This window comes from Anabrus simplex, chromosome 11 (genome assembly GCF_040414725.1).
Source record: "Anabrus simplex isolate iqAnaSimp1 chromosome 11, ASM4041472v1, whole genome shotgun sequence".
Classification (NCBI taxonomy): Eukaryota; Metazoa; Arthropoda; class Insecta; order Orthoptera; family Tettigoniidae; genus Anabrus; species Anabrus simplex.
In genome coordinates, this window is record NC_090275.1 from 57,177,089 (window position 1) to 57,249,177 (window position 72,089).

At 42.1% G+C, this 72,089-nt stretch overlaps 1 pseudogene; it reads right to left on the bottom strand.

The window, feature by feature from the left end:
• Window positions 1-25,409: 25,409 nt before the first annotated feature.
• Window positions 25,410-37,939, bottom strand: LOC136883135 (cytochrome P450 4V2 pseudogene; annotated as a pseudogene).
• Between the last annotated feature and the right edge of the window lie 34,150 nt (window positions 37,940-72,089).

The window sequence follows — 72,089 nt, forward strand, 5'->3', positions numbered from 1 at the left end:
GTATGCAACATCTTTAGTTGTTGAGATATAAGTATACTCACACAAAGAATTCAACTAATTTTTAAATTATTTCATCCAGCTTAAGTGGATTTTCCGAAAACAAAAAATACGTGTTTTTTATTTTTAAAGAAAACTCCAAATACCCGAAAACAAAAAAAAATACACGTTTCTTTATTTTTAAAAGAGATTTAAAACACCAATGTTCACGTCTGTAACATGTTAAGTTTTTGAGATATACTGTACATATAGTATTTTTAAAAATTCACCCCTTTGTCACTCCTGTTCACAAACCCCCCCCCCCATTAATTGTATTTTCCAAAAAACGAAAAATAAGCGTTTCTGTTTTTTTTTTAAGAAGATTCCAAATAACTTACCAATTTTTACGTCTGCTAACTTTTAAGTTTGTTTTTGTGATATAAATATACTCATTTAAACAATTAACCCCTCAATATCCAAATGTCCTCCTTTACTGAGCACCTACACTCCATACGCAATTTATTTTCTTTATGTCCAGTAGTTTTGGCTCGGCGATGATGAATTAGTCAGTCAGGACATGTTATTTTATGTATAGATATAACTTAAAATGAAGTTTTATTTGAAAGGTTCATGTATTTATAAGGTTAAAAACGATGGAAAACCATCTACAGGGCTGCCGACAGTGGGGGTTCGAAGCCCCTACCTAAAAGCCGCGGCCACTCGCGCGGTATCATGCACACCAATGGCATTACAATAAAGGAAAGAAATCCATCAGTTTAATCTCTAAACACTGAGTATTCACGACCATACGGAGCCAATTATACTCATCAGTACAGTATAATCAGTACAGTAAGAAATATGTTGAGAAATTAACATTACTTCTTGATTATAATGAAGAGTAACAGTGTATTGGTTAAGAAACAAAATTGTCTTTATTAACCTCCTTCTATCGCTGGGATCAGACACGATGAATACGTAGGCCTACATTTTTTTTTTGCTAGGGGCTTTACGTCGCACCGACACAGATAGGTCTTATGGCGACGATGGGATAGGAAAGGCCTAGGAGTTGGAAGGAAGCGGCCGTGGCCTTAATTAAGGTACAGCTCCAGCATTTGCCTGGTGTGAAAATGGGAAACCACGGAAAACCATCTTCAGGGCTGCCGATAGTGGGATTCGAACCTACTATCTCCCGAATGCAAGCTCACAGCCGCGCGCCTCTACGCGCACGGCCAACTCGCCCGATGGCCTACATTCTTATACTCTTTCACTGGATATTCTGAGAAGAGACTATCAATCACTATCAATCACTACTGATCTGCATTTAGGGCAGTCGCCCAGGTGGCAGATTCCCTATCTGTTGTTCTCCTAGCCTTTTCTTAAATGACTGCAAAGAAATTGGAAATTTATTGAACATCTCCCTTGGTAAGTTATTCCAATCCCTAACTCCCCTTCCTATAAACGAATATTTGCCCCAATTTGTCCTCTTGAATTCCAACTTTATCTTCATATTGTGATCTTTCCTACTTTTAAAGACACCATCCAAACTTATTCGTCTACTGATGTCCTCCCACGCCATCTCTCCACTGACAGCTCGGAACATACCACTTAGTAGAGCAGCTCGTCTCATTTCTCCCAAGTCTTCCCAGCCCAAACTTTGCAACATTTTTGTAACGCTACTCTTTTGTCGGAAAACCGCCCAGAACAAATCGAGCTGCTTTTCTTTGGATTTTTTCCAGTTCCTGAATCAAGTAATCCTGGTAAGGGTCCCATACACTGGAACCATACTCAAGTTGAGGTCTCACCAGAGACAAATATGTTCTCTCCTTTATATCCTTACTACAACCCCTAAATACTCTCATAACCATGTGAAGAGATCTGTACCCTTTATTTACAATCATATTTTTGTGATTACCCCAATGAAGATCTTTCCTTATATTTATACCTAGGTATTTACAATGATGATCCCCAAAGGGAACTTTCACCCCATCAACGCAGTAATTAAAACTGAGAGGACTTTTCCTATTTGTGAAACTCACAACTTGACTTTTATCCCCGTTTATCATCATACCATTGCTTACTGTCCATCTCACAACATTATCGAGGTCATTTTGCAGTTGCTCACAATCTTGTAACTTATTTATTACTCTGTACAGAATAACATCATCTGCGAAAAGCCTTATCTCTGATTCCACTTCTTTACACATATCATTGATATATATAAGAAAACATAAAGGTCCAATAATACTGCCTTGAGGAATTCTCCTCTTAATTTTTACAGGGACAGATGAAGCTTCACCTACTCTAATTCTCTGAGTTCTATTTTCTAGAAACAGAGCCACCCATTCAGTCACTCTTTTATCAAGTCCAATTACACTCATTTTTGCCAGTAGTCTCCCATGATCTACCCTATCAAATGCCTTAGATAAGTCAATCGCAATACAGTCCAATTGACTTCCTGAATCCAGGATATCTGCTATATCTTGCTGGAATCCTACAAGTTGGGCTTCAGTGGAAATACCTTTCCTATACCCAAACTGCCTTCTGTCAAACTTATTATTATTTTTGCAAACATGTCTTATATAATCAGAAAGAATGCTTTCCCAAAGCTTACATACAATGCATGTCAAACTGACTGACCTGTAATTTTCAGCTTTATGCCTATCACCCTTTTCTTTATATACAGGGGCTACTATAGCAACTTTCCAATCATTTGGTAAAGTTCCTCCATGCAAACAAAAATCAAACAAGTACTTCAGATATGGTACTATATCCCAACCCATTGTCGTTAGTATATCCCCCGAAACCTTATCGATTCCAGCTGCTTTTCTAGTTTTCAACTTTTGTATCTTACTGTAAATGTCATTGCTGCCATAGGCAAATTTTAATACTTCTTTATTATTAGTCACCTCCTCTATGTGGACATTATCCTTGTAACCAACAATCTTTGAAATTCGCTTTAAAAGGCAAGGCCTTTTATTGAAAGAAAAATGCCGTCACTTATATTTCCTAAAACATTAATTTCAGTCTTCAAGGCAAGGTCCAAAGAATTTCATACACACCGACAGTGGGTGGGTGGGTGGGGGGGCGAATCCGCTAAGTCTGCGCAAGTAGGCCAATCCACATGACGTTAAGTGTCACGCAAAATATTATTTTATACGCACTAAAATTAGGCTAATTTAAAATAAACTTACCCGCGAAATGATACGCCATTGTCATTTATGACTGCACAGAAGACTGGCATTTTCCTTAAGAGAAGCTCCAGTAGTGACAGTGTCAAACAATCCAGCTTTTGCCAAACAGCGCGCTCGCTCAGCTTCGCCAAAGTCTATATACACAGGTCACGACACGAATGTTACTTATGGAGCCGCCATTTTGGGTCTCAATGTGGTCCACCCCTACAGCATTTCCATATTGTATCTAGGTGAGTTTCGGATTTTAAAAATGTACTTAAGAACACAAAAGTTTAATTTACCTCGGATTACGTGTAATTAATAGCTTTCCTATAACCTGCGAATTGTGATATCGTCGTTGCCGGGACAAAAACTCCTATGTGATAATATGTTTTGGAGATATACTGACCCGCAGCACATACATTGTGAAGAGCGAGAATGCCTTGACAATATGCACACGATATTGCACCTTAGATGACAGAACCTTACCAGCCAAAGTTCTAAGCTAAAATTATTTCACATAGGAGGTTTTGTCCCGGCAGCGATGATATAATGATATCTATTTTGCCAGCTGTAAGAAGTCGGGTTTCATAAATTGTGAATAGTTGCAATGAAATTAAAACCAGACTATATGACAAAACCTTCACAATATATTTTGAGTTAGTAAAGCTAATTTAGGATACCAGAGCCTTAACAAAGTAATAAAATTATCAAAACAGTGGGGGCGGTTAAAATTAAATAATAGCATGTAGGTAGGCGGGAATAACCGAAATAAAAGGGTATGGAATCTGGTTCCAAACTGATGATAGGAAATCACCTCAGTCGGTAGCTTGTTTGGTGGCCTAAAACAACATTATTACAATAAATATTACAGCCAGCAGTTTAGCTTACATTTCTAGTAACAGGAAAACATGCAAATATTAGAAAACTGCGATACATTACAACTGCGTCCGCAGCTTGACGATTAGTATTAATAGATTCCGTCCTAAGGATCCTGGATTAGATTCCCGGTGCTGCCAGAAATTTAAGAATTACAGGAGGGTTGATATGTGGTTGAAATGGTATATACAGCTCACCTCAATTGGGGGTCTGCTTGAAAAACGTGCTGCGCCACCTCGGGATGAGGATGTGTGTGTCTTATTTTAATAGAGTGATATAAATTGTATATAAACTTAATAACAATAATAATTGATTAAGTTGACTGGGCGAGTTGGCCGTGCGTTTAGGGGCGCGCAGCTGCGAGCTTGCATCCGGGAGATAGTGGGTTTGAACCCAATGTCGGCAGCCCTGAAGATGGTTTTTCGTGGTTTCCCATCTTCACACCAGGCTGTACCTTAATTTTAAGCTTACGGCCGCTTCCTTCCCACTCCTAGGCGTTGTCTATCCCATCGTCGCCATAAGACCTATCTGTGTCGGTGCGACGTAAAGCAAATTGCAAACTTTGATTAAGGTTTGCAAATTGTCGAGAAAACCGTGTCTAAATGTTAAGGAATCTGAAAACTCATTGTATTACATGAATTTACAAAATTATTAAAATTATTGTCCGCCTCCCTGGTGTATTGGTTAGTATGATTTGCTGCCCCTCCAGGAAGTCTGCGTTCGATTTCCGACTCTGTCACGAAATTTTGCGAGGTCAACTCATCCTCAAAAAGTCACCTGAGAAGAAGTTGGGGAGAGGGTCGATTCCAACCTCAGCCATCCTCGAAGTTGTTTTCCGCGGTTTCCCGGGATGGCCCCTTTCTTCCCATTTTTCTTGTGTATCCCATATCTCTTCCAATCTTCCCATCCCCACAATTGCCCTGTTCAGCATAGCCTAGCGAGTTCCTGGTCCTCCTTTCCAGTTGTATCTCCCGACCCAAAGTCTCACGCTCCAGGTCACTGCACAAAAACGAAGCATTTCACGGTGTGTGTTTATAGAACATTTTTCAATATTTTGGTGTGATACAGCTCCCCCTACCGTTTGCGCAAGTATTTCTGTTGCACCCTGAAAGACATGCAGTGCGAAGTGACATCTGCCTGTTACACATGCCAAGTATTGAAAGAAGACGAGTTCCCTTAGACACAACATGAGGCTAGCCTAGAAAAAGTCGCCATTTTACTCACGGTTCTCAAAATAATGACGGTCACGATTTTTTCTCGTATGTTGAAGATGCCCTGCTCTCGCTACATATACTTTATTCGAAGTATAATAATAATAATAATAATAATAATAATAATAATAATAATAATAATAATAAGATGAGATCAGGAAATGGTCTGAGGAACGTAAGATTGAATTTAACCGGAAAATGAAGGACTACTGGGCCATAAGAAAAGCTCGAGGTATCAACAAGAAAACAACTGCCAAACCAACCGCTAGGAACACCAATTGTGGCACACAACGATGATGACATCAAAAAACAGCTAAAACACAAGCACTGTGGTCCATAGATGGCCCTAACGAAATTTAAAAAAAGATGTATTCGAGTTGCATGCATATAACACCATTTATCATCTTTCAGCACCCTTCATAGAATAAAAATAACTTCATGACGCATATTCGTAATCGAGTAGACACAATATCCTTGCCCATAACTTAAACATGAGGATTCTAATATCTTATTCATCTTCTCAGACTTACATGGTTGGTGGGCGGCATTGTCATCTTCACAATAGAGATATTCTCTCTACTGCTAACTTCCTTACAGTTGTATACAGTCGTCCATTCTTGATGTCCGTCATACATTATTTTCTTGGTCTTCCTCTTCTCCTTTTGACCTCCGCCCTTCCAAACATCAGACTGGTGCACGAGGTTGAATGTCTAACCTACGAATCTATTCCTCCACTTTCTAATCTTTTCGCTATTTGCTTTACGTCGCACCGCCACAGATAGGTCTTATGGCGACGATGTGATAGGGAAGGCGTAGGAGTGGGAAGGAAGCGGTCATGGCGTTAATTAAAGTACAGCTCCAGCATTTGCCTGGTGTGAAAATGGGAAACCACGGAAAACCGTCTTCAGGGCTGCCGACAGTGGGATTCGAACCCGTTGTCTGCCGGATGCAAGCTCACAGCTACGCGACTCTAACCGTAGGCCAACTCGCCCGGTTTTAATCCTTTTACCAGCTGGAATTTTTCATTAAATTTTTCAGCACTTCTTCATTGCTTACCCTACTGGTCCAGCATGCGGCGCCAGCACCACATTTCGAAGGCCTGAATTTTCTCCTTTATCACTCCCCATGAGAGTCCAGCACTCCATACAAATGTTTTAATTTATTTCTTGCGAACATCTATGTTAGTTGCCTTAAATGTCAGCAATGATCCTTTCCTGTAGAAGGCTTCTTTGGCTTGTGCTATTCAGCTTCTTGTCTCCTTTTCACACCTTTCATCCGAAGAAACTAAGCTGCCAAAGTAAGGGAAATTGTTCACCTCTGGCAGCTTTTCCCCACCCATCCTTACTACCAGTGGCGAGTGGTGAATACGTTCCTTACCCCAGCTGCAATATATATATATATATATATATATATTTTTTTTTAAGTCGCATCCCTACCACTCTCTCTAAAGCAGGGCCTCTCAGGGTGCATGCGCGTGGTGCATGCACTGTGCACGGTGCAAAGACGACTTCGCTTGGTTGACCAGAGTGCAGACCCCTCCACTCCTCTCTCCCCACACCTGTCTCGCCCGTTCGGCCTGTCTCCGCGTTCCTCACCTTCACTGCTGTTTCTCCTCCACTGCGAAATGTTTACGTGTGGTGAGCGGAGACGCTCAGTTGTATGGGACAAGGTTACCAGTGTTATTAAAAAAGTTAAAGAAAAGTTAATTAGAAATACACATACATGTTTGAGAGGAATGTAAACATAATTTTTAAAAATGCAGAACCCGTAACCAAAATGAAAATGCTACAGTACTGGAACAAACCTCATTTGTGGATATAGAATGCTCTTCTTCAAGATGTTTCAACTTCCTTAATTCTTTCTCTCTGACGTTTCCTATGATTTCACAATAATTTTCCGAATGTAGTCTGTTGTAGTGTCTTTCAACAGACGATTTTCTTACGCACGTAATTATCGTCCCTATCGTCCCACAGATTAAGCATTTGGCGTTATCGTCACGACAGACATAAAAAAAAAAATACGAAATTTCCCAGTTGGATTGAAATGGACTTTCGGAATTCTTTGCTTTCTTCGAAACAGGTTGCTCCATTATTTTGTTGTCGTGCGCTTATCTATTTCACTGATAAACACGTCGTCTACCACCAAACGCTTCGTCGCTCTCAGCACACTACACCATCCGAGTCAAGCCGAGTTGAGGCGAAGCGTACCGATGCACAGTGCACAGAGCCTATGCACCTCGCTCTGCACGCGTGAGAGTTTGGGCGTTTGAGAGGCCCTGCTCTAAAGCCTAGCTCTATTATTTTATAAACTCAATCGATAACTAAGTAGAGATATAACAAGAATACAGATCAGGCAATAAATAAATAGAGAAGACAACTTATGTATTAAGGAACTGTTGAAATTAAAATAATGTTTTCAGCTGCAGGAAAGAAATGGGCCCGGAATAAATTATTGCAAATTCAAAGAGGCTTTGCGCTCCGGATCTCTCGAGCTTACCGGACAACTTCTACCGATGCAACACTTATTATTTCTGGAATTGAGCCGCTCTTTTTGACTGCAATTGGACTAGCCGAACTGACATTACTTAAGAAAAATAGGCCATCACCTCAGCCTATCATCAATACTGTTATAGAGCAACAATGCCACTTTTTACAGTCTGGTCATCCAAGATTGTTCAAGAAGATTCTCCGTAACAAATGCATAGACACTCATCACTGCATCATTTATACTGATGGCTCTCTCATACATCAACCAACGACGGTAAGGACCTTGTTGGGTGTGCTTTTGTAGTCTATGGAAACGAAAGTGAAGTTCCTACAGCGCAGTATAAACTACCCTCCTGCTGACCAGTCTTTCAACCAGAACTACTAGCCATTAAATGTGCACTATAGTGGTGTCATAACAACAACAAAAAAGGGTCCAAATACTCAGTGATTCGCAAGCTGCGTTGAAGTCTATAGACAACAAATATAATATGAACCCGTTAGCAGTTGCTATAATAACTATAGCTCAGCAAAACCGTCATATCTGCATTTCCTGGATTCGAGGACATACTGGATCCATCGGAAATGAGAGAGCTGATCAACTAGCAAAAGCTGCTGCTGCTCAATCAAATCTGGAAGTCATGTATGACAGTTCTCCCTTATGCTATGCAAGAAGAGAAATCAAAAAACATATCTTGAATCAATGGAACTTCCTTTGGATCTCTGCTTCAAATGGATCCGTTACTAGAAGAATATATTTTCCCACAGTTTACAACCGACTTCAGTGCAAATGTTTGGCGCCATATTTTGAGTTAACACAATTTATGTCATGTCATGGAAATTTAAAATCTTATTTTTTTATTTCGTTAGGGCTATCTATGGACCACAGTGCTTGTGTTTTAGCTGTTTCTTGATGTCATCGTCGTTGTTTGCCACAATTGGTGTTCATAGCGGTTGGTTTGGCGACTGTTTTCTTGTTGGTACCTCGAGCTTTTCCGATGGCCCAGTAGTCCTTCATTTTCCGGATAAATTCAATCTTGCGTTCCCCAGACCATTTCCTGGTCTCGTCTTTTGGTCTGTGAGTAGCTTTGCCCTTGTTAGCAGCCTTGAATATTCTATGGGATAACCTATTTGAGTCCATTCTGGATAGGTGTCCGTAAAAAGCCAGTCGCCTTCTTTTGATGGCATCTATGAGATTTTCTTGGTGTTTATATAGTTCACGATTTGGTTGATACCATCGGTTTCCATCTGGTAAAATTCTTGGTCCCACTATCCGTCTCAGGAACTTTCTTTCTTCTACCTCGAGGGCTCTTAGTGGGGTCTTCTTAGTTAAATATAAAAACTCTGCTGCATAGAGGACTGAAGGTCTGATTACTGCATTGTAGTGTCTTAGTTGGACATTCATCGACAGATTTTTTGAAGCATATATTTTTCTACAGGCATGGTAAGCCGTATCTAGTTTGAGTCTCCTGTGTTCAAGAGCCATTGTTTCACTGAGGTCCTCTGAGAACCATTCCCCAAGGTACTTTACACTTTTGACTCTCTTGATGTAGATATTATCATTGACTCTCATCATTCGAGGGGCATCTTTGATGTTAGTAACAAACTTGGTCTTACCTATAGACCCGTTTTAGCCGCTATTGAGTGCAGTGTTTGGACAGGTGACTATTCTTGCTTTTGTGGGTCTACTCAAGCAGTTGATCATTTAATATTTGATTGTCCTGTGTTTACAAGAGCAAGATTTGATTTGGACTCTCATTTGAACTGCTGTTATATTCATCTTTCACAACCACTATACTATATTTTCATACAGAAATGTTTTTACAAACATTTCCTGATTTTCATTCATCGCATCTTTCATAAACTGGTTCTGTAAATCACCATTATGTTTAACTCGTGCGGTCAGATATCGGATACCGGACCCCACAGGTAACTAGCTGACAGATCACATGAGGCGGAAGCCAGTCCATCATGTGACCCATCACATACTTATTTTCTGTCCAGCCTGTTGTATCCGAGTCACCTTGCTTTCACATTGCCAGCACCCATCCTTGCTTCTCCTCTTTCCCCACGTGCAGACAAGTTTAATCTTTTTACCTTGGGGTGGGTGAGTCCCACCCCACCTTTCACCTCCTATATCTCGCACTCCCCATCACGTATCTTCCAGTCTGCTCTTTCTCACTTACATACTCCCTCCTGCACTCTCACCACTATCCCAGATGTCTTCATACACTTCTTTCACATTATTTACATCTTGTAATGAGAAAATATCAACAAATATTTATTTGGCATGTCTGCTTGTGTTTGGAAATGTTATCTACCATTATCACCCATTGTTTGGAATTGCTGTCGATTGGTGCGATCGACAATGTAAATATATTTATATCTGCTAGTTGCCTTGCGGCGCTGAGCAACGATCTTCCCATTCATTCAATATCGATTGTGCGCGCATGCGCGTAGCTCGTGCTAGATCGGGCGAGTCTCCTCGCCGCTGTCAGTCCTTGATCCGAGCTTCAACATGGCGGACGTTTCCCATCTCGTGAAGAAACCCGTTAAGATGAAAGAACTTGTGGTGGGACAAGTCCTTGATTCCGGAATTACCTAGGTGTTAAAAAGGGTTTACCTACAGACTGATGTTTGCTATGTTAACCATATATTGGGTTATGCGTGTGAATGTAAGTGAACTGAGATTTTGCAGGTCGCCTAGGAACTGCATTTGTAAGTAGTCAACTTCTATATCTGCATTTAGCTGTTTTGACTGCACTGGCTTTAGATTATACATTTCAAGATAAATATTTAAGAATTATACCTCCTGAGAACAAAGAAACCACGCTCTGCTACCACTCACTACTGCTACCTCATATAGAAGAACACAGACATAACAATGGAAATGCATAAATAGCAAAATCAAACAAATCACAAATACTTACCATGAGGGCAGTAGCACAAAACACAAAATAGACATTTACTATCTCCGTCCTGACATCGCATTGTGTATATTAAATTCTACATTTAACAGAACTTGAAGCCTCGTCATGTGAATTGTGTTAGTGAAGTGTACCATGAATATATTCTTTCGTGGTCGGATTGCTACTTGTCATACTGTATCCAATGTTGTGTAAAACTAAATGGGACATTTTTGAGATGCACACAGGCAATGCTTCACTATATCTGGACATATGATAATTCTTCCTTGTAAACGAGTAGAGCTGACGAAAATTATTTTAAAACCAAGGAATTATTAACTGTTAAAAACGAATATCCAAGTAACTGGAATTTATTTTATTTTATTATAGTGGGCATATTTAAGGTTGTCGTATCTTATACATAGAATTGATCATTTTATTGGCGATATTAATTCTAGGATAGATTAAGATAATACATTCTGTTCATTTTCTTTCTATTATGTTAAGTTTTTCTAGAAGTCACATAATCTTATATTAGGGTAATTGTTTGCAATTAAATTTTTAGTTCACCGGCGTAAAGTTCATTGTCAGTTACGCAATTCGTGTATTGTTGTGAACTAGTTACTGCTTCTCTTATCTCACAATCTTGATAGTGGTGCTGGGTGACAATCCCTCTTATCTTTTGTTGATTGTTACCCGTTACGATCCGTTCTCTTCTTTTTGAATTCTTGGCTTGAGGCGGCTTTGATTTGGAGCGTCTCGAGCTTACGTGATCTGCCTTACGCAGTTTTGGTAACGTTCTGTTGTGTTTTGACCTAGTGTGTTATTATATTTGACATTCCCGTGCCTCACTGTTATGTATGTGGTTTTATGACCTTATTTTGGTCTGTTCATCCGTTGGGTATTGTTTTGATTTCTGATGTGTCTCCCGCGTACCGGCGTCATGATTTTGGTATTTTAGAGGGAGTACACTTTTAAACTGATTACTTCATCGTTTGTTAACCACGTATGATTCTGTGAGATTCTGTTTTGACTGCACTGGCTTTAGATTATACATTTCAAGGTCAATATTTAAGAATTATACCTCCTGAGAACCAAGAAACCACGCTCTGCTACCACTCACTACTGCTACCTCATATAGAAGAACACAGACATAACAATGAAAATGCATAAATAGCAAATTCAAACAAATCACAAATACTTACCATGAGGGCAGTAGCACAAAATACAACGCGTGAAGGGCCAAAACATGAAGGAGAAAAGGACTGGGTATTAAAATAACGCCTGAAAGGTTGCCAGGTCACTATTACTAACTACCAAATGCAAACCACATTAAAATAGGGGTGGAATATTTAATTTAAATTAAACCTGAAAATCATAATAATCACACTCAAACAAATGTACTAGGTCCTAAAGGCAGGTATCTTCATAATGTAAATAATTTCTAATATGATCACTAAGTATTTAATAAGTTAGGTGCGAAATAAACTGGGTCGACCCAACTAATAATAATAAAAAGGTAATCATGTCAGGAGGTATAATTCTCATAATCATTTAACATTTAACATAGAGTCTGCTTTGGGCGTTTATTTTGTTTTCATGCTGCGGAGGGCGTTCTGTGGAAAGAGATTAGTTATGGTAACAATCGGTTCGTTTAAGAGCCCCTCACCAATCAGTCTCTATGTTTTAAGATCTCTGCTGTTCACTTACATTTTTCTATGCCGATTTCCCTCAATTTCCCTTTAATGTCACTGGTTCTCGGTAGTGCTTTCGGCCTCCTAATCTCACTGTGATTTTGCTCCTTATCATTTGATAACACTGCGACTACAACTTTCCCTTCGTCTGATGAATGTTGAAAAGCACTTGAACGTTTTCTATAATATCTTCTACGGAGGTTGTGGTCTACATGTGTAAGCAAGTTAATGTGATTTGTGAAGTTTTGGAGGAAAGGAAATAAACCTTATATGCCTGAGAAGCGGATGCATGCTTGGGACGCACATGAAAAGTCAGGAGTGTCAAATACATGAATAACGAAAGTTAACGGTTTTCAATGACTTCATTAGTTTACTGCACAGTACCCTCAGAACTCAACGAACTGTGCTAACATTCTGTGGTTTATATATGGCTATATTTTAGATGATACTTCAAAGTACCACCAGAATACAAATACCTAAAACACAGAAGAAATAATTGGCGTGTTTATGTTTCTTCTTGTTACTGTTTCAGGAAACCATGCGTTTATTCCCTGCAGTGCCAATAATTCCTCGAGACGTCGACGAGGAGATCGAACTCAAGACCTGCACGCTCCCTGCAGGTTGTTCATGCATGGTAATGAACTACTTCGTCCACCGAGATCCTCGCTACTTTCCAGATCCTGAACGATTTGACCCAGATCGGTTCCTGCCTGAACGATCGATTAATCGACATCCATACAGCTACATACCGTTTGGAGCAGGACCTAGAATATGTGTTGGTTTCAAGTACGCCGAGATGGTCATGCCTATTGTGTTGGCAACAGTGTTGAGGAAGTACCGGGTGCTACCTGTTGCCCCTTACGAAGATCTTCAGAAAGTAGAGATTGGAATATTTCTGCGGCCAGTAACAGAATTACTGATTAAAATGTTACCACGGGAACAGACACAACTTCAAACAACCGACACAGCAGCACGAATGTAGTGCCTGTAATTTTACTTTATAAATACTCTAGTTGTTCCCGGACGTTTCATCCATTTCTTTCCAACCCAGGAGAAATTTGAAAGAAGTTACCTTCTCCCTGGAATCTTCACCCCAGAATTTTCAGGCTCATTTATTTCAGCCTTTCACAATCTTCACCCCTCCAAAAGTTTGGAGGCGTTTTGGATGCTAAACACGATGAGATACCAGATGGTTTGAGCGGCTTTGCAGAGTACTTTGAGTGCACATACAACCGTGCACTAACTCGGCACGCATGCGCGTAGAGGGGACACGTAATCTTGCAGCATAATTTCACTACCGAACACATTTGTCCACCCTGCACAGCACGGTATACAGAGAAAGTACAACATAACGGAGAGCTGACATAACAGATCCCAGTGCGAAGTAAGCGAGAACATTCCACATTCTACCATGTCATGTCAAGCAACATGGCACTGATGACACGTTTGCTGAAGCTGATGCAGGGAAAGTCAAGGAGGAACAACGCAGGAAATACTCTTGTTTTAACGTAACAAAAAGGTTCAGTAGTTTCAAGGAGATAGGTCATGTCCTGGACTACTTAACAGTTTGCGTGTCTTTAATCACATTCTAGACGGGATAAAACTCTTTGTGGACAGCAGGAGCAATTTCAAAGGTCAAAGAATTAAATGTACAAATGACTCGTTATTGAAGTCAGTGGGTGTAATACAAATGGGATGTTTGCAGTGAAGAACGCTTTGGGTGAAATGTTTGTGTTATAAACAGGGAAAGTACTTCAGTGTGAGAAATTTGGGGTGAAATATCTATATGAACAAAAATGTACCTATGTATTATAGGGTGAAAAGAATTGGGAGAAACGTTTAAGAACCACGGTAGAGTAGTTTTTGGTCATATGGTATTTACATTAAAAGTCATCTGCATCTATGAAGTAACTATCATGTACTATGAACTGACGTCAGTATGACTATATCTCAACAACATTCTGAGCAGACCTGGGAAGTAACTGAGTTAAAATTATTGAATTACTTGTAACGATTACATTCTTAGTAATTTTACTTGTAATATCGGTAGTTACTTACTTACTTACTTACTTATTTACTTATCTACTTACCTACTTACTAACCTACCTACCTACCTACCTACCTACCTACCTACTTATTTACTTACTTACTTACTTACTTACTAACTTACATACTGACTTGGCTACTTACCTACTTACTTACTTACTTGCATACTGACTTAGCTACTTACCTACCTACTTACTTACTTACTTACTTACTAACTTACATACTGACTTGGCTACTTACCTACTTACTTACTTACTTACTTACTTGCATACTGACTTAGCTACTTACCTACCTACTTACTTACTTACTTACTTACTTACTTACTTACTTACTTACTTACTTACTTACTTACTTACTTACTTACTTACCTGCCTACCTACCTGCATACCTACCTACCTACTGTACTTACTTACTTACTCACTCACTTACTTACTTACTCACTCACTTACTTACTTACTTACTTACTTACTTACTTACTTACTTACTTACTTACTTACTTACTTACTTACTCACTCACTTACTTACTTACTCACTCACTTACGTACTTACTTACTTACTTACTTACTTACTTACTTATCTACTTACCTACTTACCTGCCTACCTACCTGCATACCTACCTACCTACTGTACTTACTTACTTACTTACTTACTTACTTACTTACTTACTTACTTACTTACTTACTTACTTACTTACTTACTTACTTACTTACTTACTTACTTACTTACTTACTTACTTACTTACTAGCGCTATGGTCCTCTGAGAACCTCGGCCTCCTTGATCACAGATTTCCAAGTGACTCGATCTGCTACAGATCTACGCCATCTCCTCACTCCAGTAGCTCTCAAGTCCACCTCCACCTCATCCAGTCGTCTCACACGGGGTCGACCTGTAATTCTTCTACCACCAGGATGTCCTGTTAGAGCTTTCTTTGGGTGTCCGTCTTCTTCCATCTGGTGTACGTGCCCTAACCACCTTATTGTTCTCATTTTGACTGAGCCTATCATCTTTATATACTTCTTCGTTGGTTCTAATCCCCCATAGGCTCTATCTCTCCATCTTTCACAGGGCCAAATAAAGTGTGTCCTACTCCCAGCGGGTCCGGAAGACAACATGCATGGTCTGAGCGGTATGTTCATATACTCCGGATTATTCTGTTACGAATATTACTACATTTATTGTTTATTTATGCACCCAATAGCCTTTATCATGTGTACTAAACTTTCTGTCAGGCGGTGTTGAAAGTGGTGTCCTTCAGCATTCAAACATTCCTGGCATCTTCTAATTAAATTGCTATTCACAGGCAAAAGTCCCTGTTGCGAAATTGTCCTAATGACTGTTGTTTTAATTTCAATATTTCAGTAGCCCTACTGAACCCATATTTCTGCATTGCTGAAAGAACCGCCGCACGGCGATGTAGGGCCAAATGCGAGAGGGGAAAAACGCGCATCAATCTTGAATTCTATGCTCATCTCGTGTTCCTTTGCTTGTCATTCACAGCAGGAGGCGATCCCCGAGACATCGAACAAGATTGGGACATTTCGGAAGACCTCGGGAAATTAATAATGAAATTTTGGTTAATAGCCGCTATTGTGAGAGATTTCGGCACTGTCATTAGCGAGGAAATAATTAAATGATTATTTTGGGAAACGTTTGATTAAGTTAACTTCACAGGGGTGAAATATATTTAATTATGCCCAGAGAGAAGTTAGCATGCCTGTCGGCAGAATGAAGGACATACAGTCAAAATGCGCGGGAATAGTCAACCAAGGAATTAAATAATTACATCCGTGAGGGAATGAGGAGAAAGCAACGAGCAACACCAATGTGATTGGAAAAGCAGGCGGCGAGTCTCAGAGAAATAGGTCCAGCGGTTATCAGATGCAACAATTGCACATGATAGATAACACGATGTACCACGTCTTTAGAACGCATATAAATACCCTCACCGAAAACAAGAAACTCACTCATCATTCAGTGGTCCGAGAGGAAGAACCTACGTCAGTTGATATCAAGAAGAGGACTTCCAAAAGTTAAAGTATTAAGGGAGAGACTTGGAATCCTCAAAAGCCAGTTGGTTAGAGAGAAGGAAAATTTAACAAAGTATTAATGGGAAGTAGAGACAACTTTGATTTTTAAACATTGTATTTACGACATCCTACCTGGTAGCTGGGAATATCATCGTGGCTATATGTAGGATTTATGAACTTCTGCGAGGAAGACAGCGAAGTCACAGATAGCTCTTTGAAATTGCACTTTAAATTTTGTACGTCCGGGTATGGTTCACATTCAACTTTTGAAAGTGGTGACATGTAACTAGTGTCTTGTTCCACCGTTTGGTAGCAGCACACGCACAGGGGCCAACGAATGCACTCGTCATAGCCATTTCATAACAACAGCATCAGCGTAGGAGCAGACAACATGGAAAGCTACCGTCAGGGGCAGCGCTATACGACTTGGTTCGTATGGAAAGAAGGCGTGACCACTGTAGAAATTCATCGACGCTTGGTGGCAGTCTGTGGAGAACATGCGCCGTCTCGGAAAACATTTTACAACTGGGTGGAAGGTTGGAAAACAGGGCGCACATCGGTGGACAAGGGAACCAGTTCTGGAAGGAATGTGACAGTGTCAACACCAGCCAACATTGCGCGGGTCGAACAGGCCATCCAAGGAAACAAATGGGTCACATTTACGGAAATGGAGGTAGCCACGAGAATTATCCGAAACATCCTGCAGCGGATATTGCACGGTCATTTACATTTACAATTGGGGAAGGTGTCATCCACATGGGTGGCAAGACTCTTGTCTGCAGACGAAAAGGAGAGGCGTGTGGACGTGTGCAGAGAACTTTTGCAAGGCATGATCAATATCCAGCTGACTTCATAGCCAGGCTTGTGACTAGTGATGAGACATGGGTCCATTACCATGAGCCACAAACGAAACAACAATCGACGCAATGGAAGCATAGGGGCAGCCCATCGCCGAAAAAATGTCGAACAGTGCCATCAGTTGGATTTCTGCAGTAGTCACGCCTTATTTCCATAGGAACCAAGTCGTATAGCACCGTCCCTAACGGGTGCTTTCCATGTTGTCCGCTCCTACGCTGATACTGTTGTTATGAAATGGCTATGACGAGTGCATTCGTTGATCCATGTGCGTGTGCTACTACCATACGGTGGAACAAGACACTAGTTACATGTCACCACCTTCAAAAGTGGAATGTGCACCATACCCGGACGTACAAGAAATAAAGTGTAAAACAGTATAGTACCGTACGCCCTTCGTATTACTGGCACGGTTATTTTGATAATCTGTAAGGGTGAACTGTTGGGTTCTGGGAGAGATAGCATAATTGTCGCAAGGTCATTCGCGTCTGGAAACACCTAGTGAAGAGGAGGTAGGAACTTTCCACGACTTCATCAGTTGACTGGTCGAAACATAGCGGTGTGGTTCGTTTTTGTGTATGTGTGTATAATAAAATTTGTTATTATGTTAGTTCGTGCTCAAGAAAATAATGTGTGTTGCCTCAAGACGAGTGTAGAATCAGTGGATTGATAAGGTATTATTTAAGCGAAGAATGCTTCCTACCATTATGAGGGGCTAATTCAGAGGTTGTTGGCTTGCTAAGATGCAGCCAGGACGACGCCACGTCAAGCAGCACAATTACAAGTCTGCCTAATTCAAACATTATGTTTTTGTAGTTACAGATGTAAATGCTTGTCCCTTTAAATTAATTAATAAATCATAACACTGCGTTGTATATGTGACGTGTGTAGAATTTAGGGTGTAGCAATGGCGATAATGTGTCATGTCGGTATTCCATGAAATACTGGAGGTGCGATTGTCTATTATTTGTGTCACCGAGCGAAGCGTTAAACTGTGTTTAAATTTATTAAAATGTGAAGTTAAATACTTTAATGCAAATCAGTTAAATATGTTCGGGCCGGCAAGATTTATAATAATGATAAAGATAACCATTATAAGTGTGATAAAGTCAAACGATAATAATAATAATAATAATAATAATAATAATAATAATAATAATAATAATAATAATAATAATAATCACGTTAGGAGTAAATTGACATAATAATAATATTGCATTCGGCAGTCAGGTAAGCGAGATTTACAGTTTATATAGAAATCCAGTGAAGGTAGATATTTTTGGCATTTTGGAATTTGAATTGTGTGACACCGTGTATTGGAGAGATAAAGTCACGGCATTCTGTTTTGCTCCTGACGTCTGGAAAAAATTTTGAGAAGCTATTTTTGAAGATCATTATGAATATGTTTAGTTATGGGATCGCTTGTACTTAAAAGTTTATAAGCGATAAGGACACGGATCGTACTGAGAAATGAAATATTATGAGAATAATTAGGAAGAAAGTTTAAGGCAGAATAAACATGTATTTTATGAGTGATGTGTAAGAAGTAGGATGCCGAGGAGGAGAGGCCCTGTTGTTTGATGGAGAGGATTTTTTGTGACAGGGTGTATATTTTGATGTGTAATATTTCTGAGACAGGCTGTATAAGAGGAAGAATGTCCTGTAGCGATCCAGAACTATTGAAAAATGTAAGGTTTGTCAAATCCAAGTGAGTGCGTTGTAACGCATATTTTAAGTACAAGTTGATGTTCTCCCATGATTATTATTTTACGTAAGACCATAGATAACGTCAGTTAAGTCAAGTTGACGGTTCTATTTGATACCAGCGAAGTGGAATGTGTTATAAGCCGACTTCACGAACAAAATACATTGCCACACACGGTCGAGATAATATTTGTTTATTGTAAATTGAATTTTATTCTGTACTTTTACGAGAAGAAAACATCGCGAATTGCAAACATTGTGGGTGAGAGAAAGGAATTACTAGATTGAGAGTTTATCTTGCGTTGGGATGAGAATTTATAATACAAGTTTGGAGTGTTGACATTGCAGGTTACTTGGAGCCTCACAATCTAACCTATGCCGCGAATATCGTGGTGGTTGAGACTATGTTTTCAGTAATATCACGTAATATAAAACGAGATTTGATTTTACTTTTACTAAGCGAACTTCACCGCACGTGTTTACATTTTAATGAGTGATAGACTGAACTATACAAACCTGTTATTTAATTTAGATTTCACGTTTTATCGTAGGAAATGGACATAGTTAATATTTCCAGATTCGAGTTCATTTCTGTAACGAATTGTACTTCATATGTTAAAATTTTTAGTAAGCACATTTTTGCTCCTCATTTTGAAGTAATTATGCTCTCCACTGAACCCTGTCAATTGGTAAATGAAGTGACTGAAAAGTATCCGAAGCGACCCCAAGATCTAAGAATCGATATTGTTTTACCGAAGTAGCCGAGGCAGACGACCGACGATGGAACGGTGAGTTCAAGGGTTCACTGCGTACTGAGGATTTGGTGATTGAGATTTATTGCTCAACACGTCGTACATATTTAATCGGTAATCGAACGAATGGTATGTTTAGGTCGTCGATTTTTTCTTCCGATAGACCGTTTCGGTTTAGGAATTACAGCAGTTTTATCCCGTTGTTCTTAATTTATCCACGAGACATCAATTTCTCTACATGGAACTGGAACCCCGGGAAATCCCTTCTGGAATCGCCTAGACACTTCTTTACATGACTCGGTTGTTACATGTGTCATACATTAAATCTCTTTATTGAAGCGTTAATTTCACTGTCATTTCAACGGTGCAATAATGTAATTAATCTAATTAATTCTATTGTAATTCAGCCACACCTGCTCTTGCAACAAACGTGTCACTTCACGGCTTCCCACGACACACAAGCTCAGGTAACCGACCGCCTTGTGGCTATGCAGTCAGTAGGCATGAGGTTATGAATACATCGCTCGGAGCGTGCATGTGCATGTGAAGTTGTGACACTTGCACGGAGACAAACTTGCATGGAGATGGAATGTGTTGACATTTGCACGGAACGCCAAAAATTCCAGGAAATTACTAAGCATGAGTACGTCAAACAGTGACAGTTGCACGGAGGACAAAGGAGGGTTGGAATTCAGGAGCAGAGAGGGGAAGGTCCACCCGGTAAGACGATAGATAGATAGATAGATAGATAGATAGATAGATAGATAGATAGATAGATAGACCGATAGATAGATAGATAGATAGATAGATAGATAGATAGACCGATAGATAGATAGATAGATAGATAGATAGATAGATAGATAGATAGATAGATAGATAGATAGATAGATAGATAGATAGATAGATAGATAGATAGATAGATAGATAGATAGATAGATAGATAGATAGATAGATAGATAGATAGATGCCTTCAGAGTTCACTGCTACAGTTGATACCTGGTAACATCTAGTGTTCCGTGTTGAACTGGTGATAATTGTTCTGCAGCTACGGAGTTCTACCTAAAACTACCAAGAGGATCCGTTCTTGACACCGGGCTCGTCATACACAAATCAGTGTAAGAAATACGCACTTGCCACTTATTTGTGACTATTATTGCTGTTAAAATTATTATTATGATTGTTGTTGTTGTTGTTGTTATTGTTATTAAATTGGAATGTTATGGGTTAGTTCCAAAAATTATTTCCTACTTCCCTTAATTGTATCAGTATCATGCAGATGTTGACCTTGGTTAAGTGTAAAAGAAGGCTTTGTAGCCTCTACACCAAGCAATAGAAAGGAATTAAATAAACGAAAAAGTACACAAAATCTATATATTATTATATTTATAAAGCATAATGTCTGTCTATTCGTCTGTCTGTCCCTTATACAAATCCCTACCGTTCCACCAATCTGAACCAAACTCTGTATAGTTACCTTTTACGACTCTGAAGGTATCCCTGTCTCTAAAAGAAATTTTAACAGCCCACTCTATTGCCTAGATTTAGGCCCTTTGGCACATTAACGGAGGTTAATACAGGTGAAATATCATATTTTTCGTACAAGGACGGAGAAAACCTCGTTTAAATCCTCATGACGCGAAGAACAAACCTCGGTAAGTATTTATGGTGTTCTTTAAAGGTAAGTGTTTCTTGTGATCTTGTTCATGTTGGTGACATGCTCTATATTTTGTTTATGTTTATTTCTGTTGTTCAACCATAGGGGTAACTAAGCCCTCGTATTGGTGACACTGTATCGTGTACGTGGTAGTTCGTGTCACTAATCTATTGGTAGCGGAGCGTGGTTTCGATTCACGAACGTCTGGTTTAAAGGCCCAGACAGGCCCGAAAACCATGTTTCAAGGCCCTTAAACCAACCGTTATGGAGATATTGGCACCATACTACGTTTGCTCTAGGAATCGGATGAAGAAAAGCCCGGCTGTAACCATGGTAACATCAGCATAAGAATTCTACAGTAGCGAGATTATGGGGGAATGTATGGCAGAGAAAGGGAGTGAAGTGCAAACATTATAGAAAACGACCAATATTAATGTATAATCCATAGTTTTTAGGATCGCTGGAATGACTAGTGACACTCCAGATATTGTTTAAGTCGAAGTTCAGCCCCATAGCCAAGAGGGAGAGAAAGGATGAAAAAGAAAATGTCCAAAATGACCGAGATTGCGGATAAATACTAATCTGTATATTCGTGTGTACGCGCTTCACGACAACGGTTAATAATAATAATAATAATAATAATAATAATAATAATAATAATAATAATAATCGTATGGCCTCAGCTACCGTGTGCAGACATTTCAGTTTGACGCCATCTGGCTGTCTGCTCCTCAATTTCGACGTTCCGTTTTACTCTAGGCCTGATAGATGGCAGACCGAGTAAACCGAAACTCTCATGGGCGTCTATGTCTGAGATTTAATGAATTTTGTCGGGTAAACACCAAATGTGTAACCAGAGATTTTTTACATGCCGACATCGTACGACATGGAGTGTTGAATTGACTTTTTTCCACCCTTCAAAAATCCGACTACCTCTGCCGGGTTTGAACCCGCTATCTTGGGATCCGGAGGCCGACACTCTACCACTGATCCACAGAGGCAGTTTACGACAACGGTTAAATAACATTTAATGAAAATTAGCGCAGTGACTTAGCGGGTGGCTTTCAGCTCGGACGGCTGAGGTTCCAAACCTTGCCGATCTCGAGTTGGACTTTCAATTGAAAAATCACATTGCGTAAGGAAGGGCTTCCGCCACAAGCCCTCTAAATCCATAAATACCGAGCTAATTGGCTGTGTGGTTAGTGCCAAGTAGTTGTAAGCTTGCATTTGGGAGGCCGTGAGTTCGAATCCCACCGCCGGCAGCCCTGAATATGGTTTTCTATGCTTTCCCATTTTCACACCAGACAAATGCTGGAGTTGTACCTTAATTAAGGCCACGGCCGCTTCCTTCGCACTCCTAGCCCTTTCCTAACCATCGTTGCCATAAGACCTATCTATGTCGGTGAGATGTAAAGCCATTAAAAATAATTTAAAAAGCTTCCTTCTAGAGATGGGCACTATCGACTGATAACTATCGAACTAGTCGATAGTTTAAACTATCGTAACAGTCGACTACTTTAAAAAACAAGTCGACTGAATTCAGTCGCAGTCCCCGTCACAGCGACGCGGAAGCAAATGGAACTATCAGTTTATGGTCATTTCGGATATGTAATATATAATATGTTAATTTTATATGTACATACTTAATGTGGCGATTTTCTCTTGTCGTTTATGTGCTCTTTATTTCGTTGCATATTTATTTATATTAATTACGTTATTCATAAATAAGGCATAACTATAAAATAATCTGCATAAGCATAATAATAATAATAATCTAGAAAATACAGTAGTAGTGTGTTTGGCTATTCTCATATATATCTTGATGGTGTACAAATTGTTCGGGAATAGAGCCTCATTGTCGTCTTTCTATGTGTCACTGTCCATTTAGCACCAAGAAAGGCCATTCCTATGATGCTGATTCGCAAAGGGCATCTCCCTATTTATTGGGCCCGTGTACGGACGAGTACGTAAATCGGATTTTAACCTGCGCAACTGCGAATTCCTCGATAGTGTGATTATATTAGTCTGGGATTGGGGTATGCGCCCAAGGTACAGTAATGTTGTGGCAATTGCCAGGAATGAAAGTAGAAAACCCCATGGAAAACTGCTTTAAGGATATGGTATCCGCTGTCAGTGAATGGAATACGGACCTGGGATATCCAGGTGGTGCAGCTTGTTATTCTTAATGTGGAGTGGTGTAATTTGTAAGTCACTCAATATAACATTACTTTTGTTCTAACGGGTGTCTATACAAGTGATTTCTAATTATTGGTAAATTGCATTAAAATCAGTCGAATTCGTAAAAGTACGACTCTCCACTTTTGATACGGAGAGTTTCGACTGGAAACATTCGAATGTTTTTCATGGACTGGCTGCTTGCGTTATATGAATACTTTCTTTCGACTGAAATCATTCGACTGTTCAGTCTTCTCAACAGGAAGTAATGAATACTTTTGTTCGACTGAAAACATTCGACTATTCAGTCGATAGTTTGAAGGGACTATCGCCCGACTAGTCGATAGTGGTTTTCAGTCGATAGTGCCCATCTCTACTTCCTTCCAAATCATAGCTGTTTCCCATCCTTGCTTCGCCGGAACTGTTCGATGTTTAATGCGAAGTTAAACCACTAGAAAATGCAGAGCCGCCATTTTTGCTGTAGATATGTACGGAACCACACTGCTGCAATCAAGCGGAGAAAGAGTTCAACAAGTTTAAGTTAGGTGTTCTCTGATTCATAATCTCTCTAACTATCCGCGTTTACATTGCCGTGAAGCGGAGTTCAACCAGTCAGAGACGAGACCACTTCTAATGAAACAGTGTGGACGGTAACTACAATACAGTGAAGTCTAATTTTCCGTGTTCTTTGAGTACGGAAAAAAGCCAATTGCGTCAGAGTAACGAATGAATTTGCTCAACGGAAAGCAAGGAAAAAATACGATGTTTAGCGGTACAATTTTGTAAATGAAGACTTTAATGTATAAGGGGTGATCAAAAGTTTCCGTTCGATGGCCGTACCGTCCTGAATCGGGATGCCAATCAGGCAAAATCGCCGTGGGCACTGAAGCACTCGTTCCACCGACGCACCAGATAAAAGATAGATCCCCGTGTGGTAAAACACGGTGTCCTGCTGCGTGAAGAAGTCAGTATCCGCCTGCTGCACATCCTCCTCCGACAGGAAGCGTCCACCTTGCAAGGAATTTTTGAGGGGACCGAGGGTCGTGATAATAGCATGGGGAGAGATCAGGACTATAGGGAGGGTTCTCCAGTGTCTCCCACTTGTCCGTAATGGATGAAGCTGGCCATCCAGATCCACCGGCGTCTTGTGCCGAAACACGACCCGCACGGAATTTGGTGCACCATTCCACAACGGTGGTTTTCGACAGACATACTGCTCCGTAGAGAGACACCATTCTCCGATGGATGTCCACAGGTGTGCAGCCAAGAACAGAATAACAGCACGTTGGTCCTGTTTCGACGCATTCGGTAAAAATGAAATGGCGTATGGCTTTTAGTGCCGGGAGTGTCCGAGGACATGTTCGGTTCGCTAGGTGCAGGTCTTTTGATTTGACACCCGTAGGCGACCTGCGCGTCGTAATGAAGATGAAATGATTATGAAGACGACACATACACCCAGCCCTCGTGCCAGCGAAATTAACCAATGATGGTTAAAATTCCAGACCCTACCGGGAATCGAACCCCGGACCCCCGTGGCCAAAGGCCAGCACGCTAACCATTTAGCCATGGAGCCGGACGCGCACTTGGTAATAACGTCGAAATAGTTCACGTGGCCGCATTTAACGCACGCACCTCGGCACGACACGACTGCTTATATAGCCGCATCGGAGTCGCTCTACGTTGCATGTCCGCTGCAGCAAAGCCCTCAAACGGAAACTTTTTCATCAGGCCTCATATTTCGTTGTTATTACGTAATATATAGTATAATCAATTAAAACAAATTTAGTTTTTTTTATTAAAATTACCATCCATTACATACACATTTAGTAAAACTATGGCAAGGGCCCCTATATAATTTTAGTTCCAGGGCCCCGTTATGCTAAAGAAGTCCCTGTTTAGAAGGACGTTGTGAAATTGAAAGTAAAAGTTTGCAAACATGGACCTTTCGCCGTGTCAGTGCAAGACTACGATATGTGCAAAAACCATGTTATTGAGAAAGAGGGGTTTTAAGATTACTAAAGATTCTGAACAACCCCTGCGCGAACCGGCGACAGTTGCATATATCGTGGTCTTTCACAAAATGTGTATGAATTCTCCTTCAATTTCCAGTCCACAACTGATGCATCTGGAGATCACGCTCTTTTGCACTGAAAATCTGAAAAAAAATACCAATGTAAAACAAAATTATTTTACTTCAATTACCTAATGATATAAATAGAAATGTTTGCACTTCCTCTTTTAAGATCACATTAAATATATCAATTCGTGTAAAAAAAAAAAAAAAGCAAAAACAGAAAAAAATTCTCTTTTCGTGGTTTTGCACTAGGATGGTGCTTTCTGTAGCATCCCTTCCTCCTTCACCTCACTCCGTGTTAATAGCGGTTCCTTTCAATCATCACTTAAAAGGCATGAACGATGACGATTCATCAACGTGGAAGCATTTTTATTTTAAATCCAGAGGCTGGTCTGGCCACTATTCCTATCTCCAGTTGCAGAAGAGCCTCCTGCGTCATAGCAGGTAACACTCGGTAACTCTTCAAAACTGTGGCCAACACAACAGCCATGGCAATCTCAGCGTACTTGAAGCCAACACACATCCTTGGTCCTACTCCAAATGGAATGTAACTGTAGGGATGTCGCTCTCTGCATCTCTCAGGTAAGAAGCGGTCTGGATCAAAACGTTCTGGATCTGGGAAATATTTAGGATCTCGGTGATTGAAATAACTGAATATCACTGCACTGCAACCAGCCGGAAGAGTACAGGTGTGCAATTTCACCTCCTCCGATATTTCTCGAGTATATACCACCACCGGTGGTACCATTCGCAGCGTCTCCTGGAAACAAAAATGAATCATTTTAAGTACAGTATGCTATCAGTCTATCATATTTTGTCACATGCAAAGGCTATGCAGAGTGCTGATCACCGAGGTATTATAGAGCTTGCCGACTTTGACTAGCCTGATTTCTTTTTCTTCTTTTCCTATGGGGGAATAAAAAGCAGGCCACTCACCAGCGAATTTGTTGGCCAACATGCTCGTCAACACAAGTACTGTGTAGAGATGACAAGAATGCAAAAATGAGGAATGTGGCCTGCAAGCACGAACTTCCTGTTCTGCCCAGACAGATCGGCTCTTATCTTCTCTTATCTGCTACACGAAAACATTGACTCACACTTAGCGGTTTGCTGGATTACAACTGACAAGAGCGAAGAGCTGCCAGTAGAAGACAATATAAAGTCGCCTGGGTAGTAGCGGAGTTGCTATGGTAACCATTGCGTCACTGGCTGTACTGGTGAAAATCCCTTCACCCCGTGCCTCACCGAGCATGTGCATTCTTCTGATCTACTGTACACCAAGTTCACTCGTGTGTGGGCTGGTTGGTTAACATGCTGCCAAGTTGCTATTCAAGCTGCAGGCTCGCGAAGAAATACTAAAAGCCTCAACACGAGCCGAGCATTTTGCTCCGTGTGTGGCGCTGCCTCAAAATGTTGCAGCCGGGCGAGTTGGCCATGCGGTCAGGGGCGCGCAGCTGTGAGCGTGCATCCGGGAAATAGTGGGTTCGAGCCCCACTGTCGGAAGCCTTGAATATGGTTTTCCGTGTTTTCCCATTTTCACACCAGGCAAATGCTGAGATATACCTTAATTAAGGGTTCGGCCGCTTCCTTCCCACTCCTAGGCCTTTCCTCTCCCATCGTCTCCATAAGATCTGTCTGTGTCGGTGCGACGTATGGCCAATTGTAAATCAAAAAAAAGGTAGTGGGTCCGAATCCCACTTTCGGCAACCCTGAAGATGGTTTTCCGTGATTTCACATTTCCACACGTGGCAAACTCTGGGGTTGTTCCTTAATTAAGGCCACAGCCGATTCCTTCCCACTCCTAGCCCCTTCCTATCCCAAAGTATCCATAAGCTAAGTACAGCAGATTGTGAAAAATAAATCTTAGGCGTTATGTGAATATTGGGTTACACCAAATACTTTAATACACCAATACCGGACAGCTCTATCTCAACAGCATTGAGTGGAGTGCGACCAGCGACGGTGGTGACATCTAGCGTGTTGGTGTGAACTACATACTTGTCTATGCTGCCGTTGAGAGGAATGCACTACACTCATTGGTAATATTTTTGTTAAACTAATTGGAAAATCATAATAATTAAGAATCAAATTTTAAAATATGAAATGCCTCCTTCATAAATCTCCAAACGAGCATTATGTTAGTCGTGCATTTCGCTATGTCTTAAAAATTATAAAGCAGAATCTGTTTGAGGATCCACCCAGCCTCGGGGGAAAATATTTAACAACTGCACTCTCCTCTTCTTTCTAGCCTTTTCCCAATTACCTAGCGCAAGATTTTGTATGGACTTAGCCTAGTTTTCCGGCCGGATGTCTTTCATAACAGCAATCATATATGGAGGGATATATATACCGTACTCACTATTGCGTGTTTCTGTGGTTGTTTCTCGTATGATGTGTTGTATGTACTTGAAGATGCGTATGAATACGAACACAAACTCGTAGCCCTCGATTTACAGGAATTAACAGACGCGATTAAAATCTCCGACTCAGCCGAGAATCGTACCAGGGCCCTCTGAACCGAAGACCAGTACGCTGACCATTCCGTGGTGGTGATTATTCTAAGAGGAAGTACAACTGGCCAGCCATCCTCTTATTAACAGTAATCAGGAGGGAAATGGAAGAGGTTCAACATTCCGAAGAATGATGATGATGATGATGATGCTTGTTGTTTGAAGGGGCCTAACATCGAGGTGTTCGGCCGTCTCTCCGAAGAATGAAGGTATCATAAAAGGGGGAGGGGGCACGAAGCGCTAACCATTCAGCCAAAGCGCCAGAGGGGGACAGATAACTTCTTTTTACAATTGGCTTTACGTCGCACCGACACAGATAGGTCTTATGGCGAGGATGTGATAGGAAAGGGCTAGGAGTGGGAAGAAAGTGGCCGTGACCTTAATTAAGGTACAGTTCTAGCATTTGCCTGGTGTGAAAATGGGAAACCACGGGAAACAATCTTCAGGACTGCCGACAGTGGGGTTCGAACCCACTATCTTCCGAATACTGGACACTGGCCGCACTTAAGCGACTACAGCTATCGAGCTCGGTGGCAGATAACTTAAGAACATCCATGATTTATTACGATTTTGGGAAAGAGAAGTTATAATTAAGGAACAGGAGTTTTGGCCCATTATTTTGTCTTCTTCTTCTGCTTCTTCTTATTCTTCTGCTTAGGTCCGTCCGATCTTCCCGAACTCTCTAGGGGAACTCACCTCACGCTGTTATCTCGCTTTTGCTGCACTTTGAATTTTCTGTTTTACCTCTGAAGACAGAAATACATGATATAACACATATTGGGGTTACGTGAGTGAACTACGATGTTCCTGACAAGGAAGAAGTGTTCAGAATTTCCTGAAGTCTCTTTCAAAAAATTTATACATGAAGAGTTACCATACACACGTATTAAATTAGTTGGACTGGTGCTCAAGCCTATATCAATAATACACTGAAATAATTTTCATACGCCGGGTTGAGTGGCTCAGACGGTTGATGCGATGGCCTTCTGATCCAAAATTGGCAGGCTCGACCCTGGCTCAGTCCGGTAGTATTTGAAGGTGCTCAAATACGTCAGCCTCCTGTAGGTAGATTTACTGGCATGTAAATTAATTCCTGTGGTACTATATTCCGGTACCTCGGCGTCTCCGAAAACCGTAAAAGAACTTAGTGCGACGTAAAGAAAATTATTATTAATATTATTATTTTTATTATTATTATTATTATCTTACAGTGAAAGAAAAGGTGACTGGATTCGAAACTCATAGCCTTCAATTTTCAATTTCAAGACTACCGCGATAACCATTACGCCACAGGCCCACAAGTTCTCGATTGTGAAATTTATGGTACTATTTAACATTGTGGACACTCAAGTTTGAGTGTACTAGAGTACCGTACCATATTTGTTAATATTATTGGTTTTACGTCCCACTAACATTTCAGTAGAGTATTTAATTAATTTTGTTAATAATAATTTCGTGTGGCTATTTCTAGCCGAGTGCAGCCCTTGTAAGGCAGACCCTCCGATGAAGGTGGGCGGCATCTGCCATGTGTAGGTAACTGCGTGTTATTGTGGTGGAGGATAGTGTTGTGTGTGGTGTGTGAGTTGCAGGAATGTTGGGGACAGCACAAACACCCAGCCCCCGGGCCACTGGAATTAACCAATGAAGGTTAAAATCCCCGACCCGGCCGGGAATCGAACCCGGGACCCTCTGAACCGAAGGCTAGTACGCTGACCATTCAGCCAACGAGTCGGACATTAATTTTGTTAATATAAGGGCATAGAATGCAACCTCAACACAGATGCGAGGTCATTTATTTTTTAATACTTGCGGTCCTTATCAGTTCCCATGCCCATTATCTTGCTGGGTAATTTGTTCAGTGGATAACTCTTTTCTTGGAATATAACTGCAATGTAATATTATTTAGTGACAAACACTGATACATTATAAACAACACGGCAGTGCGCCAAGAATCATACAGCTGGCAATATGTTATTGAAGAGTTGGTCACACCAAGCCATGAATGTAGCAGCACTATCGACTTTCGCGCTGAAAACAGCAAGCTGTCCGGTATTGTCATATTAAAGTATTTGGTTACACTTATCATTCAAATCACATGTCTCATGCTGACAGAAGGCATGAAACGCGTCCCCTCTTGCCCCTCTACCCCATTTGATATCCCCGTAGGCGCAGCCCCTACCACCTGCGTCTTCCCCTGACGTATATCTTAGCGCTGTTAACGGAGCAGTTGTTTACGGAGCGGAGGCTCTGGGCGCTTTCAATCGGCGCCTCCGGAAAACCTCCGATTGAATGACCTGCGCGTAGTTCAAACTTGGTAAGGGAAAAATTGACGTGCTTTTTTTACAGGAAATTTATAACTTATCGCTATTATTGCGCGAAACTACGCCCCTCCTTTAAGTTAGCACTTGAATAATTTGGCGGTATTACAGATGCCAAGCTGACAGCTACGTAACCCAAACCACGCGACCTATTTCTGGGTGAGTGTACGTCTGTCTGGTGGAATTTGATTTTAGATTGTGAACTAAAAATAACGTACTATTCGCTGTAAAACGGCTGACCTCGATCACATTGTTCTTTTTCTGTATTTTAATGTACGATTTTATAGTGCATCGGTACTGCAGTCTGAATATCAACATACGGTAATTTACTTGTAACAGTTTCCTTGTAATGACAAGTCTTGTATGCGCACACCACACACGCACAATCACCCTCATTGTATTCTATCATCTATAATAACTATAACTGCTCTTCCATCCCTCTGCCCTCCCTCGGCCGATCCTTGCTACGCTAATTTAGTAGTTATATCCTCTTTCGTTGAATATTACGTACAACCCATACTCTTGCAAACTGCTGAAAGTTTCTAGAGCTCTTAACAGCGCAGCACTTACAAACTTGAACTCCTCTGTCAGCTCATAACTAATCATCCTACATTTCAGCCTTTTTGACATATATCCAGAAATTAAAAGCGAATTCAAATGTAAATTGAACCTACTGTATTCTGGCACCAAGGTAATACGAATACTTCCATAATAATATATATATAATAATAATAATAATAATAATAATAATAATAATAATAATAATAATAATAATCAATTGAATGTACTATGTATTATTGTTAACTTTTCACCTATTAAATTGAAACGTGTAAAATCCATAACTACAGAAGATAGTTAAGCCTATATATTATACTGCTGAAAGGAAGAGAGAAATAGTATAGTAAATGAAAATCATCAGCTTGATTCTAGTCATCGACCGGATCAGGAATGGGATGAAAGCCCCCATCTAGCGGCGAGGATAGGGATTATTGTGCCGGCTGCCGAAGCCTGTCGCACTCCTCTGGAACAATGATAAATGACTGACAGATGAAATGAAATGATACTGGAAAGTGTTGCTGGAATGCAAGATGTCAGGGAAAACCGGAGTTTCCGCAGAAAAACTTGTCCCGCCTCCACTTTGTCCAGCGCAAATCTCTCATAAAGTGACCGAGATTTGAAACCACGGAACCCAGGAAGCTCCAAATATTACAATAATAATAATAATAATAATAATAATAATAATAATAATAATAATAATAATAATAATAATAATACTGAATATCCAAAGTAGTTTGGAACCCTCTTTTACATAGTAGGCTATACTAGGGTTATAGTTAACATACATATTCAATTTTACAATGAAAATGAATTCATGTATCTAATCGGCGGAAATAATAATAATAATAATAATAATAATAATAATAATAATAATAATAATAATAATAATAATAATAATTGAATGTAATACGTATTATTATTATTATTATTATTAAGTTTTCACCTATTAAATTGAAACTTCTAAAATCCATAACTACAGAAAATAGTTAGGCCTATATATTATACTGCGGAAAGGAAGGGAGATTACTTTTAGATAGAAGATATTAAATGCGAAGATGCTTTCATTCTTCTGAATGACTGTGCGTTTTTTGTTAAGGGGTATTGTATGGAATATCAGTGATATACAGTAGATCAATTTCTGTGTTTGTAGGCAACTCTTTTTATAGGGTGCCTACATTCATGCGCGTGAGTTTGGAAGTACAGCCCAATACCTCCGTAGAGTCGGAACGGGGATGCGAACAGGAGGTGGCCCTCCGGTTAACCTCCGAAGCTTTGGTACCGGAGAACACCGGAGGAGCGCTGTAATAGTATTATCCGATTCAATCCACAGGAGGGCCACCTCCTATTCACAGCGCTAGTATATCCTCCCTTCCACTTTAGTCTGCTCAAGAGATTGCTAACATTTAGTGCAATACACATTCAGATTCAAACTTATATTGTTAGGTTTTAACCCCTTCTCTTTTTTGGCCTGCATCTTAATTAGAAAATTAGAAAACAATTTTATGTTTATAAGTTTCCAGTGTAAGAGTCTTATCGAACCTGAAAAAAAGGAGTTTAACCGGCCCGTTATATAAATATTCTTCTTCTCGAATCCATGTTGAACTGTCTTATATTTTATTTTTACAGACTGCACGTGTAACATGTAAGCTGCAGAACTGTGGAAAGCAATATTCTCTACAAAGAGAATGAGGGGGTAGAAATGAAAATCCACGGCCTATTTCCAGTCATTGGACCGGTAAGGGACAGAATAAATGAAGCCCCCATCTAGCGGCGAGGATAGGAACTGTGACGGCTAACGAAGCCAGTCACACTGCTCTGGGGCAATGATTATTGACTGGCAGATAAAATGAAATGAAATGGTACTGGAGAGTGTTGCTGGAATGAAAGAGGACAGGGAAAATAGGAATAACCGAAGAAAAACCTGTCCCGCGTCCATTTTGTCCAGCACAAATCTCCCATGGAGTGACCGGGAATTGAATCGTGGAACCAAGCGGTGAGAGGCCGATGCGCTGCCAAATGGGGGCAGAGGAGGGTGTATTCTGCCCGAAGGCAGGTGTGCCTGAGCCGGAGTTTGCGTACGGCAGGGTGGCCAGATCCTTTCCGCTCCTCCATTCCCTTAACCCCACCACCACCACCAACAGCGCGTGGCAACCCATTCAGATCTTGGCCACGCCCAATGTTGCTTAACTTCGGAGATCTCACGGGCATTGGGGGAAGAGTAGACCATTAAATGTGCACATATCAACAATATACCGGTACTGAGGGTTTGCTAGCCTTTTACTTTTCATCGCCATTCTGTCATAGATGTAACTTATACCGAAGTGGTGCCACGTTCCGTTTATTTCTTCAGCTGGTACGTGGTAGAGTTTATACTAATACTAGCAAGACACCCGTGCTTTGCTACGATTTAAACTGGAAGTTATCATTCAATGTTTCAACTCCTGGACAGTCCACTTTCGGCAGAATCAGTGAAATACGGCCTCACTTCTTAACCCTCAAACACACGCGTATGGGGTGGAATCCACCCCACGTCATTTTATTTCCTAGTGAAATGTACTAATAACTTTCCTGTGCCCTCCCCGCTCTTGTACCTTTCTGGCTGGATCCCCGTAGAAAGAGTCATTCTTACATAATCTATCTTAAAACCTCCAATTAATACAGTAATTCATATTTTACAATACAGTGCAAAGCACCCCACGCGTGTGTCTGCGTCCTAAGATCTAGCGCGTGTGCTTGAGGGTTAAGTAAAACGGTTTTGGAGGAATAATATTTATTTTTGGACCTAACACTCATTTGAATAACACACAGCTGATAGATGAACGGCAAAAGTACAGGAATGCAAAATATTAGGAAGGCAGAAAAGAATACAGGCGTTTAAAAAATGACGTAGATAAGTGCTCGACAGCTAAAGTAGAATGGCTGACAGAGAAGTTCAAGCATGTTGAAGTTTGTATGGTTGTAGGAAAAGTAGATGCTGCACACAAGAAAATCTAGAAAACCTTTGGAGAAAGGAAAACTACTAAACCAAACCGCATGGCGCAATAGCTCTGAAGTGCCATGGCCTACCAAGCGACCGTTGTTCAGCCCGAAGGCCTGCAGATTACGAGGTGTCGTGGGGTCAACACAACGGATCCTCTAGGTCGTTATTCTTGGCTTTCTAGACCGGGGACGCTATCTCACCCTCAGGTGCAGGTAAAAATCCCTGATCTGGCCGGGAATCAAACCCAGAGCCTCAGTGTAAGAGGCAGGCACGCTACCTTTTTTTCTATTTGCTTTACGTCACACCGACACAGACATGTCTTACGGCGACGATGGGATAGGAAAGGCCTAGGAATTGGAAGGAAGCGGCCGTGGCCTTAATTAAAGTACAGCCTCGGCATTTGCTTGGTGTGAAAATGGGAAACCACGGAAAACTATCTTCAGGGCTGCCGACAGTGGGGCTCGAACCCATCATCTCCCGATTACTGGATACCGGCCGCACTTAAGCGACTGCAGCTATCGAGCTCGGTCACGCTACCTTTACACCGCGGTGCCGGCGAAAGGAAACCTAAGGGTATGAATATTACGAGCTCAGATAGAAAACCACGGCTTGGGAAATAAGAAAATGTAGAAAGATGGCAGGAGCATATCCAACAGTTGTATCAAGGGAAAGAAATAGATTATAAGTTTCGAGAACAGGAAGATGCTATTGATAATGTTGAAATGGGAGAACCAATTTTGAAGTGAGAATTTGACAGAGCTTTCAAAGAACTAAATAGGAACAAGGCACCTGGAACTGATGACGTACCGTCATAATTACTGACTGCCTTAGAAGAAACCAGCAAGGCAATGTTATTTAGTGTGTAAGATGTGATCCATGAGAAGTGCCATCCGAATTTAGAGAGAATGTTGTTATATCTACTCCCAAGAAAACATGCCGGTGAAATTTTAACACGTATTATTTACAGGAGAATTGAAAGACATGCTGAAGCTGAGTTGAGAGAAGATCAGTTTGGCTTCAGATGAAAAGCAGGAAAAGTTTAAGCAATCCTAACTTTACATTGATCTAATGAAGAAGTATTGCAAGCTGTCCACTTCATGGCCGTATCGATGAATTTAATCAACAAATTAATGTAAAAAGCCACCTAATCGATACTTTATTTCTTTTGCCTTTGGCAAACTTAAAAATACATTAACAAACACAGTACATGTTTCCACCACTTAGTGGTCATCTTCAGCTGTATATAAAAAATCTTTGATGATAACATTTAAAAGCAAGCACATTGGATCTTAAAACTATATACCATGGGAATCCAAAAACTATTGTTCTAGATGCTTTAAATGAATTGGAAGATTGGGGGGGGGGGTTGGGGGTAAGGAGATTTATGTGAATGATACTTAAATTACAGTATCGTTTACAATTGTGTTTAAAAAACTTAAATGACGAAAAACATATTTAAAATATTTAAAAGCGTCTATGGTAAAATTCTTTTTGATAAAATTAGGTGGCGTGAATAAAAAGTTCGTGTTTGTAATAATCTTCAGGCATTTGTGAGAAAATAATAATTTAATTAAAATTCGCGTCTGTGGTGCTGTTAAACACTTTGTTTTTAATAAACATAATAAAAATACAGCTTTTAAATGTTATCATCTAAGATTTTTTATATATAGCTGAAGATGACCACTAAGTGGTCGAAACATGTACTGTGTTTGTTAATGTATTTTTAAGTTTGCCAAAGGCAAAAGAAATAAAGTATCGATTATGTGGCTTTTTAGATTAATTTGTTGACTAATGAAGAAGGACAAACCGACGTGCCTAGCGTTTGTAGATCTATAAAAGGCATTCGATAATGTAAATTGGACCGAGCTCTTTGAGATTCTGAACGTAATTGGGATCAGACACCGAGAAAGAAGAATTATCCACAATATGAAAAAAATATCAGTGTGCTGTGATAAGAATCGAGGGCTTTGAAAAATAAGCAGCAATCCAGAAAGGAGTGAGCCAAGGCTGCAGGTTTTCCCCTCTTTTTTTCACAGACGGTAACATGAATCAAAGAACGATTTGGAAAGGGTATTGCAGCCCAAGGAGAGGAAATCAAAACTCTGAGATTTCCCGATGATATTATTTTATCTGAGTGAGTGGAAGGTCTGGAGAAATTCCTGAATGGCATGGACAGAGTCCTGGAGAAGAAGTCCAAGATTAGAATTAATAATTCCAAAACAAAAGTAATAGAGTGTAGTCGAACGAAGTCAGGTGATGCATGAAATATTAGATTAGGAAGCGAAGTTTTAAGGGAAGTAGATGAATGTTTTTCCTTGGGTTACTTGAGTAGTCGAATAACTAATGATGGAAAAAGTAAGGAGAGCATAAAATGCAGGCCAGCACAAGAAAGGAAGGCCTTTCCTAAGAAAAGAAATTTGCTCACTTCGGACATTAACATAATAATTAGAAGAATATTTTGAAGATATTTATGTGCAGTTTGGCATTTTATGGAAGTGAAACATGGACGATAACTAGCGCATAAAGAAAGAGAATAGAAGCTTCTGAAATGTGGTGTTACAAAAGAATGCTGAATATGAGATGCATAAAGCAAAGGAGTAAATTTATCTCTGTACAGGCCATGAAGGCCCTTGGAGGGGTGGAAAATAAAGGATTTCACTATCCGTAACCTCGGCACTTATCGGGTAGATTGGCTAACTCTATGCCCTGCCCCCTTTGCCCCCAGGAATTAAACCGGTACACATTTTTGGTGTAGGCTGAGCGACCCTCAGGGCCATGTGAACCTCCGGAACTGGAAATCTCGTTTCTTAAATTTTACGACTTCCTGACGAGGATTCGAACCCACATCCTTACCGGCTCGGCCAGGCAGCCCCTTGAATATGAGATGAATGAAGAGGTACTGAATCGAATTGGTAAGAGAAGATTGGTTTGGATAAATTTGACGAGAAGGAGAATTAGAATGATAGGACACATCTTAGGACACCCAGGTAAGAACAGTAGGGGAAGACCAAGGCATGGATATGACAAGCATATTAGAGCAGATGTAGGATATAGCAGTTACGTAGAAATGAAAAGTTTAGCACAGCATGAAGACCTGTATCAAACTAGTCTATGGACTGTTGACCCAAACAACGTAGGGTTAAGAGGGGATGGTTGCCCAGTTGTACTTCCTGTTAAAACAATAATCACCACCACTCACACTGGCATGCAAGATTTATATTTTGGACTTACCTTTATAACTCTATCCAAGTATTCCATTCGTTTCACGTCCTCTGGTTCCACCGGCCGCTTCCAGTCGTCAGCGAACACATCCCTCAGCTCCTGGTAGACCTCTTCTTGGATCTGAGGGTGGAGGGCTAAGAACATTAAGGTGAAGCTCATGGTACAAGATGTAGTTTCTTGTCCTCCGAACATGATGTTGTTCACAGCGTCACGTAACTCCTTCTCGGAAAAGGAAAATCCTTCTTCTTTTTTTGAGCTCATGTAATGCACTAGAAATGATTTCTTCTTCCCCTTTTCGGAACCAGAACTTGACTCGCTCCCAAGAAATTCCTTCATTTTATTTGATATCACCATTTGACCAATGTTATTTAACATCTTCGTGTTCCTTTTCTCTTCCTTGCCCATTGCTGTCCAATAGTAGATACTGTCCAAAGACAGCCATGGTCTCAGACTACGTTTGGCACTTATTCGTATCAGGTTGTTTATAGTTCTACCCAAATTTGAGCTCTCATCCTTCTGAACATCCATATTAATGCCCATGCTACTTTCACAGACCATATCGAGAGCACATAAAGACAGTAGTTCATAAACATCAAATGCTCGTCCATCAGCTAGTTGTTTCAATTTCGTGATCAAGATATTAGCTTGTTTGTTAAATACCTCAGTGTACGACTCCACAACCTTGATGTGTAATGTTGGTGCAATGATCCTGCGTTGCTTCTTCCATTCTTCTCCTCTAGACATTATTAATCCATTCCCTAAGAGTGGGGCGTACACCTTCATGAGGTAATGATCATGATTAATTATTCTATGTTTGATCATAAGGCATTCAATATCTTCAGCATTTAGAAGACTCACAAACAATAATGGGCCCAACCAGACTTTCATGGCTTGGCCATGATACTTAAGTGCACTGTGGCGTATTTTTGAAAAAATTATGTCTGGTTTTCCTGTGAATAGCTGTATGTTACCAAGTAGTGGTATTGTTGGTGGACCAGGTATCTCATTAGCCAGCTGTCGAAGTCGTCTTCGGGACCACCATATCTTGAAGGACACCATGCAAGCGATCAGAAATAGTACAGTACCTCCGATCTGCATTTTTATCCTTACTGCACTGGACGTTTTGCCCCCAGATGTATAAAACTTATGCTAATCAATCTAATAATGAATTAACACTCTTGACATTTGTGCAGCCTATTATCTCTCGCACTGGACCAGAAAAAAACAAGTTCCTCTCTTGGCAACGCTCCTGTTACCAAGAGAATTGGTCCATTCTGTGTTATACACAGTAGCGTATACTGAGGGCTACCAAGGTTGTCATCGAAGCCTAAAATCTCAAATGAAAATGCTGTAAATCAAAATCATATTTTAGACACATCGTTCCATTTACAAAACTGGAAAGCAATGAGAAAAAATGTCGCTCGTATTTTTCACTGCGCCCCTCTGCCCTCGTCTCACCCCATGAGGCTCGCTGCTGGATTAACGATAGGTGCGGGACGAAAGGGATAGGTGGGGAAGGCTTCGGTCCTTCAGATCGACACTCGCCCTGCCACTGCTAAGGAGGGAGTGAGCTCATTGACTCGAAGTTCTCCGGAAGACTCCGAACAGACACGATTGACCGATTTACTGCCGTGTCACGTGTTTGTTGTTGCATGAACAAGACATCTTACTGATAGTTTGTAGTCGAGAAAATTATTTGTGTGTTTAAGTAGTACTGTGTTACTGTTCTCAAAGCAGTTCTAGTTTATTTGAAGTTACCAGTGCAGTATAATATGACTGACCATGTGGGGTTTCTTTTGTAAAAAGGCTGAACCATATAAAACCAAACCAAACCCCATGGCGCAACAGCCGTGGAAGGGCCTTGGCCTACCAAACAACCGCTGCTCAGCCCAAAGGCTTACAGATTACGAGGTGTCGTGTGGTCAGCACGACGGATCCTCTCGGCAGTTATTCTTGGCTTTCTAGACCGGGGCCGCCATCTCACCGTCTGATGGCTCCTCACTTGTAATGATGTAGGCTGAGTGGACCTCGAATCAGCCCTCACATCCATGTAAAACTCCCTGGCCTGGCCGGGAATCGAACCCGCGGCCACCAGGTAAGAGGCAGGCCCGCTACCCCTACACCACGAGGCCGGCACAACTACATATATAAAACAGGTACTGGATAAACCATTCTCTCAAGTGAAGTATGCAAATAAATAGCTGATAGTTTAAAATGGTAAGAATACCCCACATCTTTTCCCGAAATCAACCTCCTCGTAATCGTAATTTCCCTGGCTTGGGGACTGGGTGTTTATGACGTCTTCGCAATTAATTTCATCTTGATTATGTCACCACCAAGCCTTTCCAGAAAACATTTATTATTATTATTATTATTATTATTATTATTATTATTATTATTATTATTATTATTATGTGTTTGTGGGCGCGCGTGGAAAACAAACACTACAGCATTCACAAGAAGTCCTCAAAGAAGTCCTATAACGCCCCAAAACAAGTTCTATAATGTCTAGCAAAGCAAAGCAAAGTCATCTCCGTACAGGCCATGAAGGTCCTTGGAGGGGTGGAAGGTAAAGGCTTCCACTATTGGTAACCTCGGCACGTGATGGGGTAGAGTGGTTAGCTCTACGCCTGGCCGCCTTTGCCCCCAGGAATTAACCTGGTACTCATTTCTGGTGTAGGCTGAGTGAACCTCAGGGCCATGTGCACCTCCGGAAGTGGAAATCTCGTTTCTTAAATTTTTCGACTTCCTGACGGGGATTCGAACCCACGTCCTTCCGGGTGAACCGAGTACGCCTTTACCGCCTCGGCCAGGCAGTCTATAATGTCTACTTGAAGAATATAGTTTAGCGTCCGCTCTAAATACTTAGCGTAGCAATCTATACAGATATTGTATAGCAGCCAACTTGCCTTGTAGCCCTTGCGCTAGAAATCTAAAAGCTAGTGTAGGGAAGAGCAGCCTATGAAGAAGAGAAGGAAAAATAATATGCCAGAACTGTCTCTGTTAGTTCCAATGTAGGCCTACAGCAGACATCTTGTCTGTAAAACAGTTATTCCTCGAGTCTTGTAAGCATCGAACTTGGGTCTTTAACATTGGCTCTCCCTAAGTCAGGTCATCCTCTCTCATATACATGTCCACGCATTTTTTCGGCTGGGTGGCGCTCTTCTCAGCTCCTGCTCAGTCGGCCTAAGAAGAATCTCACGGGCAGACGCCTCGTTGGCTGTCGCCTCCCTCCAATACCATGTATACGTGTCTCAGCAAGAACGTGGACACCTCTCATTCTCCAACTGCCATCCGGGATGAAATACGCCGTGGTGCCTACGCTGAAGCAGTTCTCCGCCTTCAGGATGGCCACTCCGGTCAACCCTCTCCCGACGTCGTGGCCTTCTTCCGCTATCCAGGACCGGTGGAAGGAATCATCTCCAATGGCATCTTTCTTTTTGATGTCTCCCATGACGCGGTCCCTACTCCGGACCATCTGCTCCACCAAATGCTTTCACTTCCCGACTTCCCCTTCACTCCTATAATCAGTCACACCTCGTCCACTCCTACTACTACTACCACCACCATCACTACCTCTACCCACCTTGCCCAGTCTTCTTCTCCTTCCTCCACTGTTACATTTAGTCACTCCTCGCCTATTACGGCCCTACCTACTTCACTATCTTCGCTGGTCTCCTGTCCTCCCCCGCCCCCTGCTGATATGGTGCCTCCTGCAGTCGCAGCTCCGCCCATCTCCTGCTGCAACGGAGACTCTTCTTCTTCGGATAATCAACAGTTTTCATCACCGAGCTGCGTCATCCGTGGGATTGACCCTGCCGTCACCGACCAGGACATTCTGCGTGAACTGCAAATGCAGGGCATCCCCGTCCGCCGGGTCTTCAGAATCTTCAACACGGCTGGTCCGACCTTCATGGTCCGCCTCAGACTTTCTTCCTTCGCCGATATTGCTCCTCTTATCACCTCCGGCGTCCCCTTCCGTGGGCGTACCCACCGTGTAGAGCCCTCTCGTTCCCCGCCGCGGCTCGTCCGTCCTCCATCTTCTTCACAACCCCCTCCTGTCCGTTTTTCTCCCACCACCACTTCTTCTCGCCCTTCCCGCGTCCTGCCACCCACCCCACCACCACCCCACACCACTGTCCCTACTCCATACACCCCCTTTACTTTGCCGCCTCTTCCGATACTGGACCTCCTACGTCTACTGGCCACATCTGTCACTAACCTGTCTACAACTCTATACTACTTCCTTCTACAATATTATCCCGTTCCTTCCTCCCACTTTTCACTGAACCCGTCACTTTCTGCTACTCACTATTTGTAATCTATGTCGTATGTCATGTGTTCATGTAACTCTATGTAGCACTTTCTGTAATGCGCGCCCGAGATGCCTTACTATATACTCAACAAATTCTTCCCCTTCCGGTATTGGTTGGGGTTTTGCTCGTGCGGGGTCCTTTGCGGGTCTTCCCTGGGTTCCGTCTTGCGGTGACCGGTCCCCTGCGCCATTCTCAATCGTCGTTCCCCTCCGGTATGTACGATACATACCTTCTTCCGTAGTTCCTTTCTTGTTACCTTTATTTCGATGGCTGAAGAGCTCCTTAGTTGAGCTGATGGCCCACTCTCCCCCCATCAGGGGAGAGAATTGAACATAACTGACTTCTCTCTCTTTCTAAGTCAGGTCATCTCCTCTCCAAACTCCGAAAGTGGACTGTGTACTTCTAAAAACACCAGGAGTCGAATACCAGCTAACATTTGAGTACCCATTTATTTCATATGTTGCTCATCTATGTAATCACTAGGTGATCTTTCTTCCCTAGATCATAGTCTATTAGTATTTGCTGTAGTTTGATTTATTTCCATTTTCCATTCTAAAAGGTGGCGAGGTAGACGAGTTACCTGTGTGACTGAAATTTTTGAACTCTATTAGAGTAGTTTCTGTAGTTGATCTTTTGAATGGTTTCTCAAGTGCAGGATTTTTATGTATAAAAATCATTGACCTCGCGTTAAACTTTACTTAATTTACGTGTGATATTTGAAATATTTTGATATGGAATCGTACCTAAATTTTGAGAAGTACCGTAGTGTCGAATTGAGTGTCATCCATGCTTTACTTACAATTCTTTAGGATCGTGTCATCCATTTTTATGACAATTTTAAGAGCCATAAACTGAGTTAGATAGTCTCGAATATGATATTTGATGTGCTCTGTTAATAATTGAGCCTGGAATATTGGTGATCCTGAGGGATAAAATTAGAATAATTTGTTGCTTGTGTCTTTGGAACACAGTGAGTTGTAATAAATGTTGGACATGTGTTGAATGCATTTCATGAGTATAGGGCATAATAATAAATTGATTGAGGTTCACGGACTCTGTATTTGCGTTTTGATAACCCATGTGATGGTGATGATTATTTAATTCTATTTGAATCTTCGAATAATTTTCTGGAATTTAGATGGATCGTCGTCGTTCTTGAATGAATGATTCAATGAAAGTGATAACTCCAATTCGATCACTGGTCACTAATGAAGATGATTATGCTAATAGACATAAGTTCCTTTTTGATCTTACTGACCCGACCATGTTTAAAAATAATGGAATAACTACTTAAGTCAGGATCGGTATGTAAATTATGTACATAAAATTCGTGTTACGCTTGTGTGAATGAGATGAGTAAATGAAGTAGAAATATTTTCAAGTGTACGTTTTCACATTGTGCTCTAATCTGGTCATGCGTTCACCGCGATGACTCAGGTTATTCCAGCGTTGGTGTGCCACAGTGTTGATTTGATTGATGTGTACTTTAAGGAAAAATTTGTTGAGATTAGATTTGAATTTATTTTCTTTTAAAGCTGCTTTAGTCTAAAGATCATGTAGTTAAAAATCAGCAAAGGCATATGATTTATAAGTGATTTATTAATGAATTTTCAATTGCTTTACATGTGATATATAATTAATTTTCAATGGATTTATAAATAATTTTCTATCGATTTCTAATTGATTTTCAAAGAGTTTAAACGCTGTGCAGATAGGAATTAAATGTCTACAGGCGACATAGTTATTTTTAAGCCAATAAGGTCACAAATAATAATAATAATAATAATAATAATAATAATAATAATAATAATAATAATAATAATAATAATCGTACCGGGAGGTACACCTCTAAGCCGCGCATTTAAATCTTGGGCCCAAAAGAACTCCTCTTCTGGAGGAACAGTGAACTTGAAACTATATCTACTTAAACCGTTACTCAGAATATATCACTACAGAAATCTAATGACATTTTGTTATTTTGAAGTTTCATGTACGGTATGAAATTCTATGTGTTTTGTTTACCATTTATCAAGAAGCTTGGACCTTCTGCAACAGATGTCACTACAAAAACTATGATCATGCACCCTGGTGCGAAGTGGATGAACTTTGATTTAAAGAAGTTTTGTATTCATAAGTTTTTCTAACTAAATTATGTTCATTCATTTTTGGGTTGGCAACATTAATCTTTTCCTTCCGCCAGTTTTGAATTTAGTCAATCCCTAATTTCTGTAATTGATTTTCGGTCTATCACAGGCTTCTTATTCAATTTTGTGTGTAACTTTAAGGTAACCAATAAAGTGAGAGGGTGTGGCTTGATTATTCATGAAAGGTCTCGAACTTTCCCCGAGGGTTTGTAAACTGCGGATTTTCACGTCTCTTGGCTATTTGATCGTCATCTAACTTAGTGTGTGCGTCAAGCAGGAGGCGGGAGGCGCCTCTTTCATCAGGCAGCAGTTCTTTAGCAAGGTAATGGCCGTTTAACATCTTTATTTCTTGCTGGCTCCGCTGTTTAACCCGAGGGATAGGTCCGAAACTTTAACTATGTAACCTACTTTTCTGTAAATGTAACTTCTGCCGGCTTATGTAATAACTTCATAAATCTTTAACTGTGAATCGGGGATAGAGAGTGATGTACCCTCTCGAGATCCCCTTCACATTGGTTTGAGGTGACTACGTTTTGTAACTGGTTTTCTCCTTTTTCGTAATGTCTTTAATTTCTTCTTATACGAGTCACCTCCATAGTTTGGGAATAGCCCTTGTTTCAACGGCCTAGTGCCCTTTAGGTTTTAAGTGTTCATATCTAGGAACGCAAGCATTCGCCTCCTTTCATTTGTGTTTCGGGCCATTTCCTTAACCTGTTATTTTCCGCTACGGCCCAATAAGTTGGGTACTAGATACGCCTGTTTCAAATTGTAAGTTGTGCCTTGATGGCAAGTGATTGTATTTTCTGATATCGCCTTGGGGAGGCTTGAAAAACGGAGAGCACGTTAGCTCTTTTTCAAGTGTTGTAAAAGTGCCTCTAGGAGGCTTGATTTTGTAAGTTACGGAGCTAGTGCTCCATTGTATTGAGGGATTTCTGGCCTTGTATAATTTTGTGTCTTTGTAAATCTTGAGCTGAGTGTTCAATAATTGTGAAGCAAGGGGCTGGAAGCCCTGATTACTAAACAATCACTAAATTTTGGATTTTCTTGCTTTGTCTAAACTTTGTCATGGTACCTGATATGTCATTGTTATCTCACTAAGTGAAAATTTGTTAAAGTTCTGTTGTTGATTTCTGAAATCCTAAAGAAATATGACCTTTGTTAAAGTTTTAATCAATTAATGAATTTGTAGTTAGACCCATTCGCCCCGGCACCTTCTTTCACCTCTGCTAATCAACGGGTAACCCCGTAACATTTTTAATTGGTGAAAATAACATCGTGACATTTGTAAACACACCTACTGCCAGTGTAAATGTGACAGGTGTATTTCAGAATGATTGAAAACATTCTTATCCTAAAAACAACATTCAGGCATGAATTTCTGGGTGCCTATTTCAGAGTTCCGACAACTTTTTCACGTGCCGTGGAGTTTTATCCTGGCCCTAATTACTCACAATACAGGTTGATACATTCAACTGGTGAAAATGTTCTTGGATTAGTTACTTTTAAACACCTGTAACGTGTTATGTATATTTCATATTAACCGAAAAATCTTCACCTAAAAGCAGCCATTAAACGTTATTATTGGGCGCGAAATTCAGTGTTCCGATTGTTCCTTCACGTTCCGTGCAGCTTTACGCTGGCCGTAACTACACACAACACGCCCGGTACAGCAGCACAATTCTGCTGAAGCAGAGTAAGTCGTGTAGCCTCCCTCACGGAGTTCTCTCTACTGCGCAGTTACGGTCCCGTGTCCTGTGTGCCGGTACACTATACCGAAACACTCCACCCGAAGTTCCTAATGTTCCGGAACAACTGACTGTTCCGGTGTGACCAACCCTACTCCACTGACCATAAGTGTGTCTGCAATGGTGCTGCTCCTAGGACCGGTCATGCTGTAATTTACGAAAGACATCATAAAGTGACAAGTAGTAAAGCAAAGGGGAGGAATGTTCGTGATACAGGCAAGTTCGTTGTAAGTCTTTGAATGAGTATTGGTACGTATCAACCCCGTGGTAGCTCTTCTAGATATTTCCAGGAAGGAGCTGGTGACTCAGACGACCTGGAATCTCCCAGCGGCCTGTGGGGTGGGGCCGGCCTTCCGGTGTATTGTTCTCGGCGGCCGGCTTACCTGCGAGTTTCCTTGAGATTCAGCGGGAATGTTCTGCCTCCAGTGACATCATGAAATTTCTGGATCAAATTACGCGACGTATAAAAAGGGAGACCAGCCGCGGGCAGTCAGTCAGTGTCAGAGTGAGCGACAGTTGGGCTCGGAGGTGGACCCAGTGTGATAGTGAGTTGGGGTTCGGTGGCTGGTCTGAGGGCGACAGAGGTGGTGGCTCTCACTAGTGTTGTTGTGGTGTCGGAGTATCCAGAGAGTAGCGGCATGGTAGACGGCGTACAGGACAGAAGACTGTGTACAACCTTAGAGTACTGTGTGGGTGTGTGTGCTTCTGTGGATTGATGACCGTCGTGAATCACCGATTGAAGCAGTTATCGTGAGTGTGAGGATAATTGGACGTGTGTTAATATTCGCTGTTGTGAGTATCGTCCTGCTGTTGGATACTGTTGAGCTGTTGCTAATTTTTGTTCACTTCATGTGACTGTGTGAAGTGGAGTCGAACCAACTAACAATCGTCGTGTGTTGTATAGCCAGTGACACTGTGTACAAATCCAGCTGTCCGCACAACGGCTGTAGGAGTTGATTGATTGGACTGGGGGAAGTGAAAGTAAGGATTATAGCGGTTCTCAGGTAGCAACCGGCCGGGACTCCCGTATGTGTGTACAGAAGAGAGATTTGTAAATAGACTGGTAATTAGTGTGGCAATTCATAACTGGTTAGAATTGTTTGTGTTTAAATATGAGTGTGTGCATTTATTAGGCCATCCTGAAATAAAATAGAGTATCATGTGTCCGCTAGAGCGCGATTAAAACCAATGTAAGTAGCTAGAGAGACATCTGTTGAGAACTCAGGGAACTAGTAGTAAAGATGTCTCCAATAGGGGAGTTCATGATACTCATAAAAAGTGTATAAAGAACCTACCTGTATCACCCGCCTCTGTGGTGTAGTGGTTAGTGGTGCGGGTTCGATTCCCGACTCTGCCACAAAATTTGGAAAGTCGGGCTGAGTGGCTCAGGCGGTTGAGGCGCTGGTCTTCTGACCCAAGCTTGGTAGATTCGGTCCCAGCTCAGTCCGGTGGTATTTGAAGGTGCTCAAATACGTCAGCCTCGTGTCAGTAGATTTACTGGCACGTAAAATAACTCCTGCGGGACTAAACTCCGGCACCTCGGCGTCTCCGAAAACCACAAAAGTAGTTTCTTTTAGAATTGGCTTTACGTCGCACCAACACAGATAGGTCTTATTGCAACGATGGGATAGGAAAGACGTAGGAGTGGAAACGCAGCGGCCGTGGCCTTAATTAAGGGTCAGCCCCAACATTTGCCTGGTGTGAAAATGGGAAACCAAGGAAATCTATATTCAGGGCTGCCAACAGTGGGGCTCGACTCGCGGATGCAAGCTCACAGCTGCGCGCCCCTAACCGCACAGCCAAATCACCCGGTACAAAAGTAGTTAGTGGGACGTTAATCCAATAACATTATTGAAAATGAAAACTTACAACCTGTTGTCCAGTCATTGACCGGGCCAGGAATGAAATGAATGAATCATACACTGACTGACTGAGCAAATGCAACACCAAGAAGGAGTGGTTCGAAAGGGATGAAAATTGGGGAAAAACAGAGTCGGCACGGAAGAATAATTGATGTTTATTTCAAACCGATATCCAGGTTACACAATGCGCACGGCATCGACTCAGTAGGATGTAGGACCACCGCGAGCGGCGATGCACGCAGAAACACGTCGCGGTACAGAGTCAATAAGAGTGCGGATGGTGTCCTGAGGGATGGTTCTCCATTCTCTGTCAACCATTTGCCACAGTTGGTCGTCCGTACGAGGCTGGGGCAGAGTTTGCAAACGGCGTCCAATGAGATCCCACACGTGTTCGATTGGTGAGAGATCCGGAGAGTACGCTGGCCACGGAAGTATCTGTACACCTCGTAGAGCCTGTTGGGAGATGCGAGCAGTGTGTGGGCGGGCATTATCCTGCTGAAACAGAGCATTGGGCAGCCCCTGAAGGTACGGGAGTGCCACCGGCCGCAGCACATGCTGCAAGTAGCGGTGGGCATTTAACGTGCCTTGAATACGCACTAGAGGTGACGTGGAATCATACGCAATAGCGCCCCAAACCATGATGCCGCGTTGTCTAGCGGTAGGGCGCTCCACAGTTACTGCCGGATTTGACCTTTCTCCACGCCGACGCCACACTCGTCTGCGGTGACTATCACTGACAGAACAGAAGCGTGACTCATCGGAGAACACGACGTTCCGCCATTCCCTCATCCAAGTCGCTCTATCCCGGCACCATGCCAGGCGTGCACGTCTATGCTGTGGAGTCAATGGTAGCCCTCTGAGCGGACGCCGGGAGTGCAGGCCTCCTTGGCCTCCTTCAACCAATCGACGGGAAATTGTTCTGGTCGATATTGGAACAGCCAGGGTGTCTTGCACATGCTGAAGAATGGCGGTTGACGTGGCGTGCGGGGCTGCCACCGCTTGGCGGCGGATGCGCCGATCCTCGCGTGCTGACGTCACTCGGGCTGCGCCTGGACCCCTCGCACGTGCTACATGTCCCTGCGCCAACCATCTTCGCCGCAGGCGCTGCACCGTGGACACATCCCTATGGGTATCGGCTGCGATTTGACGAAGCGACCAACCTGCCTTTCTCAGCCCGATCACCATACCCCTCGTAAAGTCGTCTGTCTGCTGGAAATGCCTCCGTTGACGGCGGCCTGGCATTCTTAGCTATACACGTGTCCTGTGGCACACGACAACACGTTCTACAATGACTGTCGGCTGAGAAATCGCGGTACGAAGTGACCATTCGCCAACGCCGTATCCTATTTATCTTTCGCTACGTGCGCAGCACAGCGGCGCATTTCACATCATGAGCATACCTCAGTGACGTCAGTCTACCCTGCAATTGGCATAAAGTTCTGACCACTCCTTCTTGGTGTTGCATTTGCTCTGTCAGTCAGTGTATATAGGTTATTAGGACGATGGGGTCGCCACTCCCAAAGTGATTTTATTAATGACTGATAGATGCTATGAAATGAGAATGGAGAGTGTTGCCGGAATGAAAGATGACAGGGAAAACCGGAGTACCCGAAGAAAAACCTGTCCCGCCTCCGCTTTGTCCAGCACAAACTCTCACATGGATTGACCGGGATTTGAACCACTGTATCCAGCCGTGAGAGGCCGACGCACTGCCGTCGGAGCCACGGAGGCTTCCCAATAACATTATTATGCAATTTAAAAAGTGGTACGAGTGCTGGAACGGGGTCCACTCAGCCTCTGAAGATCAGCTGAGAAGAGGCGTGTTCGATTCCCACCTTAGCCATCCTCGAAGGGATTTTCCGTGGTTTCCCACGTCTCCTCCAGGCAAATGCCAGGATACTATCTAACTTAAGGCCACGGCCGCTTCCTTTGCCCGTCCGTTCCAATCTTCCCATCCCCTACAAGGCCTCTGTTTCAGGATAGCAGGTGAGGCTACCTGGGAGAGGTACTCCTCAACCGTATACCTGACCAAATGTCTCACGCTACAGGACACTGCCCTTGAGAGGGTAGAGGTGGGATGCCTCGCTGAGTCTGAGGGAAAAACCAACCCTGGAGGGTAAACTGATTAAGTCCCTGCGGTGCAGCGCAGGTAGCCTAAGATAGCTGTCAAACCACTTCTACTCCCGGCGGGGAATCTCCACGGCGCAACTTTTACAGAACCTCAATAAAGAAGCATATTGAGAGTCCTAGAATGGATCTTTCAGAAGAGTTGTCGCCGATAAACGGCTTAAGATGAAAGCAGTTGTACTTGACCATGAACAGGCTGCTGAAGTCAACGGTGAGAAAAAAGAAAACTGCCTACGAGCCATGCGCGCAGAACCTGTTTGCATACTAAGACACAACTGGATTTAATAAGGGGCCCATTCTGTTCGAGCGGGTTGGCGACCCGATCCACGAAATAAATCCCTGCCTCGAACCCAAATGACTCTACCCACTAGCGAACATAATAATGAAATTAAATGCCGTATGGCTTTGAGCGCCGGGAGTGTCCGAGGACAATTTCGGCTAGCCAAATGCAGGTCTTTTGATTTGACACCCGTAGGCGACCTGCGCGTCGTGATGGGGATGAGATGATGATGAAGACGACACATACACCCCGCCCCCATGCCAGCGAAGTTAATCAATTATGGTTAAAACACCCGACCTTGCCGGCAATGGAACCCGGGACCACTGTGACCAAAGGCCAGCACGCTAATCATTTAGCCATGGAGTCAGACAATAATAATGATAATATTGTTTGTCGTCACTTTAATTGTGACGGTTTTCGGAGACGCTGAGGTGCCAAAATTTTGTTCCGCAGGAATTCTTTTACGTGACAGTACATCAGGGGCGTAGCATTTGCCTGGTGTGAAAATGGGAAACCACGGAAAACCATCTTCAGGGCTGCCGACAGTGGGGTTCAAACCCATTATCTCCCGGATGCGAGCTCACAGCTGCGCACTCCTAACCGCACGGCCAACTGGCCAGGTGTGGCGTAGCCAAAGGGGCGGGGGGTGTTTACTGGGGGTTTGAACCCCTTCTCACGAATATTTTACAAAAAGAAAATAAACAGAATCTGACATTAAAAATTCCGTGACATAATTGTGGAACCAACAGATCTGTTGAATCTATTTTCTGGGAAGCCTCGAAAGTTGGAACATGCCATTCGCTGTAAAACTGTTGACCTTGATCGTATTGTTCTTGTTCTGTTTTTAAATATAATATTTTGTAGTATACTGCAATCTGAATATCAACACTTTGTAACTATAACCCTCTCCCCACCCCCAATAGACCGATCCTTGCTACGCTACTGCTGTAAATCTACCGACACGAGGCTGACGTATTTGAGCGGCTATTGTCGGATTGGTCCGATGGTTACAGGAATTTGGAGATCAACCAATCAGTGGGGCCAAACTGGCCCGACGCTCAAATATCAAAACCAAGGACCGAAGAAGCTTTATCGTCCGCTGTGTCAGTAAAATTACGCAGGGAAATAGAGTAAATATATGTAGCGGCCTTTGAGCTTTGTCAAATGACTGACATTTAGATTAGGTTAGGTTCGCCACATTTGACCAGATTGTGTCTTGTCACCTTTCAATATTTAAAGAAAACCTACAACCTGTTTTCCAGTCACTAACCGGGTCAGGGATAGAATGAATGAAGCCTCACCCCCCACCATATTGCGGCGAGGTTAGGAATTGTGTCGGCTGCCAAGGTCTGTCGCACTCCTCTGGGGCAATGGTTGATGACTGACAGATAATAATAATAATAATAATAATAATAATAATAATAATAATAATAATAATAATAATAATAATACCAAACCAAAACCTACGCATTACGCCCTAGTTAACGCACATGCTCCTACAAACGATAAGAACAAGTCTGATCCAGACGAAGTTGATAATTTCTGGGACCTACTGGATGAACAATTGAACAAAATCCCCAAACACCATGTCAAGCTTCTTTTGGGTGAATTCAATGCCCAACTAGGTCGTGAACAGAAGTACAAGAAAGTTATAGGAAATTACCCTGCTCACAAAAGAACCAATCCCAACGGCAAAAGACTGGTGACCATTTGCGAAAATCACAACCTGCAGGTCATGTCGACCCACTTTCGCCATCTACCTAGAAAGCAAATGACTTGGCGTTCTCCCGTCCAAGCACTCGGAGAGTTCCAAATTGATCATGTTGCGATCTCCAGGAGAAACAGCCGTGAGATTATGAATGTCAAGGTAAAGAAAGGCATCAATGTGGCCTCAGATCATTATATGTCTCTTATCAAATTCAAACCAATTCCCGCAAACACAAGGAAGACAACCAAACAGATCACACGCTTCGACAATGATAAACTTCGGCAAAGGGTCGAGGAGTTCCAGGAGAAGGCTAGACCAAATGACTGTGACTTTAACAACGCCAAAAGTCCCCTTGTTGAGGCCGCCAAAGACGTTGCAGAAATCAAGAGAAGCAAAAAGCATGCCTGGTGGAACAGTACCTGCGAATCAGTCCTCCAAGAAAGACTCAACGCGTGGAAACAGTACAACTCTACGAAATCAGAAAATGATTGGGAAACCTACAAAACCCAACGTGCCCAAGCAGCTAGGGTGTTCAGAACTGAGAAACGTAAATACGAAAAATCTCTCATTGAAAAGATAGAACAAAACTTTAGGAAGAATGAAAGCAGAGACTACTACAGAGCCTTCAAACGCAAACTCACTGGCTATAAACCAACCATCTCTATGCTTTGAGCGAACGGACGGCACACTGGCGACGTCAAATGAAGAAAATTGCAGCATTCTGGCAGATTACTTCAAGAATTTACTTAATTGCTCTAAACCGCAAAGCGCCATTGAGACCAAGGAACCCTTACCCAGGTACCCAGATTCCAGACCACCCGACAGAGATGAAATCAAGTGGCAGATTGCTCATCTAAAAAATAACAAAGCACCGGGGGAAGACTCAGTAATAGCAGAACTATGGAAATATGCCACAGAGAAATCGCTTGATAGCACAAGTCGAACATCAAGTAGGTGAATACCAAGGAGGGTTCAGAAAAGGTCGCTCAACAGCCGAACAGATCCAAAATCTTAAAACGATCATCAGATATTGTACACTAAGGTCCAAGCAGTATGTGTCCGTCTTTGTGGACTTCAAGAAAGCGTACGACTCCATTGACCGGGAAGTCTTGCTAAACATCTTATATGAATTTGGAGTAGATTTGAAACTGCTGGCATTAATTAGAGCCACCCTGACCGATACAAAATCCAAGGTGAAGTTCCACGGATGTCTCTCGCATTCCTTTGACATCAAAACAGGAGTCCGACAAGGTGATGGACTATCCCCGATACTCTTCAACTGTGTTCTTGAAAAGATCATCTGAACCTGCATCAGAACCTGGCGGGTGAGATTACAGGAAACCAACTACAGTCCGTTAAGAATAGGAACCAAATCCAAGGGGATCGCAACAGATTGCTTAGCATTTGCCGATGATATTGCTGTTCTCTCAAACGACATAGAAACCGCTAGAGCTCAAGTTGAGATTTTAAAGGAAATTGCCGAACAAACTGGTCTGCTGATATCGTTTGAGAAAACAGAAGTAATGACTAACATCAAAGAGGCTCCACCAAAACTCCATACAAAATACGGGGACATCACCCGAGTAGACAAATTCAAATACCTGGGTGAGATCATCATGAAAAATGGACTGGACAAAGAAGCACTTCAGGAGCGAGTACGCAAACTGGAAATAGCCTACCAAACATCCCGCACAATCTACAACAAAAAATGCCTTTCCCAAAACACCAAGATACGTCACTATGAAACAGTTCTGAAGCCAGTAGTTCTATATGCAGCCGAAACCCTGTCTCTAAATGCCAACAAAGGACTCCTTGAAGAACTGGAGAAAAGAGAACGCAAAATTGTGAGAGGAATCTTGGGATCAAAGTACAGAAATGGTATCCATCAAACGAGTTCCAACGAGGAAGTCTACAGCAAAATAGAGAAAATTACCGACACAATCAGAAAAAGACGGGCACGATTTTACGGTCATCTGAAAAGAATGGACAGAAGAAAGTTAACTAAAGAAATCTTTCACTTTTTTGATTCAAACCCCAAAACCACAATTCCCTGGTTTAGAAATACCAAAGAAGACCTAAAAATGCTACATATCTCAGCTGAAGACGCCTTTAACAGAGATCTCTTCCGCAAGAAAATATTGACGAACGGGCTAAACCGAGACGAGCAACCGAAGAGAAGACACGGTGCCCCTTGGACAGAGGAGCGTAAGCAGGCCCACTCACAAAGAATGAGGGAAATTTGGGCTCTAAAGAAGGCCAAGTTCAGTGTCAAATGCAACAAGACGTCACGTGGTCCTTGATGGCCCCAGCGAATTATATATATAATAATAGTAAAAGTAATAATTTCGTGTGGCTATTTCTAGCTGGGTGCAGCCCTTTTAAGACAGATCCTCCGAATAGGGTGGGCGGCATCTGAGATGTGTAGGTAATTGCGTGTTTATGTGGTGGAGGATAGTGTTATGTGTGGCGTGCGAGTTGCAGGGATGTTGAGGACAGCACAAACACCAAACCCCCGCGCCATTGGAATTAAGCAATGAAGGTTAAAATCTCCAACCCGGCCGGGAATCGAACCCGGGACCCTCTGAATCGAAGGCTAGAACACTGACCATTCAGCCAACGAGTCGGACACTAACAGATGAAATGAAATGATAATGGGGAGTGTTGCTCAAATGAAATATGACAGGGAGGAGAAAAACCTGGCCCGCCTCCGCTTTGTCTAGTACAAATCTCACATGGAGTGATCGGGATTTGAACCACGGGACCCAGCGGTGAGAGGTTGACGAGCTGCCGCCTGAGCCACGGAGGCTACAACTTTTCCATGTTTAAATACACTGACTGACAGAGCAAATGCAACACCAAGAAGGAGTGGTCAGAACTTTATGCCAATTGCAGGGTAGACTGACGTCACTGAGGTATGCTCATGATGTGAAATGCGCCGCTGTGCTGCGCACGTAGCGAACGATAAATGGGACGGGACACGGCGTTGGCGAATGGCCCACTTCGTACCGTGATTTCTCAGCCGACAGTCATTGTAGAACGTGTTGTCGTGTGCCACAGGACACGTGTATAGCTAAGAATGCCAGGCCGCCGTCAACGGAGGCATTTCCAGCAGACAGACGACTTTACGAGGGGTATGGTGATCGGGCTGAGAAGGGCAGGTTGGTCGCTTCGTCAAATCGCAGCCGATACCCATAGGGATGTGTCCACGGTGCAGCGCCTGTGGCGAAGATGGTTGGCGCAGGGACATGTGGCACGTGCGAGGGGTCCAGGCGCAGCCCGAGTGACGTCAGCACGCGAGGATCGGCGCATCCGCCGCCAATGGCAGCCCCGCACGCCACGTCAACCGCCATTCTTCAGCATGTGCAAGACACCCTGGCTGTTCCAATATCGACCAGAACAATTTCCCGTCGATTGTTTGAAGGAGGCCAAGGAGGCCTGCACTCCCGGCGTCCGCTCAGAAGACTACCATTGACTCCACAGCATAGACGTGCACGCCTGGCATGGTGCCGGGCTAGAGCGACTTGGATGAGGGAATGGCGGAACGTCGTGTTCTCCGATGAGTCACGCTTCTGTTCTGTCAGTGATAGTCACCGCAGACGAGTGTGGCGTCGGCGTGGAGAAAGGTCAAATCCGGCAATAACTGTGGAGCGCCCTACCGCTAGACAACGCGGCATCATGGTTTGGGGCGCTATTGCGTATGATTCCACGTCACCTCTAGTGCGTATTCAAGGCACGTTAAATGCCCACCGCTGCGTGCAGCATGTGCTGCGGCCGGTGGCACTCCCGTACCTTCAGGGGCTGCCCAATGCTCTGTTTCAACAGGATAATGCCCGCCCACACACTGCTCGCATCTCCCAACAGGCTCTACGAGGTGTACAGTTGCTTCCGTGGCCAGCGAACTCTCCGGATCTCTCACCAATCGAACACGTGTGGGATCTCATTGGACGCCGTTTGCAAACTCTGCCCCAGCCTCGTACGGACGACCAACTGTGGCAAATGGTTGACAGAGAATGGAGAACCATCCCTCAGAACACCATCCGCACTCTTATTGACTCTGTACCTCGACGTGTTTCTGCGTGCATCGCCGCTCGCGGTGGTCCTACATCCTACTGAGTCGATGCCGTGCGCATTGTGTAACCTGCATATCGGTTTGAAATAAACATCAATTATTCGTCCGTGCCGTCTCTGTTTTTTCTCCAACTTTCATCCCTTTCGAACCACTCCTTCTTGGTGTTGCATTTGCTCTGTCAGTCAGTGTATCTCAAACACTACTAACTTCAAATCCCTGTCACTTAACGTGGAAACCATGGTTCACTTCTGCTAGTACTACACTACACTGAGACACTAGTTCGCCTACGCGAGTAAAAGCTTTTATCATAGTTTATTGCTACGTAAATCGAGATAACAGTGAAGTTTGTATTCACCAACAACATTATCTCGGTTTAAAATTTTACCGGAGATTCATTGGCCGGTAAAATGTGAAATCCAAGATAATAGCGTTCCAAGATGGCGGTTCGTAGACGGCTGGAATATCTAATTGAAATAGAAAATCACAAACACGAGTAATATGAATGCAATTAAGAAACGTCCTACGCTGATAAACGAACGTTCGACATATCTTGAGGTCTACGACGACACATTTAAGGTTATCTAAAGTTTCGATACTGCCAGTGTTATATACTGTAGATAGGCCTAAGGTGAATTCTCGATTATAGCTTATATCTTGTACGGTACATAACTGGATGACTTTTTAATGAAGAGTTAAAGAATACTACTTTCTCGGAAAATCGTAATAGGCTCCTTTCTTCGTTTCTGCTCAATAGCGGACATAACTTATGCAAATTATTTGCAAACCCCGAACGGAATCAAAACTTGTTTTTTTATGTCGATAGTAGTGGTAGCACGAAGTCATTTGTTTCGTAATCGTGATCTGTTTACCCCTCCAGGGTTGTTTTTCCCTCGGACTCAGCGAGGGATCCCACCTCTACCGCATCAAGAGCAGTGTCCTGGAGCTTCAGACTCTGGGTCGGGGGATACAACTGGGGAGAATGAACAGTACCTCTTCCAGGCGGCCTCACCTGCTATACTGAACAAGGGCCTTGCGGGGGGATGGGAAGATTGGAAGGAATAGACAAGGAAGAGGGAAGGAAGCGGCCGTGGCCTTAAGTTAGGTACCATCCCGGCATTTGCCTGGAGGAGAAGTGGGAAACCACGGAAAACCACTTCCAGGATGACTGAGCTGGGAATCGAACCCACCTCTACTCAGTTGACCTCCCGAGGCTGAGTGGACCCGTTCCAGCCCTCGTACCACTTTTCAAATTTCGTGGCAGAGCCGAGAATCGAACCCGGGCACCCGAGGGCGGTGGCTAATCACACTAACCACTATACCACAGAGGCGGACTTCCTTAATTTTTTAAACTGAAAAGTATTCATGCACAGATTTGTCGTCAGGTACTATAAATCACTTAACTTCCGCCTTCCTCAAATTATTTGATTTTTCCAATTTTTTGTCTCACTGAAGCAATCATATCTTTGGTTCTAATTGAGGTACGACATTCGTTTTGGTCTAAAAACACTCAGTTGGTCAAGCGCTTTCTTTTGAGGTAATAACTACTTAAATTGGTAGATTCTGAGAAAAGTTATGAGTACATTTGACCCCATGACGAAGATCTTTGAAGGACTTTTTGACAGTTCGAGGCGTAGTGTTGTTCCAAGGAATGTTTAATTCAATTTCTTTGTGTGATGTATTTTCAAGTGTTTTGTTGACATAATATTACATTCTATTACCACAGCAGATCATGTGCTTTATTTCATTAACTCAAAACTTTGCAAATACATCCATGAAGATAGTAACGAACAACACCGTACTTTGTACATTGCGGGCGGAGCCAGCGGGAAACTGCTAGTCTTTTTATATAAAAATTCAGCCTGCGTGTGTTTGTGATCGCAAAACTATAAAAGTAGTCGGCCGATTGGCTTGAATATTTTGATACAACGTTGCATTCAAATACGAGCGTGTATAGAAAGTGGTTTGAACGAAATCGGATGCGTATACCGCTTTTCACGAGCGTTTAATACTGATGTAAGCAAATAGGGGCCGGTTTCATCAACGTGGGTTAAACCTTAACCCCGAGTTACACAGTTTTAACTCTGAGTTTGACTGTTCATTCCGTTTCATCAAGGAGGGTTGTTTTTAACTCTAGATTAAGACCGAAGTTAAGTTAACCCCTCCTTTCACCTGGGTTAAACTGTTTATTCTAGGTTAAAAGCAAAATGGCGACTGTAAATCATGCATTTGATGCAGAGTTGCTTTATTTAGATTTGTTAAACGATGTTCCTAACAGAAATAGGCCTGTAATAAGAAGGAAAGACTTTGAAAATATATCTGAGGAACAATTTCTGAAGAGATAGATTTCAAAAACCGTCGTCAGTAAATTCGTCAATGAAGTTCGCGAGAGGTTAGAATACACAGTTGATCGAAACAAACTTTGGTGTGCGAACTAAACTAGAAACTACATTGACCGTAACAGTAGCAACAGCGGTATTACACAATATTACTGTGGAGACCCGAGATGAACTTCCCCACAGGATTTGACTCTGCATCAGTATCTCACAGGAAGGAGAAGGAATAGGAATGTTGGAATTGAGAATGACATCATTCTTCACATTGATAACGACAGCACTACAGTGGCATATAGGAATGCAACTGCACAACACCACTTCAATAGTACAACACCTATGAACATTATACTATGTATTACGTAGTGGTTATACAGAAATGCACTTTGAAATTAAACTGTATATTTACTTTCGTGTGTGTTATTGCTGTGAAGGTGTGCCAACTTTCAAAACACAACTCTTGGCACAGAGAAGCTAAAATTTTTAGAGAACTGTTTTAGTTGTTTCGTAGATCGCACTGTAACGTGGGCAATATTATTAAATTCCCCTGTTATTCTTTCCCATGTATCCTCCTTTTCTTTTAATTTTATACCGTCAATCTTCTCGCATTCTGTAATACTTCGGTACTCGGTGGCTAATTCAATAAGTAATTATTTTTCTAAAGCAGAAAAATTCGTGACACTATTTCTCTTCTGCACTTCTTCCATTTTTCGTTCAAGATCACGAAAGAATAATATCTACCATGGACCCGAGGAAGAAAACGAAATACCGCCCAAGAAATGAACAAAAGAACCACACAAGAAGTGTGTTCATAATTTCTGATTTTTAGTCACTGCCTCCTTGATTATTAGGGCAGCTGTTTCCTGCGAGGGTTAACGCGGTGTTAGTTAACCCTCTGCCGAAATAGCTTGGTGAAACGTGTGACTTGTAAGAATGAGTTAAAATATTAACCCTAAGTTAACAATCCCGGTGTTAGAGTATATTTAACCCACGTTGATGAAACCGGGCCTAGGCGGAGCACATTGCGTTTGCACGTGGACACAGACGTAGTTGATTGGAAAAGCAACCGTCGCACTCACTCGACTGTATGCGAGCTCGAAGTACGTCACATTCATTTAATTTTATTTTAGTTTATTACATTTAGAGAGTTTGGAAGAGCACGTAATCAAATTAAAATATGGCTGTCATGTATACCGATATTATACAGGGTTATTTTCCTAACGTGTTACACGCAAATAACTTCTAAACCATTAAAGATATCAGAATTCTGTTTTCATATTCGTAAATGGTGTGCAGGGTCTTATAAAATAACGTGCTACTTAGTCTCATGGGGTGATTAACAACCGAAATATTGATACTAACTCCATATTTTTTTAAATGGAATGGCACAAATTTATACAGCTGATTTAAAAGTTCATCTGCGTACAAGTTCAAATATGTAAGTATTTTCAAAATCGGACAATTACTTTTTGAGATATAAATAAGAACAGCATGCGCGGTTTTGCATGCCGCATCAAACGGCGTGAAGTCGGGCAAGGAAATATTGAGGCGCAAGCAGTTTCCTGGCCTTGATTCCAGCCACAGAACGGATACCAGGCATGTACTGTAAACATAATGTGATGTACCGCAACATACCCTGGGTGTGCAACGTTATTGTATGACTGGCGAACACACAACGGGGAAGGGAGATTAAAGTTGTATTGTTTTGTTTTGACATGTAATAGGCTGCGCTTAGTTTAGCGTTTTTTCTGACGAATGAGAATGGGAAGGATTTAGAAAGAAAGTCGGCCGTGGCCTATCACAAAGGTACCTATGCGGTATTTGCCTGGTGTTGAACATGGGACATCATGAAAATCAATGTCAGGGTGGGCGAGGCAGGACTCGAACCTACGCTCTCCCGAATGCACGCTACTACAGTCGCGCTGGAGCTCTGCGGAAATTAATGCGTATAAAATAAAACATTAATAATATTGTTGCTGCCATCTCACTACGATCAGCTCTGAACATTTGCTTTTCTAGAAGGAGCTCTTCCGGTGTTTTGTGTTATGTTTATTTCTCAACTCATAGAGTGTACACTAAAACCAGTGACAATTATAGCTATCGTTATGTTCCTTTCAAGCCAAAGTACTTATTTTATTCGTTTTAAACACATCAACCCTTTCTGTCCTGTCCTGTGTTCGCCTGTCATACACACTTTGCAAACCCATCATATGTGTACGAGGTGCTTACATGCCTGGTACCCATTCTGTGGCTGAACTCACTCCCAGGAAACTGCTTGCGCCTCCATATGTCCTTGCCCGACTTCACGCCGTCTGATGCGGCATGCAAAACAGCGCATGATGTTCTTACTTATATCTCAAAAAGTAATTGTCCGATTTTGAAAATACTTACATATCTGAACTTGTACGCAGAAGAACTTTCAAATCAGCTGTATAAATTTGTGCCGTTCCATTTAAAAATGGAAATTTAAAAATAAGTATCAATATCTCGGTTTTTAATCACCCAATGAGACTAAGTAGCACGTTATTTTACAAGACCCTGTATACCATTTACGAATATGAAAACAGGATGCTGATATCTTTAATGGTTTAGAAGTTATTTGCGTGTAACATGTTAGGTGAATAACCCCGTATATATATGCTTTAAAAAAAATCTAAAATAGTGATTAAATAACGAGAAATTCAGGCACAAGGTGTGGTGTAATGCAGGGAGTCTTCTCGTAGTGAGGAAAAGTCCCAAGCTGTACAGCGTGGAGATAAGGTATTACATCTTGCAGCAGCAGTTAGTGTCAGTATTCATAGTGAGAGAAAAGGAGCAAGAGGTAAGACCATCGCGTGTAACGAAACAAAAAATAGGAAAACCTCTCAGAAGTGACCATAGGCAGTGCATTGTGAATGTGTTCAATAAACTAAGTGAACAGAATCCAGATTTAGTCATTTATTCAGATCTTCGCACTGTTGTATGCGATGCGCAGCCCAGTACGTCCGAACACGAGACGTTGACGGGGTGGAGGTCGGTACTACACGCTCAGCGAATCACAACTCTTTCTTTGGCGTGACATCTAGTTTTTTATAATGAGTAATTTAATGGAATTAGTTTAATAACAAGGTCGCCCAAGGTTGAATCGACCTTGATGGACAGATTGTCGCTAGAGGCAACAACGACTTATGCCATAATATAATTATAGTCTGGTGATAATTGCTGTATATAGGAGGATGGGAACACAGCGCCATGTTTTAAGAGGTACATTTCTTGCTAAAAGGCTCATGTAATTAGGCAACGCATTACCTGTTATTTCGAAATAGGAATAAAAACAAGTCGTGATCGAGATGCACTTTCACGTAACTATGGCTCATTCCACGTTAATAAAACAGTACTGCTCTTACGGACCTACAACGAGTGAACACACCCCCTCTGAGACATCCATAATTCCTCTTAATTAAGGGATGTTATACTGTAATTAGTAATGTATTATGAAATACACTTAAAAGGATGAGGCATTTGTGCCCGTGGGATATTAAAACAACTACATAACATTTTATTTTTCATAAATACGTTCGTAGGGAGGAAGTAAAATGGCGGGAACAGCCTTCGTTTCGTTGCCTTCCTTCATTTGCCTTCTATGTTGCTCTGGTACAAGCATCTGTGAACTGTACATTCGTAGGGGGGGAGTACAATGGCGGGAACAGCCTTCGTTTCGTTGCCTTCATTCATTTGCCTTCCATGTTGCTCTGGTACAAGCATCTGTGAACTGTACATTCGTAGGGGGGAGTACAATGGCGGGAACAGCCTTCGTTTCGTTGCCTTCCTTCATTTGCCTTCCATGTTGCTCTGGTACAAGCATCTGTGAACTGTACATGCGTAGGGGGGGAGTACAATGGCGGGAACAGCCTTCGTTTCGTTGCCTTCCTTCATTTGCATTCCATGTTGCTCTGGTACAAGCATCTGTGAACTGTACATTCGTAGGGGGTGGGGGAGTACACTGGCGGGAACAGCCTTCGTTTCGTTGCCTTCCTTCATTTGCCTTCCATGTTGCTCTGGTACAAGCATCTGTGAACTGCGGGCAGCTCACTTCTGTAGTGAAGTCACGTACAATGTGTGTTTTTAGGCTGCAAATCAGTGCGTACTTGTCTTGTGTTGAGTGATATTTGTGGGATAAGCCTATGTGTGTGATTTCTTTCTTTAACATTAATACTGTGATCTTTTGTAGAGTCGTCTACAGTATTCATTTGTTGCGTCTGTTTTCTGGCCTTTATATCAGTGCGTACTTGTCTTGTGTTGAGTGAGTGTTACGTGATTAATTAGCCTACTTGTGTGATTTCTTTCTTTTAACATTAATACCGTGATTTCTTTCGTAGAAATGTCGTTTACAGTATTTATTTGTTTCGTGTGCGTGTGTTTTCAGCCTTTATATCAGCGTAGAGGCCTAACTGTATTCTGTTGAGTGTTATGTGATTAGCCTACACGTGTGATTTCTATAACATTAAGAGTTATTTATTTGCGTTATGGGAAAGAACGTCCATAAAAATAAGCAGGGATAGATACTTAGGAAGAAACAAAAGCAGACTGTGCTTAACGAACTAAATTACCTTTCTCGAAAGAATCCAGATAAAAGTCTCAGCTGGGTGGTTAAAGAAACTGCTGAAGCAACAGCCATTTCTAAGAGGACTGTTTATAAAGTGCGATCAGCAGCCACTACATTTTTTTGCTAGGGGCTTTACGTCGCACCGACACAGATAGGTCTTATGGCAACGATGGCATAGGAAAGGCCTAGGAGTTGGAAGGAAGCGGCCGTGGCCTTAATTAAGGTACAGCCCCAGCATTTGGCTGGTATGAAAACGGGAAACCACGGAAAACCATCTTCAGGGCTGCCGATAGTGGGATTCGAACCTACTATCTCCCGGATGCAAGCTCACAGCCGCGCGCCTGCAGCCACTACAGGACCTTTGGCTTCTCCGATTAAAACAAGAGAACGTGAAGCACCACGGAAAGACAGCAGGTCAGTCATGTTCAATGATTTTGTTCGCAGTGGTGTAAGGCGTAAGGTGCACGAGCTTTTCCTTAAAAACCAACCTCAAACCTTGCAGCAAGTCCTACAGTTTGTGAGTAATGATAAAGACTTTCCCGAGTTCAAAAAAATAAAACTTTGTATCGTTTGTTGAGAGACATGGGTGTCCAGTACGAAAAGAAAGAGAATTCAGCTCGTTTGACGGAAAGAGAGGACCTTATTCTTGACGTCACAAGTATCTGTCAACAGTTAAGAAATATCGAAACGAGGGAAGGGACATCTTTTACACTGATGAGTCATGGGGAGTTCTTTTACGTACCAGTAAATCTACCGACACGAGGCTGAAGTATTTGAGCACCTTCAAATACACCAGACTGAGCCAGGATCGAACCTACCAAGTTGGGGTCAGAAGGCCAACGCCTCAACAGTCTGAGCCACTCAGCCCGTCTGGGGAAATTTATTAAATGCAATTAAATGCATCCTTCACCCTTCTAGCCCATAAAAATATTTTCTCCGCCGATTTACCTTACACTTCAGTGCTGAGGTTTCTTATGTGCCGTAGTTCACCTCTGATTCTATACAAACCAAAAATAGGCCCTGTAAACTCCCCGTCCCCTTTAGTTCATACTAATAATTTGCAGCTTAGTTTATTCCGCTTGTTATCTTGAAGTTAAATATTGAATTTCACAGATTTATGTGCTGCCGTTTCCCCGTGATTGCGTTGCGCAGAGCCGTTCGATATGGCAACCCTGTTGTCATAAGAGCAATACTGTTTTCTTAACGTGGAATGAACTATAGGCAGTAACGGCGAGTGGGAATTAGAACTAGGGTGGGGGGAATCTACAGACAACAAGGTACTCAGGTTTGCGGGATATAGCAGGAGGAGGGGGGGGGGGGGGGGAGTTATATACATAAAAACTGAAAAAGGTGAGTTTTTATGCTCTCTGAGCAAATTTTGATACAGAGATCAAGCCTACCAACTTGAGTGCGGTAATAATAGTTTTGTGAGATTTTGATTTCAGCAAAGGAACATTAATCACACATGTACTACAATTAAATATAAGTAAGGCGTGATTGTACAATTAAAATCATTTAGTATTTGACTACTCACTAATAAATGAAATGGCGTATGGCTTTCAGTGCCGGGAGTGTCTGAGGACATGTTCGGCTCGCCAAATGCAGGTCTTCCGATTTGACTCCCCTAGGCGACCTGCGCGTCGTGAAGACGATGAAATGATGATGAAGACGACACATACACCCAGCCCCTGTGCCTGCGAAATTTACCAATTACGGTTAAAATTCCCGACCCTGGCGGGAATCGAACCCGGGACCCCTGTGGCCAAAAGCCAGCACGCTAACCATTTAGCCATGGAGCCGGACATTCAGCAAAGAGACTGTCAGAGTGATGAATGCGTGGGGCAAGCGGGTGAATCATATCTCAAGTGTGCATGACTTGGCAAAATAATACACCTCTGTTACCCTTCCTCACAACACATGCAAACTGTCCACTGCTTGCTATGGCGCTGTACAAATATGTTAGCCACGACAAACGACGTTTTATGCATATATCCGCTAATATTTTCTTTAATAATTAAAGAAAATTATTAAATAAAATAAGTCCGCCTCGGTGGTGTAGTGGTTAGTGTGATTAGCTGCCACCCCCGGAGACCCGGGTTCAATTCCCGGCTCTGCCACGAAATTTAAAAAGTGGTACGAGGGCTGGAACGGGGTCCACTCAGCCTCGGGAGGTCAAATGAGTAGAGGTGGGTTGGATTTCCACCTCAGTCATCCTGGAAGTGGTTTTCCGCGGTTCCGCACTTCTCCTCCAGGAAAATGCCGGGATGGTACCTAACTTAAGGCCACGGCCGCCTCCTTCCCTCTTCCTTGTCTATTCCTTCCAATCTTCCCATTCCCCGATAAGGCCCCTGTTCAGCATAGCAGGTGAGGCCGCCTGGGCGAGGTACTAGTCATCCTGCCCAGTTGTATCCCCGACCCAATGTCTCACGCTCCAGGCCACTGCCCTCGAAGCGGTAGAGGTGGGATCCCTCGCTGATTCCGTGGAAAAAACCAAGTCTGTAGGGTAAAGAGATTAAGAAGAAGAGGAAGAAGAAGAAGAAACAAAGGAAATAATTACCCAATAAGACAACAGGGCGTCCGCATCTGTGGTTTAGTGGTTAGTGTGATTAGTTGCCACTGCCGGAGGCTCGGATTCGATTCCCTGATCTGCCACGAAATTCGAAAAGTGGTACGGGGGCTGAACAGGGTCCACTCAGCCTCGGGAGGTCAACTGAGTAGAGGTGGGTTCGATTCCCACCTCAGCCATCCTGGAAGTGGTTTCTGTGGTTTCCCACTTCTCCTCCTGGCAAATGCCGGGATGGTACCTAACTTAAGGCCATAAGACCTGTCTGTGTCGATGCGACGTAAAGCAACTAGCAAATAAATAAATAAATAAATAAATAAATAAATAAATAAATAAATAAATAAATAAATAAATAAATAAATAAATAAATAAAGCTTCCTTCACTCCAAACCCACCAATCAACCGCGAGTATAATAGTGAAATTGAAGAAAATCCAGCATTCTACTCTACAGTTCCGGAAAGAATCAATTTTACCTCACCAAAAGAAATACGAAATTTGATCAACAACCTGCCCGTCAAGAAAGCTGCTGGACATGATCTGATCCCTAACATAGCCTTGAAACACTACACTCGAAAAGCGCTATCAATCCTTGCATCTATATTCAAAACACTTCTTCGTCTTGGTTGCTTTCTCGACACATGGAAACATGCAGAAATAATTGCAATTCACAAACCTGGAAAATCTTCGACGCTACCAACGAGTTACCGACCAATAAGTTTATTACCGTCGTTATCAAAATTATTTGAGAAAATCATCTTCAAACGTCTAAATAATTTCTTAGAGGAAATCACATCCTTCCACATCATCAGTTTGGCTTCCGTCAACGGCATTCGACTACTCATCAGCTACTACGCATTACAGAACACATAGCGCAAGATTTTGAATTCAAACTTCACACTATTGCAGCATTCTTTGATTTTACAAAGGCATTTGATAAAGTTTGGCATAAAGGCCTATTATACAAGTTATATACAATCGGAAGCCCACATAATATATACAGAATCGTCTACATCTTCTTGAGTCAGCGTACCTTTAGCGTATGTATAAATTCCACGCACTCAGTACCTCGGCTCATCAACGCCGGAGTTCCTCAAGGTTCTATTCTTGGTCCAACACTCTTCAACATTTACACATATGACATTCCATCGCCTCCATTCGTCAACATTACAATGTATACAGATGATAATGCTGTATTAACATCACACTATGAAACGTTAACTGCCACTCACCGCCTGCAAGCTTCTCTGCAAACCGTATCAACGTGGTTACGTGACTGGAGAATTTTACTGAATGTACCGAAATGTGAAAGCATGATATTTACTCTTCGACGTCTAACCCCCCCCCCCCCACCTCCACCAACAATCATCCTAAATAGAACATCCATACCATGGACGCTTAACGACAAGGCCATGAAGTACCTGGGAGTGTTCCTTGATCGTCGCTTATCATGGAAATAACACATTAATCAGAAATTAAATCTATGTTATGCAAGACTAACATAACTACATCCTCTACTAAACAGGAAATCGTCCCTTAAATTTGAATATGGATTACTTCTCTACAAATCACTGCTACGTCCTTTATTCACCTATGTCTGTCCAGTCTGGAGAGGGGCGGCTCGAGCCACTGTCAGACGTTTGCAATCATTCAACAAAGTTCTCGCTATCATCACCAACGCTCCTTGGTACTTCCGAAACAAACAATTTCATCGTGAATTTCAGTTAGACACTATGGAACACGTGATTACAACTCAAGCCTAGACGTTCATCAAGAAACTACAAAATGTGTCTGGTGCTGTGTTCTTCACCCTTGAGAAACAATCAACACTTCCACGCCGGATTAAAAGTAGACTTCCTCAAGATGTTTTACTTTCGCCAAGAGAAGAATCTGAAGATGATCAGCGAGTGTTAGTGTATTAAAAAAAGTGTATAAATTTCCACTCGTATGGTATTGCTCAATGTTTCTTTTCATCAACTGCCAATTTCCTTCTCAATGAAATATTCAGTATAACCTATAATACAGAAAAAAGTTAACTAGAAACGAAAAACTGGAAAAATCACTTTGTGTTTGTGACAATCGCTTTTTCAATGTGTGTGTGTATCTTTTCCAGTATTTTTGTTACAAAACTGCTCACTTGTATAGTTACAGAAGGTTCTACAGGAGGTCGACTTCAAATCACGTCCTTAGGAAGTGTTGTATTATTATGTACTTTTTTGTTTGTTGCTTGGTTTTTTTAATCTCTTGCCAACAATTATCTGATATAGCATGTAGTTATGCTGAACGATTAAATACTACATTTTGATGAGAAAACCACATTCGAGCAAGGCCATGGACCGGTTGGCGAACACACTCGACTGCAAATGAGCCCCTTTAACAGGTTTCACAACTCACAACATTAACAAGTCACGAACAGCTGACACGTGACCTGACTCGACACCACCACATAAGTATGATATTGCTCAGTGCTTCTTTTCATCAACTGCCAATTTACTTCTCAATGAAATAGTCAGTATAACAAGTAATACACTCAGTAATATCACTCAGAACTGGCTCCATCATAACCTTGAATGGATATCGAAATAAACATTTAAAACGTTAAGATCGCAAAGTCCAAATAAGACTGATGAGAACGATAATCAATACTGTTAAATTTAATATTTGCTTTGATTTTTATCTTCCAGAGGAAAAAATCAACGGACGTTAATACCACAAAGCGCAATCAAGACTAGTGATGACTGATGACATAACGATACCGCAATCAACATAGACTGGCGAACCTATAAAACAATCGTCAGCTTTTCAGCCGTTACAAGTCCTATAGGTCATTCCATGTCAAGAAAACAGTATTGCTTTTATGACAACAGGGTTGCCATATCGAACGTCTCTGTTCAAGATCATCACGGGAAAGCCATGGCACGTAAATATGTGAAACTCAGTATTTAGGTTCATTATAAAGGGGGAGGGAAATAACCTGAAAATGATTATTATGAACTCCAGCGGACTGGGAGTTTAGAAGGGGCTTATATTGGTATTCATAGAATTACGGGAAAACTACAGCACATACATTTATGAAACTCAGTTTTGAAATACAAGATAAAAGGGGGAAGAAAGGTGCTGAAAATTAAGGACAGTTTACTTTTCTTTCTTCCACAGCCTCATCCATGAAGTAAATATTAATGTTAAAGAAAGAAATGGCACACGTAGGCTAACTGATCACATAACACTCACTCACCACAAGGCAAATACGCCCTGATATAAGGACTAAAAACATACGCATCATATAAACAGGCAACTTATCTACAACAGTACTAAGGTGCCAGGATTCACAGACTAAAGGTTTACGCGCTACATGTACCAGAGCGACACAGAAGGGAAATGAAGGAAGACAACAAGGCGATGGCTGTGCCCGTCATTCTGCTTCCTCCCTAGGAATGTATTTATGAAATAGAAAAACTTCAGTATTTATATTTCAATAACTGAGGGGGGGGGGGAGGAGGGGAATGCCTCGTACTTTATACTGTATTATGAAAGAGAGAAAAAAGGATATTATAATATTCCTTACAGAGTTCGCTTCAACGGTCTTATACGATGGATGATCGACTCTCGATGGACGAAACATATCTTCAGTATATTTGACTCAAAACCAAAAACGGCAATGCCATGGTACGTTAATGTCAAGAAAGATCTTGAAGAACTGGGCCTACAAGCAGAAGATGCACAAGACCGAAATCTTTTCAGAGCAACCATCAAGACTTTCTGGACTTTCCGGGACGAAAAACGGGCAACTGGTGCTAAATGGACAGAAGAATGTCGTGCTAAACACAGTGAGCTAATGAAGACGATGTGGATCAAGCGAAAAATGAGCAAATTCCAGAACGTAAAGTGAGGCTTATCGTGGTCACTAGTTAGCCGATTAGCGAAGTTGAATGAATGAATATTCCTAAATCATGAGGAATTAGGGGAGTCTAAGAGGAGGTGTGTTTAATCCTTGTAGGTCCATAAGAACAATACTGTTTTCTTAACATGGAATGAGCTATAGTACAACAATAACAACAACCCACAAGCGTGCTACAGTTGATAGGGACTGCCGAAGAATATTGATTATATCTGATACAGAGGAACAACCTAGTGAAAGAACAGGCACAGGATAATTGTCACAGTCAACAATCGACCCGTTCTTCTTCTTTCGCTACAGCTTTTCTCACACCTGTGGGGTCGCGGGTTCGAACAATGTAGCACATGTTTTACGGCCGGATGCCCTTTCTGACACTAAACCTATGTGGAGAGATGCAATCACTATTGCGTGTTTCTGTGATGATTGAATGCGTAGTGTGTTGTCTGAATATGAAGAGGAAAGTGTTGGGACAAACACAAACATCCAGTCCCCGAGCCAGAAGAATTAATCAGACGCGACCTGGCCGGGAATCGAACCCGGGACCCTCTGAACTGGAGGCCTCAACGCTGACCATTCAGCCGAGGAGTCAGACCAAGAATTAACCCATTCTGACCCAACAAAATCACTAAATCAAAAATAATTTTGTCTTTCATTGGACGTTTTTAGGCATCAATCGTGTCCAGAGTAACAATGAAGTGACACTTTTTATTTTTCCGTCATTTATGTGTGTATGTATTGAACCCTTGGTGGTCCCCACAAAGGTCATGGGTTCAGTATGTATGTATGCGCATCACGAGAAAATGGTTTAAGTGAATTTAATGAAAATCATTACCGGTATGTTAAGTTGGGAATATGGCGCTACATTTATATAGTCAGTCTGTACAGAGTTAGCCTCCATTTACAACAGACCTGTGAATAAACTGAATAAATGAATGAATTAATGAATTGAATGAATAATTGGTTAATGGTTGCAAGACTAATCATACAGCGAACGGCAAAAGTTACATACATGTCAAGCCTTGGTTGAATCAGCGTGTCTTGTCATCCAACTCTAGACTCGCAGGCCACGACCTATGACAATGCATTACCCCGTCCTTGAATAATATTTCAGTGATTCTCGACAAGGCTGCATGTTCCCAGTCCTGACCCGCCTCACTGTCATGCGCAGTTCTTTGTCGTTATCTAAGACCGTTTGCTGATTCAACCAGCCTCCCTCCCGTATGCTTGCTGAGATAAGGCGCTATACTCTAGGCTATAAAAAAGTTTAATCTTTCTTTCTTTCTTTCTTAATCAGCTTATCCTCCAGGGTCGGTTTTCCCCCCGGACTCAGCGAGGGATCCCACCTCTACCGCCTCAAGGGCAGTGTCCTGGAGCTTCATGGGATACAACTGGGGAGGATGATCAGTACCTCGCCCAGGCGGCCTCACCTGCTATGCTGAACAGGGGTCTTGCGGGGCATGGGAAGATTGGAAGAGATAGACAAGGAAGAGGGAAGGAAGCGGCCGTGGCCTTAAGTTAGGTACCATCTCGGACCACGGAAAACCACTTTCAGGAAGGCTGAGGTGGGAATCGAACCCATCTCCACTCAGTTGACCTCCCGAGGCTAAGTGAACCCCGTTCCAGCCCTCATACCACTTTTCAAATTTCGTGGCAGAGCCGGGAATCGAACCCGGGCCCCCGGGGGTGTCAGCTAATCACACTAACCACTACACCACAGAAGCGGCTCATATTTTTATTTGCGTTGCATAAAATTTAATTTTAAATACCTATATGTCATTGAGGCAGGCATGCTACTCGTACACCATGGGGCCGGCATTTATAAAATTAACAGTTACTTATAAATTGCATCTAAATTCACTACCGTGATTACCAGAGCTAGGATTTTTTATGAAATGTCATCTTTTAATTGGTTCTAAATAGGTATTGCTAACTTGTATAGAAATCCTTATCATAGTTCCCACATTGTAAAAATGCTAATTTCCGAGTAAGTGGCCGTGCGGCTAGGGTCGCGCAGCTGTGAGCTTGCATTCGGGAGATTCTGGGTTCGAACTCCACTGTCGGCAGTCCTGAAGATGGTTTTGCGTGGTTTCCCATGTTCACACCAGGCAAATGCTGAGGCTGTACCATAATGAAGACCATAGCCGCTCCCTTCCCAATCTCCCACCCTTCCGTCGCCGAAAACCTTAGTGCGACGTTAAACAAATAGCAAAAAAGTGCTAATTTGTTAGGTCATTTTTGTCTTTTTTTCATTTGGTTATTATAAGGTCATTTTATAAAGTTGTAAGTAATGATGTGATAATTTTATGGAATTTATTGCCCGGCTCTTTACCTAAATAGCTAGCATGCTGGCCACTGGTCACAGGGGTCGCGAGTTCGATTCCCAGCAGAGTCGGAAAGTTTAACCATAATGGGTTCTGGGTTCATTCCGCTGACACGGGGGCTGGGTGTACGATCCGCAGGTCACCTACGGGAGTCAAATCAAAGACATGCACCTGGCGAGCCGAAGACTATTTTATACTTTTTGAGGCATTTTCTTACATGTTGAAGCATTTACGCGTGTGGAATTGGATTTCCAGGAGAGGCCAGTATTTATCTGCATCTTCGTCACAAAGTACCTATCAAATTAGATTAGGTATCCAAGATCTATGTTAGTATGACCATCCTACTTCTGACTCCTCAGGTAGAGTGAAAGGCTCCGTGCAAGTGTCACCATCTTACTTCTGACTCATGTTAGATAGTGAAAGGCTCCGTGCAAGTGTCAATCCGTGCAAGTGACACTATCCTACTTCTGACTCATGTTAGATAGTGAAAGGCTCCGTGCAACTGTTACCATCCTACTTCTGACTCATGCTAGATAGTGAAAGTCTCCGTGAAAGTGTTACCATCCTACTTCTGACTCATGTTAGATAGTGAAAGTCTCCGTATAAGTGTTACCATCCTACCTCTGACTCATGTTAGATAGTGAAAGTCTCCGTGTAAGTGTTACCATCCTACCTCTGACTCATGTTAGATAGTGAAAGTCTCCGTATAAGTTTTACCATCCTACCTCTGACTCATGTTAGATAGTGAAAGTCTCCGTATAAGTGTTACCATCCTACCTCTGACTCATGTTAGATAGTGAAAGTCTCCGTATAAGTGTTACCATCCTACCTCTGACTCATGTTAGATAGTGAAAGTCTCCGTATAAGTGTTACCATCCTACCTCTGACTCATGTTAGATAGTGAAAGTCTCCGTATAAGTGTTACCATCCTACCTCTGACTCATGTTA